Here is a 72,089-nt window from a genome sequence, read left to right on the forward strand (position 1 = left end):
TTACTTTGATTCCATCAAGAAGGTATTCAGATATGTCACACATTTGCCATAAATTCTGAATGTTAGCACTCTAGTTGCTCATTAGATCACTGTAGTAAAGCTACTGCTCACCACGGAAGTCTGCTGCTGGTATTAAAAGTGCATGTTTCAGTCTGCATATCAGATTTTTTTTTAATGAAATAGAGGATTTAAGAAGTCACTCAAAATGTGCCCTAATTTTTCTTTCTGCAGAACTAATCATAATTCCTATGGCAAATTGAACCCCCTCATTTTGTTCCTTTTTAAATTAAATGTTTTAAGTGTTACCACTTTATTTCAATCAAGATGGCTTCAGGTGTGCCATACTTTTGTCATAAGTAAGACTGTTAGCGCTCTAGTTGTTCGTTAGAACACTCTGGGACATTCTGTCATTGGGCTATACTTGGGCTACATCTGGGTGATATTTGGGCTACATTTGGGCTCTTTTGTCTCTGGTGTCCATCTTGGGAGATTTATTTGTTATGAAGTTTCCTCATTTACTGCAGTCTCCTCAGTAGGAAATACTTTCAGTTTTTTACTTGGTTCCATCAAGAAGGCATTCAGATGTGTCACACATTTGCCATAAATTCTGAATGTTAGCACTCTAGTTGCTTATTAGATCACTGTAGTAAAGCTACTGCTCACCAGGGAAGTCTGCTGCTGGTATTCAAAGTGCATGTTTCAGTCTGCATGTCAGAATTTTTTTATGACATAGAAGAGGATTTGAGAAGTCAAAATGTGCCCTAATTTTTCTTTCTGCAGCACTAATCATAATTTATATGGCAAAATGAATCCCCTCATTGTGTTCCTTTGTAAATAAATGTTTTAAGTGTTACCACTTTATTCCATTCAAGGTGGCTTCAGGTGTGCCATACTTTTGTCACAAGTAAGACTGTTAGCGCTCTAGTTGTTCGTTAAAACACTCTGGGACATTCTGTCATTGGGCTATACTTGGGCTACATCTGGGTGATATTTGGGCTACATTTGGGCTCTTTTGTCTCTGGTGGCCATTTTGGGAGACTTATTTGTTATGATGTTTGCTAATTTCCTCATTTACTACAGTCTCCTCAGTAGGAAATACTTTCAGTTTTTTACTTTGATTCCATCAAGAAGGCATTCAGATGTGTCACAAATTTGCCATAAATTCAGAATGATAGCACTCTAGTTGCTTATTAGATCACTGTAGTAAAGCTACTGCTCACCAGGGAAGTCTGCTGCTGGTATTGAAAGTGCATGTTTCAGTCTGCATGTTAGAATTTTTAATGAAATAGAAGAGGATTTGAGAAGTCACTCAAAATGTGCCCTAATTTTTCTTTCTGCAGCACTAATCCTTTTTTCTATGGCAAAATGAACCCCCTCATTTTGTTCCTTTTTAAATTAAATGTTTTAAGAATTACCACTTTATTCCAACCAAGATGGCTTCAGGTGTGCCATACGTTTGTCATAAGTAGGACTGTTAGCGCTCTAGTTGTTCTTTAGAACACTCTGGGAAGCTGCAGTAGAACACAAAGGAATCAACTGACAGTCTCTGCCCTTGTTGGATGTACATGTTTTACTGAGAATGTCAGACTTCATTCTCACATGACTGAGAAAGATAATGTGAATTTACAGAAAATATGCTCTCAGTTAGCTTAAAGATCACCTTCCAAACCTCTGTGGGAAAAGCATGAGAAAATAGATTTCTCTCAAACATGATTCATGATATCACAGCAGAAGGCTTTTTCACATGGTAAAATCACCTTAGAACACACCAGAGTTCCTAAAATGAGTATGGTACCATCAACAAATGATTTATAATGTAACTAAAGTCTTAAAACCTTCTATTAACTGCAATGCTTTTTAATGAGGTGCTATCATGTATATTGGTCCCAAGATGGCTGCCAACACTTCTTGGATGAAGTGTTGACAGCCAATCAGATCTCACGATGAGATGTGTGGTTAGGCTCCGCCCAGATATATATGTGATTTTACTTTTGATTTTCTCAGGAACTACTGAACGGATTTACACCATTTAAGCAAAAGGCACATGCCTGACCTGAGGACTACCTCTTTGCCAAATTTCAAGCAATTCTGTTCAGCCGTTCGGGCTGTACCTTCGACTAAAGGTCCTATGGGAAAATGCATGGGGAAAACGCGTTTTGGGACCCCCCTTTTTTCTCAGCCCCCGCTTGACGAATCACCCCAAGACTTTCAGGGTAGGAGCTGAGCGGAGCGCCCCATTAGTTTTGAAAATTTAATGAAGATAAGTCAACCGGCGCCAAAGTTATTCAAAATAGAATTTTCAGATTTCCTATGGGAACTCGGTCCTAACTATAACTATCTACTGGCGACCGCCAGTACATAATATATATATATATTTATTTATATTTGTATGTAGTTTAATGATATTAAATCATATATTTTTTGATATTTTTGTACTTACCACTATAAGGCTAGGGAAGCAATATTTTTGACACAATATTTTGTTGCACGATATTGTTGATTACGATATTGTGTCATTGATCCAGTCCAGTAGTCCCATACAGAAGTTAGCACTACTGAGTTTTCAGCGTGTAAGCCTATATTTCCCAATGGGGATACTAGCCTTTCTACAGTAGAAAAAAAATGACTATTTGGGGGTTTTACTGTTAGGAAATATAAAAAGACATGTCCTACTTTTTAATATACAGCATCTTGCCTTAGGGCTCAACAGGCCTACCTTAGGGGGACTTATATATATTAAAAAGGAATGTCTGGACTGTGTCTCTTGTTCGAATGACAATGTTGAGTTAGCAGTTTACAACTGCTCTACAACCTGCAATGGGAGTCTGGCAGACATGCTTTATTTTGTCACACTTATGGTGGCAAAATAAGTGCTGCAGTCCACGAGGGACACTATAAGTTACAGGCCCTGGGTACCCCTGGTACCATATACTAGGGACTGATAAGTAAGTCGGCTTATGCCAATTTGGTATGATCTAATTAAACAAACATTGTTAAGGGTCAGAGCATTGGCACTGACCCTGGTTAGCAGACCTCCGTGCATTCTCAGAATCGTTGCACCAGTGGTGGGGGTGAACATGCAAAACGCCACTCACTTTTATTTACAGCTACCAGAACCACTGATTGGACAAGTTGGGGCTTCTAAGTTTGGGACACATGTGAGTATTGTGTTCATGTCTGATCTGGTGTGTTTCAAATGTTTATAACAAAAAGGGAGTGAAAGACAAAAAAAATGAGGCAAACGGAAAAAATTAGCTGAGATCTTGGGGAATCTGCAATTAAGTTTGCATCTAGCTAAGTACCCAGCAGCATGTTTTGGATGTCCTAAGGAGCAATGATTTGGCATACATTACTAAGTGATGGTGAGGTGTTCTATGGGTATTGCGGTGGGTTTTCAAATGCAACACTCATGGATTTTGCCAAATTCTTACGCCTCCGCAGAGCGCTCGTAACAAGAAGAAATATTTGTATTACTCCTTGTTTTTTCTCTTTCCATGTGTGATGCATTCTGCTGCACACATAGAAAGACGAAAATCCCTCTCTAGATTGTTTTTGTGATAGAGGGTGCCCCTTCCTGCACAAAAACAATCCTGCATGCAACACAGACACCCTTGCACCATGGTGCTGTAGTGTAGTTCCTTTTTCCCTTATAGGCTCTGCGCATTGGAATAATATACACTATAGTTGTGGCATAGGACTGAGGTCAGTATGCCTCTATCGAGTACATTAAACTTAATTACTTTGTGTGCCAGCTAACTCAGAGTACACTAGAAACTCCTTGAATAAACAAGAAGGGAGTAGGTTCTGGCAACCGCATAAACATGACAACTTTGTTTCCCTTAGAATCGGAACATGTCTCAGAATCGTGGAAACAACAGATAAGAGTTTCACTCAGTCAATCGTGCATGCTTAGTTTCTTCAGAGTTACACAGAAATAGATAGACGGCGTTTCAATACAAAGCATTTATTGAACAGTCTTGTTTCTCGTGTAAGAGATATGAGCTGTTATAATCGCAAGACAGTATGCGAGATATAATACGTACAGCGTAAGCAGTAAGAAGAAATAATACTGTAACAGCATTGTCTTCTAGCTATGACATATATTCATATACACATACATAAATAACATACGCTAAAAAGTGGATACTCGTCTGATGCTACTAAATAGTTCTACCCCAGTGTACCTAACCTAAGTGTAGTACAAGGTAAGAAGTAGGTGCTGTATTCTATAGTATGGTATGCTATAGTTTTGCATATGCCAAGAGTCCCTCTAGGGTCTAGTCAGCTCCATACCTTAGAATGAGAGAGGTGGGAATCTCTTTCCTGGTCTCAAACTCTAACACCCCTCGAAGGGAGTCAGAACACTGGAAGCTGGATTCTCTGCGAGCAGGGATGACAGCGTCTGGTCAGTGCATCAGGCGGGGACTCGAATTCCTTCCGAACTTGCCGTGGTGAGCTGTATTGAGCTGTGCAGCCGAGCCGTGTTTTGCCATGGTAAGGGAAGGTATATTTATACCTGGAAGGTGCTTAGGAATGCTACCATTTACGTAAAGTCGGGCAGAGGAAGACGTCATGAATGAACCCCTAAGGAATAGTAGTTCATGCATAATAGATGAATTCTTGGAGAAATCAATAATCCTAGCTAGGGAAAGTCCCAAAGACTTAAGGGTCTGGTTTCTAAGAACTCGTTGTGACGTTGGGATGGACGGATGTAGGTGACCATGCCTGTATTTGGATAGCATGGCTAATGCCTAAATAAGGACTGGGTTTCTATGCCTAAATAAGGGCAATGCGAATTGTGCCTATATAAGGACATGATTTAGGAAAACCTATATATGGACATCTAAATCGAAACACAACAGTGCAAGGGTGCCAGCATTGGCTGTAGGCAGCAAATTGTGCGCGGGAGGAAAGGACAGGAATGCACGGTATTTCATAAATACGGTGCATTCCTGCCCTTTCACAGTGCAGCAAGACGACTTGCGGTGCTGCCCTACGCCAGTTCCCAATAAATGAGGCACCGAGTCTATGGAATGAGAATATTAGGGTTAGTAAGAATTGGTATATCCATCCGATAAAAGGAGATGGTATTCACTGCACCCACTGTTGGTGAGACTTCATCTCCGGTGTGTGTCCAGGATTTGAGACTTTAAGCCTAATTTATATTTTGGGCGGTGGATATTTTGGCTGCTGCTGTAGGGTCTTTTACAGCTACGCCACAACAGCTATTAAAATTCCAGATTGTCACAGATTTTAGAAATGCACTCCCAAAGAAGAGGGGTCACTTTGTTTCCACATATCCAGGCCTCTTAACATGCTGGTATTCCCCTGAGGATATTAGGGAGTTAAGCTAGCTCACCTTTTTGTGAAAGTTTGCTACCTGTTCCGTGACCGACTTTCATCAGAAACTCTTCCAGACATGTGGCCGGACTAAGACTCAGGAGGATCGAAATACCTGTTTGGGGAAACCACCTAACCTGATTCGCAGCCTGTATCTCCCTCTGTGTTTCCAATCAGATATTTTTCCTTCTGAAAGGAGGGAGCAGGAGAAATTTCTGTGGTGTAACAGGCCAGGAATGGGGACTACGCATGTGGTAACTAACAGGCGCAGTAATTCACAGACTGGCATACAGTACCCATTCCTGGCCAGAAAAGTTGCAATTGATCGGTGCAGGGATGAAGTTACCAGCAGAAATAAATGCATCTAGACCAAGAACAATCGGGCCTTGGTGGTGGGTGGATCAATCACTTTGAACTGATTTCCCACCATTTTATTACAGTTTATAGAGCACATCAGCAGACTGCGCCAGCAGACTTTTCCCTTCTAGGGAATTCTGGGTGGGGTAGTTAAACCAATAAACGTGAAGACAGTGAAGCTGTCATTTTTCAGGACTGCCAATGATAAAACAGATGGAAAGCAGTTCACAGAAGTGCTACTAAGGCAGTGGATGTAGTAAATGACTTGGCAAAATCAGTTGTGGCCGGTTTAGTATTGCTGACGTAAGGGTCAGACCACCCCCGCCCTATTGGGTAGGGGAAAGTGTGTTGGGAACCCCTGCACGCCAGTAATAGTGGGCTGGATTGGCGTATGCCAGGGTAGCGTGGGGGACATGAATAAAGATCCCAGGGCTCCGGGAGTGGCTCAGTTGTAATCTGGCCACTAATGCAACCACTGTGTCCGGTCTCTCATTGCATCTGAGTGGCAAGGCACGTTGCTACCCTGCACGATGCCACACTGGCTACGAGGTGGCTACGCTCCCACAGCGTGCCCGCCATCTTCATAGTACCACTAGACTGACACTCACCCGCAGCCGCCATCCACACGGTGTCGCTGCCAAGCGGCGAGCAGCCCCTACCTTGCTACATTACCGCCACACCGCTGCCCCTCAGCTGCAGCGCAGACAACAGATTGGATCACCGAGAGAGAGACTTGGCGGTAAGTGCCCATACCGCCGTCGCTCCAGTGCATGTGTTAGTGTGCCCTTTGCTTTGCGTAACGTGGCCACTGGAAGACTGACTGCAGCGCCCTTACCAGAGCTGTGACCACAATGGAGAGGAGAGTGCAAGGCGAACACCCGTGCCCTTCTGCCCCAGTGCATGAAAAAAAAACATCACTGCAATGCCCCGCCAGAGCTGACGCGGAGCCGCGGCAAAAGGTCGAGGCCCCAGAAGCTGCCTCCACTTGGTGTCCCAGCCTCGGCCCACCACCTCTGCCAGCAACACTCTAAACAGTGATTCATCCCTGCAAGCCCTGCAGGCCAAGTCAGCACCCTGAGACTTGGTTGCTAGAAGGGGCCCCCAGGCAGCCCTGTAACCCCACCACACAGGAAGTTGACTGACCCACTGAGCAGCGAGAGTGCAGTCTGCCCTGCCAGCAGCCCCCTGTGAGATCACACAAGGTTGCAGCCAGCTCCAGTGCACACACAGGCCGGTGCCACAGCTCCACCTGCCACAAGTGTGCCCGGCTGTGCAATTACCCAGCGTCAGCACTGCCTGCTCACCACTGTGACCCTCCACTCCCCACCATGATGTCCGTCCCGCCGCTGGAGCCGTTCACCATCATGGGCCCTCCCCCAGCGGGCGCGCTGGAAAGCGTGGGTTGAGCTCCTAGAGACCTACTTTGAGGCAGCAGAGATCCCAGTTCCACGGAAGAGGCCCATGCTCCTCCACCTGGGGGGGGGGGCTGGCAACCACAAGATCTCCAAGTCAGTAGGGGGCCGGACCGCCAAGAAACTACGCCACAATGCGCGATGTCATCACAAAGCACTTTGAGCCCTATGCCAACCCAGACTATGAACTGTTTCTTCTCCGCCAGGCGCAACAGCAACCAGATGAGTCGGTAGACGTCTTCTGTGGCCAACTGAAGGAACTGGTGAGCACCTGCATCCTCCCAGGCGAAGATGGCGAGGTCCGGGCTCAGTTAATTCAAGGGTGTGCCTCATCAAAATTACGCGAACACGTCCTGCAGGAGCATAACATGCCCATGAGAGACATCCTGATGCTGGGGCTCTCCAAAGAACTATCCAAAGCCAGAGCGGCCCACATTGACACCAATTCCGCCACGTGTATCAAGGAAGAATGAATCAACGCCATGCACACGGAAATGGATGGGAACAGACCGAAGCTCGCCAAACCAGCCCCACACTCAGCCAAGCAAAGTTCGCAGAGTCGCACGTGTGGGTTGTGCGGAGGCCCATACCCTCACAACAGAACATGCCCTGCCAGTGGCAAAACCTGCAGTGCGTGTCGGAAGCAGAACCACTTCTCCAATGTGTGTCGCTCATCGCAAAGAAGATGGCCCAAAGTCACACAGAAGCAAGTGCGTGCAATTGAACCACATCCCCAATAGCTCCTCCAGCAGTGACATGGATGCAATGACGTAGCCACTGTCCACATGGTGAGGGTGCTGAATACGCTCACGGCTACTCGACAAACAGCATCGATTTGCAAGATCGGAGTGCAAGACCACTACGTTGCCATGCTCATCGACACCGGAGCCACCATCAATCTCATGACTGCGAGCGTCTGCCACAGCCTACCCAACACACCAGTTCCTCGCAACACCAATGTGCATGTATACGCATTCGGCAACTGCTCCCCGCTGAAGCTGTGTGGCGTCTTTTAGGTGAATCTCTCTCATGACACCACACACCAACGTGCTAAAATCTATGTGTTGTAGGAAGGGACAGGGTTCTTTTTCAGCTGTTGCACTGCTCAGGACCTCAACCTGATCCAGTTCGCATTTGATGTGCACACTCGCGACCTGGATCAAATACTACAGGATTTCACACCCTTGTTTGAGGGGATTGGGTGTTTGAAAGGACCAGCTATCCAGTTACATGTCGACAAATCGGTGGCTCCGATGGCCCTCAGACGCCGAAGAATCGCCTTCCATCTCCGGCCGAAAGTGGAGGCCAAGCTCCGACTCCTAGAGAGAGCAGGCATTGTCGAGCGGGTGTGAGGTTCAATGCCGTGGGTATCCCCCAACGTCGTGGTGAAGAAACCCAAATAGCATGATGCTGTGCGCATCTGTGTGGACATGCGAATCCCAAATTTAGCGATCAAACAGGAGCGCCTTCTTACACCAACAGTGGATGACATCATCGGTGAACTAGCAGGATCCATGTGGTTCTCCAAGATGGATCTACAGTCTGGCTACCATCAAATACCTCTGCACCCAGACTCCCGCCCCATCACCACTTTCTTGACTCACACAGGACTCTGGAGGTACACCCGGCTCAACTTTGGGATCTCTAGCGCTGCCGAGGTCTTCCAAAACATTATCAAAAACGTCCTCCATAGGGGCGTGGCCAAGCCATCCATCATGGTAGGCGTGCTTTGAATGGGATCCTGCTAGCCCTCATTTAGCCGGCCAAAATCCTGCCATCTTCTTTACCTTCCTGTGCCGTATCCCTTCGACATGGAACTGCTGATCGAGCGGCACCCAGCGATCCATCTTGGACCCACCCCTTTGGTTTGGTGGCGCCTGGGTCTCGTTGGCCTGGTGGTCCTCGCCCTGGCGTAGGGGGCGTCGCTGGAGGGGGACACATCGGATCGAGGTGGGAGCCGCTCCCGGGCCAAACGTTGTGGGCAGAGGGGTTGCGCCTTGCTGATTTTACTGCAGGCTCTCAGCGGCATTATCGAGCTGCGGCGGCCACTCCATCACTTTTCCTCTTAAGGGGTGCATTTAATGTTCCTGCGGTCACACTAAACTGCGCAGTGCCTCCTCCCTCCATACGGGGCTGATCCGCCTCTCTGACTCGGTGGCCATGTCGGGCCACATCGCAGCATAGATCCGATTTGGCACGCCATCTGCAGCACTGGAATTGGTGCTCGCCATCATCGGGTGAGTGTGTGGCCCCGGAGATCCGCCCGTGGACGGTGTCCGCAGCTTGACGGGGACGGGACCGGGCACTCCCTCTGCTTGACCGGTGTGCCTGAGGCCTGCCCCTATGGGAGTAGATCCACTGCGTGGCTGGGCTCCGGTTGATTGAAGGACGGCTGGAGCTTGGAGGGGGTGACCTGCTCCGGCTCAGCAGCCGTTCCGGGCCGCAGCGCACTACCCTCTGTCCTGGGAGATCTGGGCCTGCATATTGGCCACCTTACTACCGGCTTGAAATTGGGAGAGGCAGTGGACCTGGGATCGGTCCCGGCCGCATCTATTTCACCTTGGGTGCTGTGGCGCACCTGCCGCAAGTCTACCACTGCAGCTTTATTGGTTGCCTGCCTTGGAATACCTCAAGTGACTGTTGTGTGATGCCCTTGTGGAGGGGTTGAGGGCTTGATTGCTGGCCTGAATTTACTGGGGCTTTGCGCCTGACCTGGGCCTGTGGTAAGGAGCTTTGTACGCTGGGCCTGCGTTGCCCTTGCCCTGGGCTCACGTGGTCAGCGCCTTGAGCCCCCACTGCACTGAGATTTCTCTGTTTGCGCATTACTTGGTCGAGGCCCAGCATTGGTGGCTTTCCATCCTTGTGCCACTGTGCAATTCATCCCCTCTGATTTTGTCATCAGGTCCTACCTGGCCCAACTCTTTCAGTGTTTGTTTGACCGGGGCTGCCTGCCTCTCAGGGCGTCTACACACTATGTCTAAGGACAAAAGTTCTGGTTCCTCAACCGGACAGAGTACCTTGGACAAGTTCACTGGTGTGCCTGCCCAGTCCCTTGAGCCGGCCGAATCACAGCCGAATATGCCAAATAACGCAGCTATACTGGCCGCGTGACATGCTAGAGGCCAAAATTGGAGAGGTCGGTGCCGATGTGATGCTCCTCAGGCAGGACCTCCGCAACGCCGTACAGCGTATCACTGAGGCCGAGTCCCGGATCTCTACAGCAGAGGACTCCATTACGACACTCCAACGAATGGTCTCTGCCCTGGAGTCCATAGCTAAGGGGCTGGCGACGTGGGCGGAGGATGCTGAGGGACGCGCCCGCAGCAACAATCTATGCTTTGTGGGTTTTCCTGAGGGGTGCAAAGGTAGAGACGTGGCTGGCTTTCTGGCCAAATGGCTGTCGGACTGGCTTCCTCCGGGTCTTCTGTTCCCTTGTTTCGTCATTGAACGAGCTCATCGAGCCCTCTTACAGAAACCACTGTCAGGCGCAAGACCTAGGCCTGTGATTGCGCGATTCCTAAATTTTAAGGACAGAGACCTCATCCTGCAACAGGCTAGACTCAAAGACCCCTTACTGTTTTCTTCGGTAAAAAATCATGATTTTCCCGGATTACACCAGGCTGGAGCAGCAGCGCCGGCAGTCTTTCACCAAGGTAAAGGCCAGGCTGCGACATCTCAAGGTCCAAAATTCCTTGTTGTTCCCTGCTAGGCTGCGAATATTGTATAAAGAGCAGACATGTTTTTTGATTCCCTGGTAGAGGTCTTCGCATGGACAGATGAATATGTCAAACTCTGACCGCACATCCCGCCAAGACTAGATTCCGACTCCTCCTCTGGTGGACCAAACCAGGGGTTGTCTGGAGCCCCAGGTGAACATCTCCGGCAATCTCTATCAAAGAAACGCTCCAAATCTCGCAATAAAACACATGTCTGATTCCTGTACTCTGGCACAGGAACACCCCTGCACTCCTCCGCTCATCGCAAGAGCGAACTTGACTTGATGACTGATGGCATATACCTATGGGCTACAACTTTTACTGCTCTCCCTGGACTCTGAAACATCTCTGTGTCTAGGGGTTGCAATTTAGGGATCCATTGGCTGGGAGCACTACCAGACCCCCATTGGGGCCTGGAGATCTCTCATGCCGCGACAGATGCTTCTGCTGCTTTGAGGTATTGGGGTCGGGGGTTGGGGGGGAGGGAAGTTGGGGTTCTTTCTGGTTTTTTGTTTCTCAGTGTCATAACTATATCCACTTCATAGCTGTAGATGAATATGTGATCATCGCATTTGGTCCTCCCCATTTACCCGACGTTGCTTGCCTTGTTTTCTGACATGCCTGGGTTTGTTGAGAGGAAGCTCCGGGTTGTTAGTTGTTAGCTGGAATTTTCGGGGTCTATTAGATAAGGTCAAGAGAGGGGCTGTTTTGAGGCAAGCTAAACACTATGGCACAGATATCCTGTTCCTACAAAAGACGCACCTGCTTGGCAATAGGCTTCTCTGCTTGACATGCTTTGGCTTTGTACAGATTTTCCACTCCGGCTTCACTAGAAGTTTGCGGGTGTGGCAATACTCATTCACCATAGGGTTCCCTTTGTACACGAAAAAACGTGGACCGACCCACAGGGATGATATGTAATCGCTACGGGCTCAATCTATGGCAGGCCATTTGTCTTGGGAAGTGTCTACGCCCCTCCGCCCCTTACATGGAACTTGACTGAGCGCCTGCTGCGGCTGTGGGTCGAAATTTCCCTGGGACTGACCCTGGTTGGGGGTGACTGGAATGACATGGTATGCCCCTCGATGGATAGGTGGCGGGCGATGGGAACCCGGCTGGGGCCCGTGAGTCTAAGCTAGGGGACTTGCTTCGCGGGTTGGATTAGGTGGACTCTTGGCGACGGCTTCACCCTGTTGAACAGGGTTACACTTATTTATCCGGCCTCCATGGCTCCTTCTCACACATAGATCACATTTTGCTATCAGCGGCGCATGTCCACAGCTTAGTGGCGGCTGATATCCTGCCCCAGGGCCTTTCTGATCACTCCTCATTACAGTGTGATCTGCGACTCGAAACTATGCGTCCTCCCTTCCGTTGGCGCCTCTCATCGTGGCTCCTACTTGACGACAAGTATAGGATACATATACACACCTCCCTTACAGAATATTTTCTACACAATGTTCGTTCTGTTAATTCGACTGTGATGGTGTGGGAGACATTGAAACCTTCACTACGAGGGGTGGATGTCGCCTACTGCACGGCGCAGCGAAGGATACGTCGGGAGCGGTTGATACTATTGGAGGTCCAGCTGCTCTTTCACGTGTGCACATTTCACGCAGACAACTACTCCATACCCAGCAGGTCTATGCCGGGGAATTACTAGACGAGGCTCGGGCAGCCTGGCTGGCTACCTGGAGTAGAATATATCAGTGGGGTGACAAATCGAGCGCCTTACTCCACCGCCTTTGTCAGAGGGAGCTTTGTCCTATCTCTGACCCATGTCTGCGTGATCTGCACGGAGGTGTCCTCACTGACCCCTGTAGGGTGGCCGCCAGCTTCGCGTCTTACTATGCAGAGCTATATGTCCCCCATGAGACTATCTCGCCTCAGCTGGTCCAGCAGTTCATTACAGACTTGCCTCACCGCACCCTCACAGACCAGACAAGAGCCGCACTAGATGCCCCGATCACAACTGAGGAGGTCCAGGAGGCGTTGCCAGGTACGTGTTTTGGCAAGGCCCCTGGCCCCAACGGTTTCCCATGCGAATTCTATAAAAAATATCAGTCCCTTCTCATTGCTCCCTATCTTGCTGCCCTTCGGGCTGCTTTTGATGATCGGTGTCTTCCGGCGGATTGGCAACATGCCGAAATAGTGATTTTTCAGAAGCCGGGCAGACCTCAACTTCACTCTTCCTATCCTCCAATATCTCTACTCAATGTCTGCCCCCTCTCCCCATACCTTTTCGCACTCGGGATGGAGTGGTGTGTATCGACGCTCAGTACCTGGGCTTTGCGTGGCCTGGGGCAATGTCTGACCATATAGCACTGTATGCGGACGACGTGTTATTTTTTCTTATGCGTCCAGACCGATCTGGGCCCCGTCTCCTCAGGATCATGCAGATCTTTGGTGAGACCTCTGGGCTCAACATGAATACTCGTAAATCCTATCTATGGCCCCTCCGCAATACAGGACAACTTGGTGCCTGGTCCGAGGAGGCCACGGTGGTGCAGGATAGTTTCAAATGTCTTGGGGTCTTTATGGTGGCCACGCAGCCCCTGTCCTGCTAAAGAAATTTAGCTCTGCTTTGGGTGCTGGTCAGGGAGCAGACTCTGGTTTGCTCACATCTACCCCTTTCCCTATTTGGTACAGCCGCCATTTTTAAGATGGTTTCCTTGCCCCGACTGCTGTACCAACTTCAAAACCACCCGTATCTAATACCACCTAGCTGGCTTACACAATTCAACGCTACACTTCATCACTTTCTCTAGGGGGTGGATCAGCGCAGGTCGCTTTAAGGACCTGCTTTCAGTCCACTTATTGCTGGAGCTTGGCAACACCTGATATCCAAGGCATATTATGCAGCATCACACCTACTCATCTTAAATGACTGGTGGTTCGGAGATAGGTCATATCCCGCCTATGTGGTCGAGTGGTAGTTGATGGGCGCCCAGTCTTTGCATTCTATCTTGTATGCAGGTGCAATCCTGAAGGCATTGCCTCTGGCGACTGCCACAGTCTTTAAGCTCTGGAAGCGCACGCTCAGAAAGCTGGGATGGTGGGGCAGAATGACGAAAGGATCTCCCCTTTGGTGTAATGCCCTTCTGCTGCAGCTGGCTGGCCTCTTCGGTTTCTCGGGCTAGGACAGGATAGGAATCTCTACAGTTGAGGATGTCCTTCATAGACAGACACTGAAGTCCTTTCAGGAGCTGCAGAAAGAGTATGCGATGCCTCGTTCGCAATTTTACAAATATCTGCAGTTCCGCCATGCCTTCTTGCCATACCTAACACTTCAGGAGTCTATTCCTGAGTTTAGCCCTCTTGAGGCTAAGGTGTTCGTCGGAGACTTGGGGGAACATAAAATTGCCCAAATCTACCGCACTCTAGTTACAAATAGCCATAGAACATTATCCACTACAAGGGAGGCCTGGTAGGCTGACCTGGGCCCACTGGACGAGGAGGACTGGACTGAGGCGCTGGTGTCCCCGCTAGGTGCTGCTATAGCAACACGGCTCCGGTTCATACATTTCAAATATCTTCACCCGGGTGTATTACACTAGACACCGGCTCTGGCGGGCAGGACTCATTGCTTCTTCGCTTTGCTTGTGGTGCCGCATAGCCGAGGGTACCTTCCTCCACACAGTATGGCTATGTACATCACTGTCGAAGTTCTGGCATGGCGTTACTACCTGTCTGTCGCGGGTTCTGGGTTGGGATAGCCCCCTGTCTCCCAGACTGATCCTCCTACATATCACTGATGACATTGGGGGAACATTTACAAACGCCACATACTGTTATTGGGCCTCACTCTCGCAAAGCGAGACATTGCGAAACATTGGAAAGACACCTCCCTGCCCTCTCTTGGAGTTTGGAAAAAAGGTCTTGATTTCTGTATGGGGTTGGAGATCCCTATCTTTGCAGCTTGGGCTGCCCTTGGACACATCCGAAAATATGGAAGAGATGGGCAGATTTCTGAGGGATCTACTTGGAGCCTATCCCTGATCCAACAACAGACTGATTTAAACATGGTTGCTATATGGTGGGATCTACAGATTGTAGTAATATGGTCACTACAGGCATGGATGGACATAATGCGTCTTATATTTTATAGTGGATTAATGACACTTCAGTTGATTGTTATTGTAACAAGTTGTTATGTGTAAGATCCTTCCTTATTTAGTTATGTACAAAATGTTTACATCAATACTTGTATAGTGTGCTCATTGCTGCTTTGGTGTAACAACTCATCAGGCATCTGTTGGCTGAAGACAATAACATTTTGTTGTGAGAAAAAAAATGTCCTCCATGGGCTGAAAGGAGTGCTCAACGTGAGCGACAACATTATGGTGCATGCTCTCACGTTGGAAAAACACCTCCTTCGTCTACAAGCCGTTTTTTCCCGCCTTAGAGAGAGTGGGCTCACGCTACATCGAGAAAAATGTGGTTTCCTGTGAAAAGACATCAGCTATCGGTTCTCTGAGAAAGGCATCGGCCCGACCCTGACAAGGTGAAAGACATCCAGGAAGTGCCAGCCCCAACATCGGCGTCCGGAGTTCGCAGTTTGTTAGGTATGGTCACCTACTGCGGACGATTCATCAAGAACCTGTCAGACCTGACCGGCCCACTCAAAGACTTGACCAAAGCCACCAATCAGTGGACGTGGGAATCCAAGCAGGAAGAAGCATTCCAACAAACCAAGGCGGCCCTGTCTGCAGACACCACACTGGTGTACTTCGACCCCAAGAGGGAATCCCAACTCGTGGTAGATGCGCCCCACCGGCTTAGGCGCAGTCCTAGCTCAACAACAAGAGTGTGGAGAATGGGCTCCAGTAGCCTACGCCAGCCGAACGCTCACACCAACAGAGCAGCGGTACTCACAGATTGAGAAAGAAGCCATAGCAATCCTGTGGGGCTGTCAACACTTCTATATATTACTGTATGGCCACCAGTTCGCTGTTATCACTGACCACAAGCCTTAAGTCCCGCTATTCCAAGGCTCCTCTTCACGCCCACCCCGAGGATTGAGAAATGGATTCTGCAGCTGCAAGAATTTCAATTCACGGTCGAATACAAGGCTGGTACTGGAAACCCAGCAGACTTCCTATCTAGGCATGCTCGGCCTGTCACTCTACCCGAAGCCACAGAGGCAGTGGCCACAGAAGACTAAATGAGAACCTCAGGAGATTTGAGGGCACTGTAAAGCCCAACACCACTCCATAATGAGACAGCCCAGTCAATTCTGAAAGCCCTATGTCAAGTCTGCCAAGAGCTATCCTTGACTGCTGATGGGTGCCTCCTCAGAGGCCCGTGCCTTGTTCTACCAGAAAGCCTGACCCAGAAGGCAATTTTCCTAGCGCACAGAGCCCACCAAGGGATGGTCAAATTGAAAAACCGATTCCGGAGTGAGGTCTGGTTTTCTGGCCTGGACCAAAAGATAGAAACACTTGTAAGACACTGCCCCGTTTGCCTAGCGACTGGTCCACCAAATAAACCTGCACCAATCATCACTGAAGCAGCTCCTGGCACCCAATGGGAAAGGATGAGTGCAGATTTTGGCAGTCTACCCGGAGGAAAATACATGCTAGTTGTAGTGGACTACTTCTCATGATACCATGAGGTAAAGATCATACCAACAACATCTGCAGCGGAAGTAATCCCAAAGCTCTAAAAACCTATGGCACCACACAAACTCTTCAGAGAGCTCCGCACCGACAACGGCCCGCCATTCACCAGCACAGAATTAACGGACTACCTAGTGTCCCACAATGTCAAACACCACCGGATAACTCTGCGATGGCCTCAGGCCAATGGCGAAGTGGAACGCCTGATGAGAACACTCAACAAAACGATCCAAATTGCTCTAGCAGAGAGTCGCAACCTGGAGCAAGCCCATTACCAGTTTGTATGTGAGTACCGGCTCACCCTGCACTTCACCACAGGCCTTTCTCCGAGCAAGCTATGTTTTGATCAAACTGTGACAGACGCCTTTCAACATCACGCTGTGTGGGAAGAAACACCAAACCCCCTGAATCAATCAGACTCTAGAAGAACCCTTAACAACGACGAGGTTTCCTAGAAGAGGCCCGCTAAAGAACGTTCGATCCTCGTGGGAGACTGTGTTCAGAGGCGCAACTAGAGCCAAATTTCGGGGGGGCTGAGCAAAACTTTCGGGGGGGGCTGAGCAAAAATTTCGGGGGGGGCTGAACTTTAAGCAATAGGCAGAGTGGAGCTGCAGGGGCTCTTAGAAGGGGTGAAACAACAGCAAGGCCTCATTAACATGCAAATGGTCTTTTAAAGACCTGTGAAGTGCTCGGGTGCGGCTGCTTTTTTGCCCGGGAAGCTGTCTCATCCCGGGCTGCCACACACGACGGGGGGGGCTAAAGCCCTGTGAGTCCAATGGGTGTTGCGCGCCTGACTGTGTTGGTACAAGACCGCCACCCCGGTGGGAAATTTCAGTTACCATTTTAATTGGACCCGTGGACCGTGGTAGAAGTCAAAGGCACTAAAGTAACTGCTCGAAGAGGCCAAGAGAGTGTAACCCGCAACATTTAAGAAAGTCCTGGAGGACTATATTGAAGAACTTCCAGGGTTTAGTCCACCAAGAGAGTCTGTCACAACCAGCCCTCCAAGTCTGGATTGAGAACGCAGTGACTCCCCAACCGCAACAGCAGAGGACTTATGTGGGACGCCTTTCCTTGGTGCTCCTCAATTCCCGGAGCTGGAACTCCCTGACATCAGAGGTGAAAGTGCAAGGCCCAGAGAGAGCAGTGGCACGCCAGTGTCATCGACGACACCATCAGTGCGAAGTAGCCAAAGTCACTATGACTTGCGGTCACACCCGAAGCCTTCCCAAAGGTACAGAGACTTTGTGCCCTGCTAATCCAAGACGACAGTTGAGCCATTTGCTGTAAGAAGGTGCTGAGGTGTCCTGCAACCAAGTAAAAAAGTTCTATAAGCATTGTGTTATCATGGACTTTAATCTGTGAACTCAAAGTGTGCAATATTGTTAATTTTTCGTTTGGTTGAAGTTTAGGTTAATTGTTATAATTTCCTGGTAAAGGAGGAATGTAGTTTTGCTGACGTAAGGACTAGACCATCCCGCCCTATGGAGTAGGGGAGAGTCTGTTGGGAACCTCTGCATGCCAGTAATAGTCGGCTGGACCGGCGTACGCCAGGGCAGCGTGGGGGACTTAAATAAAGAGCCAGGCTCTGGGAGTGGCTCAGTTGTAATTTGGCCACTAACGCAACCGCTGTGTCCGGTCTCTAATTACATCTGAGTGGCAAGGCCCGTAGCTACCCTACCCTACACGACACCACAGCCGGCATGACTTGGGGGTAGGGGGGGGAGGGGGAAGGGGGAGGATGGTTCAAATAATAGAAAAAAGAAACGTACCTTCCCGGTCCTGCGACCTCGCGGCTCATGGCCCCGTTTTCCTCCTCTCCTGCAGGCAGCCGCCCTTAGGTGAAATATATATGAGGTAATAGAGAACATGACGACTCTAAAGGCAAAAAGATTATCGCAAGCATTTTTAGAGACCGATAATTAAGAGTATCTAAATGTGGGACCTAGGTGGGTAGAACCCTCATCAGCAACATTTGAAAAATTTTGAACATATAATTAGCTCACAGGGGAAATTATGAATGCACGGAGACAAAGAGGTGAGTCAAAAGTGGTAAATTAAATCACCAAACTTTCGGACAGGTACACAATGGAACGATAATACAAGCAAGACAACCAAAAGTAAAGCTAGAAACCGTATAAGCACTCTTTGGTGAGGAATAAAGGGAAACTGGGACAGCGGATGCATAAAAGTACTTTCACAATCTTTTTCAAATGTTTGGGAGTTTCACCACGCCATTGGTGATTCCGAGCTGAATTCAACTTGATTTTGTGACTTGCCTACAGGTTAGAATTCCATATACGTGGCTCTGCTGCCCTCTTGTGTTATTTTGTATTGTTTCGTACGAATTGAATTTCATGAATTCACGTTAAACTGTACAGACTTCACGCGGCTATAGTCCAAGATGCCTGATATTCGGCCAAAGAAATTTATAATAAATAACTTTTTTATTTACATCCAGCACCACCTTAAAAACATGAAATATCCAGCATTTTAGAAAACAGACTAAAACAATAAGGAATATAGAAATTGTGAACATGCTCAATATCCGGTTAGAGAGAAGGTAGGTTCGGGCATGGATAAGCCATAAATACACAGATCATGGTCAAATCGGGGGTTAAAAGTCCGAGCAAAGAGGAAACAATGTTGTTGGCTTAGCTTGTAGGGTAGTTCCTATTTCCCTCATAGGCTCTGCGCATTGGAATAATATACACTATAGTTTTTGCATAGGACTAAGGTCAGTATGCATCTATCAATTACATTAAACTTAATTACTTTGTGTGCCAGCTAACTCAGAGGTCACTAAAAACTTCTTGAATAAACAAGAAGGGAGTAGTTTCTGACAACCGCATAAACATGACAACTTTGTTTCCCTTAGAATCGGAACGTGTCTCAGAATCATGGAAACAATAGATAACAGTTTCACTCAGTCAGTCATGCATGCTTAGTTTCTCCAGAGTTACACAGAAATAGACAGGTTTTTCAATAAAAGGATTTATTGAACAGTCTTGTTTCTTGTGTAAGAGATGTGAGCGGTTACAATTATTAGACAGTAAGCAAGATATAATACGCACAGCGTAAGCAGTAAGAATAAATAATACTGCAATAGCATTGTCTTTTAGCCATGACATATATTCATATATACATACATAAATAACACAGGCTAAAAAGTGAATACTCGTCTGATGCTTCTAAATAGTTCTACCCCAGTGTACCTAACCTAAGTGTAGTACAAGGTAAGAAGTAGGTGCTGTTTTCTATAGTATGGTATATACTACGTTTATATGCCAAGAGTTCCTCTAGGTTCTTGTCAGCTCCATACCTTTAGAATGAGAGAGGTGGGAATCTCTTTCCGAATCTCAAACTCCAACACCCCGCGAAGGGAGTCAGAACACTGGAAGCTGGGATTGCAGGGATGACAGCGTCTGGTCAGTGCGTCAGGCGGGAACTCAAATTCCTTCCGAACTTGCCGTGGCCAGCCGTATCGAGCTGTGTAGGCTAGTCGAGCTGTGCCGTGCAGTGCTTGCCATGTCAAGTGAAGGTATATTTATACCTGGAAGGTGCTTAGGAATGCTAGCATTGACGTAAAGTCGGGCAGAGGAAGACGTCATGAATGAACCCCTAAGGAATAGTAGTTCATGCATAATAGATGAGTTCTTGGAGAAATCAATAATCCTAGCTAGGGAAAGTCCCGGTGGCTTAAGGGTCTGGTTTCTAAGAACTCGTTGTGACGGTGGGATGGACGGATGTAGGTGACCATGCCTGTATTTGGATAGCATGGCAAATGCCTAAATAAGGACTGGGATTCTATGCCTAAATAAGGGCAATGCGAATTGTGCCTATATAAGGACATGATTCAGGGAAACCTATGTACGGGCATCTAAATCAAAACACAACAAGTTTTTCCTAGCAGATAGAGGCACAATTGAAACCAGTCATCATGTAAACAAGACAGGCCCAGATAGGTAAGTTAAATAAGCATAGGTATGCAATAAAGCATTAAAAACTAAAACAAGGCAGGGCTTTAAATACCATTGCCTGTAATGTTTGTTGGAGGTCGGCCGTAATCCGGACAGGTAAGACAGCATTTAAATGGTGTTAAAGCGTTAATGTGACAAGCAGAGTCGAACGGCCTATAGGGCAATCCTGCAGGGCCAGATGGGCTGGTCTGATGGGTCGGTGGGTGGGCTGGCTTTTTGTGTGCCTGTTTTTCGGCTGGTTGGTCAGTTTTTTGGGTCTCACCTGAGACAGCGCATGCGCTGTCGCTTGTGAGAAATTCTGTTAGCTGAAGAGGACTTGGAGTCAGCCCACTGCTTACCATTCATTGGCTTCATTGGGACTCTTATGTACTGGCTCCTAATTGGTCAGTGTGTCCCGGTTTTGTTAGTTTCTCTGTTCTGTGGAGAATGCACAAAGTACTGATTGCTTCTTTTTAATTAGTGTCCTTATGCTGCTCACGCAGGCATTGAGGTACTTTTTTCTTTCTTCTTTCTCGTCCTCCTTGTTGTGGCTCGTTCATCTGCTACCCTCCTGCATCGTATATGTACTACCACTCTACCACTACTCCTACTACCACCACACTATTGCCACCAACCCACTTGTTTCACACCCTACCACCACCACAAAACACCCTACCACCCCCACCTCCACCTCCCCACCCTACCACCGTCCTAAACACCACCACCCTATCACTCTCCACACACTACAACCACCACCCTAACCCACCACTACCTCCCTAATCACCACCACCGTAACCCCCACCATACTCTAACCACCGCCCTCTCATAACCAACACCACCCTAATCACATACCACCGCCACCACTATCACCTCTCTACCACAACTCTATTCACCTCCCTACCACAATTATACCCACCACCATCAGCCTAAACTTCACTACTACCATAACCACTACCACCCTAACCATGATTACTCAAATCACCACAGCCCTATCCACAAGCACCTGTCCATTACCACCACTACCTTAACAACCACTATCCTAACTACCACCACCATAACCCCTACCACCCTAACTAGCCTACGGCCACCCTGCTACCACCACCAACTGACCATCACCCTACTCTTACCAAACCCACCACCACCCCCTACCTCCACCCTAACCACTACCACCCTAAACACCACCCTAAGCACCACCATCATCCTATGCACCACCATCCTACCTAAACTACCACCATCCTACCCGAACCACCAACCTACCCTAACCATCCTCATCACCCCCACCCTCACCTCCATTAACCTACCATCTCTGACATTGCCCTACAACCACCCCCCCAGCACCACCACCCTACCACCAGCTTCACCCTAATCACCACCACCTAACACCACCCTCCTTACCACCACCACTACCCTCACCGCCACCATTCTAGCCCCCACCCTACCACCACTCTCACCACCACCCTCACTTGTACCCTCAGAACACTCACTATCACCACCCTCACCAGCTTTATCACCTCTACCTCACCACCTCCACCCTCACATCCACTACCATCCTCACCACTTTTACCTTCCCCATCACCACCACCCTTTCACTAAACATGGCTCTCATTTCCTGTAGAACATGTTCATTTTTTAACCCACATTTTTAACTCATTACTTGATTGTTATTGTCATAGAACGTGTGGCCTACGTTTGTGTTTGTTTACTTTTGAGTAACTTGTTCCCGTTTGAAACTATGCATCCAGATACTCAGTAATGCTAAGTCATATCAGTGGTTAAGAAATATTGACATGTCTTCTATAGCTATCTATTGACCTGTCGGACTTAACTATGGAAATCAATATTTAAATGTTGACAGGAAACTCTATAGGAGGTAGTTGCTGGTAATCCTAAGGTGACTAATTGTTGGGTAGACCCACATTTGCATACATTTCCTATTTAATTGCCTTGCACATTTTAAACGCTGTGCAGTGAGAATAAGAAAACGCAATGTGCATCACAGGCTATGGCATGTTTTTAATAAAACAACCTACAAATACGATCATTCCTGCTTCGAAGACTGGTTGTGTGGATTTTCCTTACTTTTTGGTGTTTGTCTTTCCCCTGTAACCTGGCCTTCTTACTTGGGTCCTTCTACTGCTTACTTTTCCGACACTCCTTTTTTCCACCCCAGCACTCCTTGTGGCTTTCCACCCACCTCTTTAAAAAAAATGCTTTGGCACTACCTTTTTCATGTCGCAATCTCTGTTGGATCAGTTAATAAAATGAAGAAAAAAAAGCCCCAGCACATTTTATAGATGTGCATGCATGGTGCATGCATCTGGTTATTGACACAGCTGCTGCGGCTCCGACATAGCACCATTTTAGGTCTGGCGTTAACGAAGACCTTTTAATTCTTATAAAAAATGTACCTACAATATACTTATTTAAAGGAGCTTTGCCCCAACTTTCTTCATTCAGTGCTCTATTGGTGTGTATTTCATGTTTTACTTCCACACACTACAGCATAGGAGAGGGAGTTAGCCCACTTCAGCCACAGGTTAAATTTACTTTTTGTTGACTCCATTTTGCTGTTTCATAAGGAGCACATGATCCGCACACAAGCTAGTTCCCGTTCAGACTCTTAGATGAGGGCAGGAGACTATCTCAGATGTGAGAACAGGTCACATTCCACACCTTATCAGTTTCTGTTTCCTATCAATGCTGTCGCAATATCTTTTTGGAGTGACCTTTGCTTACTGTTTGTTGGTATTTCACAGCATAACAGATTTGCGTCCATTTGGAACTGTTCTGTATTAGGTTATTGAAAACTTCAGTAATATTAACATGAGTTCATAAATTGGCAATTAATCATGACATGCTTATTGTGGACTCAATTTCACCAACTGTTCTTTAAAAAATGTTGCGTTGAAAGAAAACCAGTCTTTATTTTGTTTACATGTAACACTTTTTTATTACCTTGTATCTTTACTGTTTTCTTTGTTTCCTTCTACATTCTTTCGTTGTTTCTTTCTTGCTTTCGTGTTATCATTCTTTCATCCCTCTTTACTTTCCTTTTACTTTCATTCATTCTTGCATTCCTTCTTTTTCTTTCCTTTCATTCCACCTTTCTTTTCTACTACCATTCTTTCATTGTCTTTTTTATTTGTTTCCTCTTATCTTTCATTCTTTCTTTCCTTTTTTCTTGCTTTCCTTTCTTCTTTCATTCCTTCTTTCCTTTTTCTTTCAGTTCCTTCTTTTTTCCTTTTTCTGTCATTCATGCTTAACCCTTTTCTCGCTTTTTTCATCCTTTGTTAATGCTTTCCTTTTTCTTTCATTCTTTGCTTCCCTTTTCATTCATTTCTTCTTTCCTGCTTTCTTTGTCTCTTTCTTCATACTTTTCTTCCTCCTTCCTGCCTTTATTTCTCTCTTGCTTTCTTTATTTTTTTGTTTCTTCCTCTAATTCCTTCTTTGCCTCTTTCTAGCTTTCACTCCTCCTTCCCTTCTTTCATTGCTTCTCTCTTGCCTTTCTTCCTTCTTCCCTTCTTTTTTGCTTTCTCTCTTTTTCTCTTTATCTCTCTCCTGCTTTCAGCCCTTCTCTTTACTCTCTGTCTTTCTAGCCTTCCTTCCATCCTTCTTTGTTTCTTTTGATCCTTCTCTTTCTTGTTTTCTTTTGTTCTTTCTTCATTGCCTTCCTTCTTTCTTTCCTTCTTTCTTGCATTCTTTGTTCCTACTCAAAGCTAAGAGGCTGATAGCACAATGATAGTCTCTTTTAGGTCTGTGTTATCCGAGACCTTTTGATTTTACTAAAATTATGTGTAAGACATATTTACATATAGGGATTTTCACCCACCTTTCATCCATTTTATCTGTGGTTATGCCCTTCTCATTTTTCTCCAACCATCTCAATCATGCATCAAGGGGAAACATGTCACTCCACTTCAGCCATTGGCTGACTTCATTATGAGCTGCAACATCTTTATTAATTTTTAGTTTTAGGTTTACAAACTCCTGGCAGTTTCCTAAACAACAAAGATTTGAAAAAGCCATGATAAAACCATTCAAGAATTGCCAAAATGCAGGTTGGCGACGCCAGACCCATTAGCTTTGCCAATAATTGTGTTTTTATTTTTCTCTTCCGGCTTGCGACACTGCATTGTTAAAAACCATTGGCAAAGGCAATCGTTCACAAAGATGAGACCTATTGGTTTTGCAAATGTTTATTAATGTTGACATCCCTGATATTACCACAACCATTGCCTGCAGCAGGCACACATGCAAAACACCTATACAGAATGTCTTTACAAGTTGAAAACTGCCCTGTTAGACCTGACATCCTTGGTGTACCTTGCCTCAAACTTTTTGGTTTCACTCCTTTACATCGCTGAACTCAGTTGTTTTTTATTTTTGCATTAGAACCCTGTTGGGGTGGAAAAGCACCCTGTATGGTAATGGACATGTACCCCTGCCCTGAGTGCCCAACTACTATTGTCTGCACCCCTAATGCTTATTTTGTATGTGGACATGCAAACACAAATCATGCATGTGCACTTTGACCTAGGCCTGCTTCACGGATTGCAGTCTCCCAATGCGCTACTGCCTTCACCAGCAGTTAAACAACACAAGTGCAGTGGTGGCTGCATACCATGTGGTGATCAGTAGGAGTGAACAGGTCCTTTTTTAACCTGTGTCACAGGAGTGAGGCCTACAGGCTCACTCACATTTTTAAAGGCTTTGCTGCTGTGTGCTTAACTTACCCTTGGCCTACATCACTTAGATGTAAAGTGCTGCACAGTGCAGGAAAGGTGACTGGTTGTATGTGTGCCTGGGAAGGGTATAGTACAGGGATAGAGCAGTGCTGTGCAGTACATGCATGTTGAGTGCATGTACTAGATGTATGTATGCCTGCGCTGGATATATTACATGAACTCTAATTTTGTGCAGTGTGTGCACTGTGGAAACATGCTGGGTATATGTATGCTTGTGAAAAGCACCATACATGTTATTGTTATTGTTATTTTAATTTTAGAAAGCGCACAGCTACCCTAGGGTTTCCCGGCGCCACCTGAAAGTGCACAAAGAAAAGAGTTAGAACTACATATTAAATAGCCAAGTTTTTATGTCTCTCCGGAAGATCTCATAGGAAGGTTTGCTTCGGAGACCTGCCGGAAGGGAGTTCCATAGAGAAGGGCCCAGGTGGGAGAAAGAGCGATCGCCCATACGCACTAGTCTCATCCTAGGAATGACAAACTTAGCCTGAGTAGCTGATCGAAGTGTGCGGGAAGGAACATATGGGTGAACAAGGGTCATCAAGTAGGGAGGAGCCTTACCAGATTTTATCTTAAACATAAGACTCAAAGCCTTTAACTTAATGCGGCATTCAATCCTGAGCCAATAGAGTTCTCGAATTGATCCTGAAATAGACACAGTTTTGGGCATCTTACAAAGCAGCCGTGCTGGAGTGTTCTGTGCTAACTGCAGCTTACGTAGCACTTCCTTAGAGGCACCCAAGTACAAAATGTTACTATAGTCTAGCCTAGAGGTGATAAGCGCTTGGACCACTGTACGTTGTGCGGAAGAAGGTAACATCCCAAATTTTGTTTTTAACCATCTAAGGATAGTGAAGCAGGTAGAGGCTACTCTCTCTGCTTGCTGCTTCAAAGGCAGTTGATCGTCGATTAAGACCCCAGATTTTGAACTTGATATTTGGATTGAGGGACTGGACCCATTTCTGCGGGCCAATGTTGTGGACCCCACAAGTCTTTTTTATTGCCCGCGATCAACAGTTCTGTTTTCTCTCCATTGAGTTTTAACAGGTTAGTATGCATCCAGCCCGCAATATTCCTCAAGCCGGCCTGAAGTAAAGATGGTTTAAATGCCGCATCCGGAGAGAAGTAGAAGACAATCTGGGTGTCGTCAGCGTATGAAAAAAGAGACAGCCCAGCTTCCTCTGCAATCAACGCCATAGGCCTCACATAGATGTTAAATAATTGAGGGCTAAGAATTGAGCCTTGAGTAACACCATACAATGACTTGTGAATCTTGGAGCACGCAATTGGTGAAAAAACCTGAATCGTGCGATTCGTCAAGAAATCAGCAAGCCATTGGAGTGCTCTATCGGTCACCCCCAATAATTGCAAGGCCTGCAGTAGTACGGTGTGCGAGACAGTGTCAAAAGCGGCACTTGGGTCTAAAAGTATAAGAGCCACAGTGCCGCCCGCGTCTACTTGTTGACGTATCATGTCCGTAACCCCAAGCAGAGTGGTTTCGGTTGAAAAACCCGCTCTGAAGCCTGATTGGGAGCCATGAAGAAAGTTCCGGGAATTCACAAAAGCAGTCAGTTGAGAATTGACATCTTTTTCCAGAATCTTGGAGAGCACAGGGAGAAGGGAGATGGGCCTAAAATTAGATAGCTGAGTAGGGTCAGCAGAGGCCTTTTTTTTAATAATGGGAGAACCATTGCATGCTTCCAAATAGATGGAACAATGGCCTCTGTGAGAGATGCATTGAGCAACTCGATAATCAATATCAAGGAAGATTGTGCGAACTTCTGCAGTACAGTGACCGGAATGGGGTCTCTAAGGGAGCCAGATTTAAGGCTTCCAAGAATCCGCCTAAAAGAATTAATTTCTTGGGGTACTCAACAGACAAATCAGCCTGAGTGAGCCCAACATTAGAAGAAAGGTGGGAATTCCCAGTTAACTGTGATGTATTATTCAGTGTAGATTCCTGGAATGAGCTGTAGATTTTTTCAATTTTACTCAAAAGGATATAGCAAGCTCCTCACATTGCGAAGTACTTAAATCAGGGGAAGCAGGTAGGCAATCGGCACCAGACACATTTTTAACAAGTTTAAATAGTTGCTTGGGATTATGCTGTGTTCTGGACACACCAGCTCTCGCATAATCTGCACGCGCAGTCTTGCAGCATGAATGGTAATTACTTAGAGCTTTTTTATAGATTAATTTAGCCTCTGGGGCATAACTCTTCCTCCAGAGTCTCTCCAACACCTTACATTTTCTTTTTTCTGTTCTTAAATTGTCTGTAAACCAGGGAGCAGGTGGACGGTGATTGTTTGCCTTAGTGGTGGATAAAGGGAGAGAAACCTCCACAGAATTAAAAATCCAGCTTTAAACAGCTGCCACATCTGCAGCAAGTGAAAGGTCGATAGTCGGGGCAGTTTTAGATAACATTTTGTTGAACATATCAATGTTCAAATTCCCCCATTTCCTAAATTTAGCTGAAAGACCAGAGACCATTGGGGATGGATCAGATACATCATGTAAGATTGAGAAGCCAATTAGAAAGTGATCAGACCACAAAACGGGCAAAACTGGGGAACAGCAAACAGTATGCATGTTAGAGAAAAAGGGGTCAAGTAGTTGACCAGCCCCATGTGTAGGCCCCTAATTACAAAGGAGCAGATTCACCGCAGCAAGATCAGAAATAAGTGCAGTACTGGATGCACAGGAACTCTCTTCAAAATGATTGTTTAAATCGCCCATTATGGTGAAGTTAGTAGCTTCTACGTGATACGGTATAACTTGATCCATAAAAGACGCAACCCAGGTCCCTGTAGGCCCAGGTGGTCGATAGAGTAGAATTTCATAAAAAGTAAAATGAGGGGTTAATATAAGTCTAAAAAAAGCGGCTTCACAGCCCTGAAAGGGTAAAACATCAAATTTACAAATAAAAGAATTTAATAAAATAATCGCTATGCCTCCACCAATTTTAGTTCCCCTATCAATTCTAACAATGGCATAGGTCGAAGGTAAAGCAATTGCTATATCGGGGCCAAAGCTAACATGAAGATAAGTTTCAGTAAGGAAAATGGCATCTGGTTTCTCATTAATCAGAAGATTCATAATATCCCTAACTTATGCTTTGCAAGTGAACGACAATTTATGTAAAAAAAGGAATGCTTTCCCACCACTTCTTTGCGGTGATTGACTGAGGAAATAACCTCAGAATGAAAGGTTAAGTGTTGTGCAGTGTGTGTATGATGAATGTGTGCAGTGGCAGTTTGTGTGTTTGCAAGCAGCACACCATGGCACAATGCAGAAAGGCTACAGTACTAAACATTTTGCAGAACAAATGTGTGTGCTGAATGCATGTGTGACTGTGAGGGCACAGTGCATGGAGGTAATAGTACTGAATAGTGTGTGTGTGCTGCATCCATACACCGAGTGCAAGTATGCTTGCAATGGTACATTACATGGAGCACCCTGGGTTACATTTTGGGAAGACGGGGCCTTCGTGGATGAAGACATGAGGTGCAGAGGAATCACCCCAGACAGATCTGTGTATTGCTGTATTCTTGTGAGCTGGGTTTGGATATACTAAGGTGGAAGAAATAGTGGGGCCCTGTTCAAAAGGCGTTTTGAACAGGGCCCCACTATTTCTTCCACCTGATTGAACCTGTGCCTCCCAGAAACCTTGGATACCATCTTTTTATATATATCTATATATCTGTTTGAACAACTACAAGGATTTTTCCTGAGGTTTTGTTCCTGGGTGGGGCCCATAAGTGCTGTCGGTTCGCACCATAATGAACAATGTGGTTGTGTGATTTTGTATGAATGTGTTCTGGATACGAATGAGTGTATGACTGATTAAGCTCTTTTTTCCTGATTGGGAACTTGTCGCTTTTTCCTTTCTCCGTCTTGCACCGTAATTTCACTTATTTTTTGGTGTACATTAATCGCATTTGTCTGAATTATTAATTTTTGATGCGAATTTTGTTTCTGAATACAAAATGTGATTTGTATACTTTGGTCATATTGGAAAGAATCCAACAATAATATATAAAAGAAATAACAACAATAAAAAAAGAAAAATGTATGTGATATTCTTTTTCCTCATCTTTTATCAATTCTCAAGACGTGTTTATATTTGTGCATATGTATTTCGGGTTTGATCCAGCCAGAGTGTCCTTTGCCTGTACCTAAGTATAGGATACACTGTACCTGTTTAAATAATAAGGGTAGAGTATAACTTTTGTACTCCCTCTCATGATCTGTATTGTGGGACTAACAGCTTCGGAGTCACTCCTACTGTAACAGACAAGCAGCCAGATGGGCTGTGTGAGGATAGAAAGCTTTCCAAGACTTCTGCCTGTGACTGGGACTGGGGGCCAAGGCCTGCTAGTCTCCCTTCTGGATGAGCAGACATCACCCAGGGGAAACCAAGACCACCTGCTCTGAAGCCTGACTTTGACAAGCAGGCAGGCGCTGGTGCTCCAATATTTCCTGTAAGGAAGAGGAGAGCATTGTAAGGGAGCGAGGTCTAATGGGGAGCCCTGCAGTGAGGATTCCCAGTGCAAGGTATGAGGGAATGGTGGTGCACTGAATGGGTGGTTGCCCATGTGCAGGATCGAATCAGTGACCCCCGCATGCCATGAGAGGCCCACGGTGAACGTAGCTGTGACTCGAATCCCGTGCGTGGAGTGTGAAACCCATACTCATTGAGGGGAGCCTGTATGCCAGGAGGAGCCACCATGGAAGTAATGTTTGCCGTCAAAGCTCAAGGAGGGGCCACCGTTGTAGAGGTGGCTGTGCAGTGAAGACTGACACCTTGCCAGGGGCTGTCAGTACTAGCTACTTGTAAGTTTGGTTAGTCGCCCTGAAAACTGAAGCAACGACCTGCGGATCGGAAATTAGCACCAACACCTGTCCCTGACCTGTCCCTTGGACTGCAGGGGATGTCAAGAGGACATCACTCCATTGCTGCAACCCGGTTGGGAACACAAGGCTCAAACCAACCCCCTGTGTGGGAAAATGCTGAATTTACTGCACCAACGGAAGCCAGGAGCAGCACCCATCGCTGTTGGAGGCGGCTGCGCAGCTGAGGTAGAGCATGCACCTGCCGGGTGCTGCTTCATGGCCTTCATGCAGAACGCCTCAATCGAGCAGAACTGTAGCATTGCAAGTTCCATGGTCAGAGCACCTGTTGAAATACTGGACACTTCCTTGCTGCTGGAGTGGGTCTTTGTATGGGCTTGCCGGGCGCCCAGGGTCTCACTGCTAAAGGTGCTGCGGCACCATAGACACTTTTGATTGTTTCCTGGGAGTCAGAAGGAGCTGTTGAGTAAGGCCTACTAGTGAGCATTCCCTGGATGCAGCCATCAGTGAATGAGGAATAACCCCGACCACATTACAAGGAAGAGGGTGGGACAGGAATTTGCCAGTTAAGCACTAGGGCCACCTCCTCAAAGAGATTGTTATTGCTTATGAATGTCAAAATACTTCTTTGACTGCATATCGTTGGAAATAAAATACTTCGAATCTAAAAACAAGTATTTGACTAGACATTGATTTTTTGACATTGCTAAGTGCACTTATGAGCCGTTTTCACTAACATTCATTTACGCCCCCTTTCACTGAGGGAGCCTTTGACTAGTCACTGAAAGCCAAGTGCAGAAGTGGTACTTGGCACAGTTGCTCTGGATACCTAGTAGGTTGGGTCCCGGAACATCAAGGGTAAAAGGCCTCAAATGCCACGTTGGGCCCGGAAGCCCAGTGGTCCTCTGAAAGGTGTTCTGGTAAACTCTATGCACTTTATTCCTTCTAATCAGCGCTAAAGTGTTTGTACACTCTTCTTAAAACAAGGTAAAATTGCCGTACCTTAATTGCCACATTTAATTTACTTGTAAGTCATTAGCAGTTGGTACTACCTCTACCCAGGCCCGGTAAATTAAATGCTTCGAGTGGGCAACAGCACTCATTGTGATACTCATTAAATTAACCCTGCAAAATATGTCTTAGGCCTGCCACTGCAGCCTGTAATGCAGCTTTAAACTTTTTGATCTGCCAAAATACACTTTTTGCCAGGTCTATTGCTTCCTGAGGCCAGCATAAAAGCTTATCTCTTTATCAAAATATGACCATCACTTGAGAAACAAAACAGCTTCATCAATATCCACGCTTCCTAGTGTTAATCCTATTGGAAAGAAGTTTGATAAACATCGCAGCATCCCAATACCTTATGATTCTATGCTGCACTCTGTTAAGACATATTAATGCAATGTCTTTATGATGGGAGTATTTGAGTGCCTCCTCTCAAATGGTTTTGTGCTGGGACAAATTGATTTTGGAAACTGACATTAACACTGACACAAATAAGTAAGTAGCTCACAGACAATTTTAGTGTCCCTGTGTCAACACCAATGAGGCAACTTCCTTTTGTCCATATCACCTAATCATTGTAGTGGCGTCAGTATGCCATTGTTATTATCAGTGTCTCCACGCCATGCCCCGTAAGCATACCATTGATGGGATACTGACACAGGGACACTGAATGGTGGCATTTACACATGAACACAGAGTCTGTAACATGGATACTGGTAGTGACAATGAGACCTTGACTAGAGGCACTGACCTGGTGATATGAGCACAGGAACACTGCCACAGAGAAATTGGCTCAGGAACACTGACACCAGGGCACAGGCATGGAGATTTAAAATTCCAAAACGTCTACACAATCAAAATCCCACTGCAATTTATGAACATAGAGAATAATGTGATTAACACAATGACACCAAAACAACAACAATTGCAACAAAAGGAACCAGAGATATGACTTTTAAAAGTTTTAAAGCAATGTTTTAAAGAAAAAAAAGCACCAAAAAGCGCCAACCGCGTGCAAATGGTCATGCTAAACCAGTACTAAGGTATGGTATGTATCCGACTGCTATGGAGCATGGGCTGGATATGAAGACCAGGTTGGTCCCGGTCAAAGACTTACCTTCTGAATTAAAATATTTCAGAGAAGGTAGAGTACTCAGCAGGGCAAGGCTGCAGGCTGGATCTGAAGACAGGCTTATACGGCATGGGAAGATGAGCACAGTGGAACACACAGACACTGGCAAGTGGACGACAGTGGGACTCTGAGAGAAGGACAGCGAGACAGGATCGTGGGGGACAAAAAGGCAAATGGACAATGACAAAATGAGTTCAAACCTGATACACATTTACAGCTGGATACTGGCACAGGGACAGTGTTGTGTGGACATGGAGACAAGACCAAAGATAGAGCCACAGGCTCTTTGAGACCATAGGCAAGGGGGCATGGACCTCAGGACAAGCAAGGCTGGGGCCCACACTAAACAACAGAATCTTACAAAAGCCCTCAGAACTAAGAGGCAATAGGAATGCCAAAGGTTGCGATGATCTCTCGTGGGAACCAAAACTGAAGAAAACAATTGTGCAAAGGACAGGGGATATGCAAATAGCCTATTCTACCGTCCAAACTGCATAGTGACCCCGCCTAGGCTTCCTCAATATGTTTGTGCCGCACCCTCTAAAGACAGTAAGAAATGTAATCATAAATAAAGGAAGCAGGAAAGATGATTCCAAGATCACCGTCATGTGAATATGTACACAACAAAATTGAATTCTGTAACACCAAAATATCACTATACAGGAGTAAGCTCTTTAGCTTTTGTTTGTTTATTGTTTCTGTTTCTATACAACCTTTAAGAAAAGCAAATGTGGTCATTTTTTATGATTTTCCAGGAACCGTGAAAAAACTAAAAGTGCACCTACACACAGATGCACAGCACAAGCCTCATGGTTATGGCGCCAACAGAACCCTTTCATGAAAATCCTGGACCATGTTCCATGGCCATGGTGTATATGTATATGCACATATACCCTACTTCACCGCCTGCAGAATAAAGGCTCAGCCCAATGAGCGAGATGCCAGACTTCGATCTAAACATTCACTTCACAAGGTGGCATCCCTTTGCAAGCACGTGCAAGTAAGACATGTTATTGTCACATAGCTACAGCCCTTTCATTCCGACAGTTACGACAGGGTATTTCCCAAGACAGTATTGTTTCCAAAGTAGCTTGCTAACACTTTCTGAAATACTAAATCATTAGAATGTGAAAACAAATTATACAAACTGTAAAAAGAAACCCAAGGACGCACAAATACTATATGTATCTCAGTTAAACATTTATCAGTATGTGTTACAAACTGGAGCTAATTCATTCATTTGCATTTTTTAGTTTTTTGCAGTTTTACAGGTATTGGCGCGCTTTACATGAGCACCAGTTACGTTACACAAGTAAACATTCATTAGGTTGAGTTTTGATCGACCTGTTGTATCCTCCTCTATGGGCTCTGGGCCACCCACCAATTGCCATTGGTTGTTTCACATGCATTCAGAAATACAGGGTTGTTATTGGTGCATTTTTGTAAATGTCCCTCTTTTGTGTGCTTAGCTGTCTTTCCGGTGATTTCACTCAGAGAACACTTTGGTTGGCCATCACACTGTACAGCATGTGATGGCCCCTCCTTCGGTTTGAGCATTGCCTTCAATGTTCCTCCTGGTCATTCAGGTTTCCATGCATTCCTTTTCCTTTTTCTTTGGCCTCGGCTTGATTTACTTCTCATGTTACATCGACAAACCCAGTTTGCTTCTACACACATGCGTTTTTGGTGAAAATGATCATTATGAACAGCTGCTTCTGTTGCGGAACGATTTTTATTGCTACAAGACTGTCAGAGCAAGGGTTTCATTTCTGGCTTAACTATACTTTGCATTAATCAGGATCAGCATGCCAAGCTTCCACCGATGTACAGTGCGGACAAACGCTGTCAACTTTGCATTCGTTGTAAATACAGTTCAAAAGAGAAACTCTACTGTGTATTGCAGTGCCCCCAGATGCAGTTCTTGCTTCAGTGGCCCGTGCTTCAAGCTGTAACAAACAAACATACCCGATGAAACACAGCCTTCAAGAAGCTTGCTGCGACCTGACAGCGAATGACGACTTTAATCCAAACACAGAAAAAAAAGCTTCCGGCTCACAACTCATATTTGTCACGAAACTGCAAATTGATTGCAACAAATCTGTACCAGCTGGTTCAATAATAGTGTCTTTCATCAACTGGTCTTAAGTGCCCTTGTGTGGTTTTTCTAAGGACGTCTTCAATTTTAAAATTGCTAAAAATCCACTGGTCGGATTATTAATATGTATTTGTCAGGTGTTTTCTGCCCACTGCTTCCAAGCAAACCAGGCCTAACCATACCTGTCTCAAGTCTGCAACCCTATGCCTTGTCCACTCTCTACTTTCAAGCACCAGTCCATTACTGTTCGGTCACGTTCTACATTGCTTTTCTATTTCTTGTTTCAGGAGCATGTGAAACATGGGAGTGCTTTACCCATACTCCAGAAGCCCATCAGCAAAGGAGACACATCCAACATTCCGTTTATTTCTGAGCTCTTTAAAGTTTCTGGTCAGGCCTTCAGATTTTGCCTACTGACTGGATGAAGAGCTAGGGACTTTCTAGGGTGCAAACTCTGTACATATGAAGACCATGTTTTTTTTCTCTCAGAAAACCAGCCTCAACAACTCCGACAAGATAAACACTTAAGGTTTAAAAAAGATGCTACATGCAATGCTATTCTGCGATCACCACAAGTATTGCTCCTATTCCTTGTGGATGTTAAATTCCTCAATACAAAATTCAACCCATACTTCAACTCCGCCTCATGGCGGTGTACCATCCGTTATTTTGTACAACACCACACTGCAGAGAAACACAGACCGCATAATACGGCATTGCGACAACAAGATACTGTATTGCACTATATTACTTGCACAACATACAAACTTTATTGTCTATCTATCTAGTCTGTTATCTATCTATCTATCTATCTATCTATCTATCTATCTATCTATCTATCTATCTATCTATCTATCTATCTATCTATCTATCTATCTATCTATCTATCTGTTATCTATCTATTTTCACCAGTTATCTGTTTAACGTCTGTCTGTTGTCTATTTCTGTTTATCGATCTGCTGTCTATTAATCTGTTTGTCCATCTGTTATCTTTCTGTTATCTCTAATATATCTATACTTTCTCCATCTGTTATCTATCCACCTCTTTTCTATCTATGCTCCCTCTAACAATGTTCTTTCCCTCATTGTGCTTTTTGCGCTCTCTGTTCTATTTTCATTTCATCCCACTTGTAACAAACTAGCATTTCCAGAGGGTGCGGTTTCCTGGAATCACATATGGCTAGTTAGTATACATCATCCAACCAATCACAACCTACTGTGATTTTATTGCTGCAGTCTTTTGAGACCCTACTGCTCTGGTACGCTTCTTTATATGATGTCTCCTATGTGTTTATTATCCAGCACTTGGCTTCTGTGTCTTTGCTTTTCTTGGCTGCTTACATAGATGTGTAACCCCACTGACACCACTCATTATCCATATTTCATATCTCATGTCTCGTGTTTACCAGCATCCATCACGGTGTACATGTTTTCTGCATTAATATGATATTCTTTAGCTTAATCTGCAGTTTCTGTGGCAGTGTAAGTTATGAAGTTTATCACTGGATGCCTAAAGCAAGAGACATCACCAACACACCTTAGAAATAGCTGTTGTGTTCTGGATAATATGCTGCATGTCGAAACACTTATAAGGGCCAAAAGGCGGGACCTGTTGGCTATGCCAATGCTTGTTTTTGGTAGGCATGGGCGCTTAAGTGATTTGCCCAGAATCACAGGATGTTGAGTCGACACCGAGGCTCGAACCTGGTTCCCCAGCTCCAAAGTCGTCAGCTTTGTTCGTTACGCCATATCCTCTCCCTATTGGACCTGAATTTGCTAGATCTGGATCAAGAATCGAACTTGGATCCACATGTGTTTTAGGCACTGATCCAGCTTCCATTGGCCTTGTTGTTACATGGATCCTACACTTCATGTATGGTCTAATGTTTAACTGTTCACATTAGAGCCCAAGGGGCCTTAGTAAACCCTCGACAATCTATATTCAGTCGTTTTCTTAGCAAATAATTTAATTCAGAAATATTAGTTTTACCAATAAAACATTGTTATCTCTTTGCACCTGTGGATGATGGAGTATAAATAATGAGTCCCAATGTATAGAATATAGCAACAGAAAATATACTACAATTTTTTATGGTAATTCTAAACAGGGATACATAAGAAATGTTTCCTCTAAGACTACTACTATTTCATCATCAGTATTGCAGCCCCTAGGGATATGTGTTCTAGTGAAATCATATGATACCATTCCTTCCTCATTTCCAGTTCCCTGTGGCCACCTCTAGTTCTATGTTTTATCTTCTTTCCATATACTGTCCTATGATTTTCCAAATTCGTTTTCTTTAAAAAGGGTACTGCCCACTTATGACATCCTACTTGGGTGTTCTAGGACACGCACAGTGTAACATGTTTGATATGTTTCCTGATCATTTGCTTTATCTGACTTGGATCATATACTTAAACATTAAACAATTTAAACATATAAAATGACATGTTTTCTCTCCTAAGCAGTTATCGTGGCCTCTGAGATGACTACTTACTAAGAAGTTTGTCAAGTATCTTAATTTCCTAAAAGTTATGATGTGATTCAAGCCTATTCTGTTTCATCTTCGACTGAATTATTGAATTACTATTTTAGGAAATGGTAGCGTGCCACCTGGTAAAAAAAAGAACAATTGTGCCATGAGAAAGACCCTTTTTAAACAGTCGGAATGTGGTGGACTTTTGCCATTTGGCGATTTATAAACGCACACACAATAAACATACAAATATATAAGATGATATACGTATATACACACATATACATGCATGTAAGAAGGGGTAAAGGTAAGAACATAAAGACAAATGTAATAGTAATATTTTCATGCACATCCATGCAATGTAATGTGACCTGTAAATAAGTGACTTCTGATGTAATTGTGTTAAAACCTACCTGAAATGTAGTGCCTCGATTTAGTGTTCGCGATATATCGACTCACTGTGTTTTGTCTTTGTAGTAGTGTGAATATACTGAAACTCCATGATCTTCAGGTACCTCTATCCAGACTTTGCCCCTCCCAGCATTTTTGTTGTGGCTTCCTCACAGCCCTGATGGCACACATTTTGAAACTAATACTAGAGATGTATGCTTGATGGAAAATATGTAAATGCTAGTTATGATAGTTTATTTATTTGTTTTAATGTTTTATATAACACCAAAAATATAATCTTGCTGAAAATTTCGAACACTCTGACAAATTTACATATAGTGAACACAGATTCTGTAATTAAGATGCAGGAACAGCGGATAATCTGACAATTCTGAGAGAGGTTGTGCATTGCGAGTAAAGACAGCAGTTTACATGAAATAAAACTTAGAAAATATTTAATTACTTTAGTTATACAGTGGACACCCTCATTTTGTGTGGATTGATGCTGCTGGTCTCGAACTCTGCACGCTGGAGTACTGCTCTCCAGTTCCCAATCTATGTGCTCTAATCCCTAAAACATGGTAAAATTGGCTAATCAACAGCTGGCATATTTAACTTTCCAGTAAAACCATAGTATATGGTGTGAGAAAATACACAAATGGCATAGAATGTTAAATGTCACTTGAGGAATGCAGCACCTGTTGTGCTATTCCAGAGGCTGAGAAGGAAAACATGGAAAACATGGCTTCAGGTCTACATGTGTAGCTTGACTGCTGCAGCTTTTAAACCTAAATACAGTCCTGTCAACAAAACACTGTTTGACAGGAAGGAACCTTACTTTTAAATAATAAATAAGTCACCCGTAAGTAGGCTTTATAGTTCACAAGGTAGAGTGTTTGGTATATGAAAAGGGAATATGTATGATTTTAATGTTAGCAGGTTCATACAATCACTAGAACCCAAGAGCTATTTTCACTGTTAGGGCTGTTGTTGGTTCTATGCAGGAAAAGCTAAAGTAGAGTTTTAGCTTTGGTTTGGAATAAGTAACTGAGATGGTTGAGCCACTATTTTTAATATTTATTTTAATAAAAATCCAGTTGTGACAAAGTGGATTATTAGTTGGCGTGGATGGAAGTCCACCAAAAGTAATATTGGTACTGTTCTTGTTTGATCAGGTAAAGGTAGCAGTGATTTAAACCTGAGCCCAACTCCTGGTGGCTATGTCACATAGCAGAGAAGCATAGCATAAGAAGGTTTAAAAGTACCATAACAGGTAAAAATGTCAAAAACACAATCAAAATCCCACTACAATGTATAAACATGGAGAATATTGCAATGAACAAAATGACACCAAAACAAAAATAAATCCATCAAGGGGACCCGTGGATATTAATTTTAAATGTTTTAAAGAAATGTTTTAAAGCAAAAAATTACCAAAGTGCACAAAATGACAACCATGGGCAAATGGTCATGCTAAACTAGAGCAAAAGTATGGTTTGTATCTGACCGCCATGGAGCTTGGGCTGGATATGAAGACCAGGTTGGTCCTGGTCAAATGGTTGCCTTCTGAGAAGGTTGAGTAATCAGCAGGGCAAGACTGCATGCTGGATCTAAAGACAGTCTTATTGGCCTCGGGTTGATGGAGGAAGGGGTCTCGATGAAGCTGTCGCCGAAGGCAGGAAAAAGGTCAAAGTGGGGCAAACTGCATAGTTCAAGCCCAAGAAGCCATTGACATCAATAGGATGCTGCTGCGCATCAGGCCCGATGAAGAGTTCTACCTTCTGACTTAGATTCTTTTCTGGAAGTTGGATTTCTTTAGCGGAGCAAGATTGCAGGCTGTAGTGGGAGAGGATTCGACGTCGCTGGTCAGCATCAGGCCCGCTGAATCAGATTTGCCGCTGTGGCGAAGTACTTAGTGGGATCTGCGGTGAAGTCAGGCTCACTGGCAATGCACCCTCAGCTGATTGGATGGCAGGTCGGTCGCAGTCCTATGTTGGTTCTCAAAGCTAAAAACATTGAAAAAGTCTTTCAGACCCAGTTTTTATGGTTAGGCAGAAGGACTGCACTCTGACACCAGCCCTGATTCCAGGACCTCAGGAAGAGCACTTGGGTGTCAGGACTCACTTCAACCGAACTTTCAGCAGGGTCCAGGGCAAGTCCAGTTGAAACTGGTCAGTTGGACTACTTCAGGATAGTGGGCTTCTTGAAGCTTTTGTGTCCCTCTAGCTTAACAGTAGGCCAGCCAACTGAGTACTTTGTTGTCCTGGGAACAAGTAGGAGCCACACAACCCTTGGGGTTCTACTCACAGGTCTCAACAGCAGGTGAAGTCCATCTTCTGACTTCCACAGGTCCATTAGTGTTCTGAAGACGGTAACCATGGTTGCCACATTTATGCCTGGCAATATCTTGTGGGTGGTGGTGACTCCTGGCCCCTCCCTAGCCAATATGCAAAAAGTTCCCAGGAGCAACCCTACCCATGTTTGCAGCAGTTCCTGTGTACCCTACTGCAGACAGTCCCAGTGTGCCCCTATCTACCTAGATTCATATTGACATAGCCTTTTCCTCCCTTGTGCAGAGCTCATGTAGCGGGGGACACAGGAAACAATTCTCTGTAGTAAGTTAAAACCAGTTCTGGGGGCAGCTCCTCTCCCACTGGGTTTGGTGCCTGGCTTGCCAGAAGGGCAATAAAGGGAAAGGCTCAGGTGTGAGCAACATCTGCCTGCGAAGGAGCAGGGCCCTTTGAAGAAAATGTAGTTCCTGGGAAAAACCCAGACCTTCATCCTGTCAGAGTAATAGGACACTGCCCTACACCCAAGTTATTTGTCCTATCTTTGATAGCCAATTCGCATCCAATCAAGGAGGTATTCATCTCCTGGGTAACAATTGCAAGCGCATGCAAACAGGCTTGTATAGGCCTTTGGCAGGCTAAAAGTAACTTTTTAAAAGAACCTTTTGTAAAATATTTGTTACAAATCCGATTTCACCAATAAATTGAATTTGTATTAAATATTTTACAAAGCCCAAGAATGAACTTTTTTATTGGGTTCCTAGGTTGAGATAACATGATTAAATTTAATAAAGTATCCCGGTGAGGTGATGATGAATTGTCTGTTTACAATTGCTCTTACATGCAATTTATTTCTTATGTGTAATGCATATGTGTTTACTTTTTTCACTTCTAAAGTTAAAATAAACTCACCTGTATTAACACTTAAAAAACTAATTTCAATTGTAAAATTTAAAATATGTAAAAATAATTGAGATATGTCTCTCAAGTACTTTTTTACAATTACATAAATAATATTTTTTTTTTAAAGGAGTAAGGGTAGGAGGGGTGGTAGAGGTGTGACTTTTGGCGGTAGAGGGTGCTGGAGTGGGTGATGTGCTTGTGTGTGTATATTTGGCATTTGCATTTGGGTCTGGTGTTTGTTGTGTGGGTTTAGATGTGTGTTTTTTGATAATCTGGTGAGCGTGTGTGTTTGCTATAGGTTGGTGTTGTTTTCTGTCTAGGTGTGCTTTTGTGTAAGTGGGTTGGTCTTGATGAGTGTGTTGTGTGGTTGGTGTGAGTGTTGTGCTTGTAGGTATAGTTTTAATAGTATGTGTATCAGCAGCGGCTCCTCCACTATGGCAGAGGATCGTCGCCCCCCCCACCAGCAGCTTCAAAAGTTGAAAAATTAAATGATAATAAAACAACTTTATTGTCATTTTATTTTTTAACTGCTACGTGCTGCGTCCTGTGGCGGGGCCATTGCGTGGGCAGTCAGGAGAGGGAGTGGTATGCAGCACTGCCATCAGTGTGCATGTGAATTTGTCCGGCCGTCTCAGGCTGGCCAAATCCACATGCGCAAAGCAGGCAGGGACTTCCAGTCTCCCTGGGAACGCAAATCTTCGGTGCTCAGGCCATCCATGAGAGCAGCTTCAGGATTGGCCACAGGGGAGGCTGGGAGCTTCTACCTGCTGTGGATCCACGAGAGGAGCCAAAGACCAATGATGCGGCAGGCTGAAGGGGGCAGGTAAGTTCTTTTGTTTTTATTCTTTCTTGCCCCCTGATGCTACCGCTGCCGGCCACTCTGTCCTAAAGCCGACCCCTACTCGTGTGTATATTGTTTGTTTTTGATTGTGTGTTTGTATTTGTTGGAGTGGGTGCTTGCAAAGAAGTGAGTATGCTTCGGATTGAGGTGGGAGTTTTGGGGTTGGGTTGAGGAAGGGACCTGAGTTGGGGCAGAAGGTTGATCTGGTTGGGAGACTGGGGTGAGTGAGGAGGCTACTATGCTACATGTTACAAAAAGGGTAAAACACATTTGCAACAGCTAATTTAAAAGCAAAAACTACATGTATGTTTAGTGTTACGTTAAAAAGTATTACTTACCAGTCTCGACTCCACCAGGGATTCCTGTCAAGGCCTTTAGGATGTTGGAACTGCAAGACCTTCCCCTCCCAGGGATAAAGTGGTAAAGGGGGCTGGGATAACCACCACTAGTCCTCTGGGCCACCATGCTTGGAGGTATGCAATTGACAACAATTAGCACAAACACATCAGGTGTGTGAAGCTAGCATCCATCCAAAAGCCCCAGGAATACTACAATGTTGAATGTGTCCCGCGCAGGACTCACTCCGTCGCGATTCCGCCGCTAGGACAACACCAGCATACCTATGAAATCTAAATAGGCGCAGTGCACACCTGCCATCCTGACAGCGATGGAGTACTGTTAGCCAGCAGAGGAGTCCGGTGCATCAAAGGAGGTGAGCTGCTTATGCGATGGAAAACAGTCTGTTAGCATGAATGGCGGATCAGCCAGTCCTCATCCAAATGCTGCAGGTGGGACTCTGTCAGTTCGACGATGAGAGTCCTGCCAAGATCGAAATCAGGCTGTGTTAGACCCAGCGGTTTCAGGCTGGCTAAAACACACCAAAGCCAGTCAGAATCCACTAGTCCTAATAGGATGAGAATGATAGACTTGTCTGATAACCTGTGCTCACCCTCTAGTATCTTGGCATCGAGCAGTCAGGGTTATCCTCAGGGCTTGAGTGTAAAGTATTGGCACAACACCCCCCTCCTTGCAACACACTGCATACGCTACAAAAAGACTCCACACAGTATATATAAAGACGTTTGTCTTTGTTTTACTCACACACACACACACACACTGAAATCAAAATGAGATGCACATTGTATTTACTCTTTACAGTTATAAGCAATTGTCAAACTTCTCTAGTGAAATCAAAATGATACACACATTGTATATACACTTACAGTTATATGCAATTGTCGGTCTTTCCCATTAGCAGAAAGGTTAAACTGTCAGAAATCTTTGACTATGCCTCGTGACCCAGTCCCTCAGTCTTCAACTACACCAGCCAATGATACACGTTGCCCCTGGGAACCTGTTGACTAGACAGTCGGAACCACCTAAAACTTAAAGAAAAGTTACTTAGTTTCGTCCATCTGGATTAGACCTCCAGGCGGGCGATGGCACCTGCATGAGCGCGAGATCGATATTACCCCCTGCAGATAAAAGGTTGTGAGTCGGGAAGCTGGTGCGCATCCAAGTCTGGAGAGAGGATTTCCCCTCAAGTGGAGGCGTGACCTGCCGTAGACCCCAACAGTCAGCTGCAGATGCCCACAAGGCACACGAATCCCTCAGGCCTCGTCACAATGTTTTCCAAAACAAGGCACCCTGTGGTGTGGGTCCAGGGAGAGGGAGCGAAAGACCTTGGACAAAGGCCGTGATGCCAGGCACTGTTGTTCTCCTGATCTGGAGGCTGAAGTCAGCCGCAGCTCCTAGCTCAGTTCTGCCAACACCCCTCGGACAGCACACACTCTGGAGTGCAAGTGAGCACAGGTCCTCTGGTTGCAAGCATGAGTCTCTCAGATTCTGCAAGCTTCCCGCTCACTCCTCAAACTCCTCATGGTCTGGCACCTCAGATGGCTGATGATCTTGCGCACCCATTCCTCTTGCACAGCAAGATTATTGCATATGTCAGGACGGTCACTGTCCCAACAACAGTCACTTCCTCCTGTCTCTGACGCACCCAGTGTGGTCCTTATGATATCGTGGAGACAATGAGATCCTTTGTGTTCCTGGGATCCCGTTGACACGAGGCCAGCTCACCGGTCCTTGGAGACTTTATCGTGACCCAGGCCACGACAGTTGGCACTTTGCTGCAGGCCAACAATATTCAGGCAAAATCCACCAAGTGATAGTCCCCTTCTTGGAGCACGACAAGCTCCAAGCCACCACAAGTCTGCGAGTAATCCATTTACAGTCCCTTCTGCCCTAATGACTCCTTCTTTTAATAGCCCAGTAATATACTAGCATAGTATAGTTCGAAAACCAAATGTGTCTCTACTTTCGGGGGTTGAAGCCCCAGTAGTTATACCCACCATGGCCTTTGAAGATACAATCAGTTCTAAAGGCCACCTTTGAAATGCAAAGGCCCTCTCTCAATGTTGTCCTGTCTGCCATATTCCCAGGAGGTTTGATCACAATCTTTATTGGGGTCAAGACTCTTCCCCTTGGAATTCAGGTGCCAATTCAACCCCCACCTAACTTTCCCAGAAAGGCCCCTTAGAGTCTGAGGTCTGCAGTTTCCAGTGAACCCTTTGTGTATGGCTCTCTATCAGGAATACACAGATGTGGCTGCCTCCCTAGCACCCAGTTGTGAATTATTAGACAGGCCGCCAGGCACACAGAGCCCTATGCATCAAAATGCTAACTTTCCCAAAGTTACATTTCCAGCACCGTAATGTCAAACCCCCTCCCACTACCGGAGAGGATTCACCAAAACCAACTCATAGATACCAAACACTATACTGTTACTATTCTGCTCGTAGGAAATAATGCTTGACAGCCTTTCCCTACACCCCCTCATGCTAATCCAATGCAAGAAGCAGACCCTATCATACCGAACACACCATCCATTGTCATTCCAGACTCTTGCACGTAACACATAAACACACCTGCCCAACCACATCCCAAAACTACACCCTTTCACCTGGGAGAACTCCGATGTAGCAGTAGACATGCAGAGCATTGGCACGTACTTTATAAATGCCAAACCAAGTAACAGTAACCTGTACACACAGGCCTCACCAGGGAAAAACTGTGGCACAATTGATGAGCTACCTCTGTGAATGGCACAACCAGTGCGGCAGGTCCATGGAGGCGCATTCGATATACATGCCCCTAGTATAGGTCTTACCCCATGCCAAGGGACTTAGAGCTAACTCGAATCAGCCAATCATATATAGACCAAACCTAGGCCTGGGCGTAGTTCGTGGAGCTTTGCTACGCGGAACTCTGAGAAGGTACAAAAAAACTCTGCGAAGTTCCGCGAGTGGCGGAGTGCTGTGCGAACTGCAGTTTGTGTTGGTATTCCTGCCGCTCGGGTAGAAATTCTACCCGAGCAACAGCTCGCGCTCGCGAACTTACTGTTCGCGATTGTGAACTTACTGTTCGCGATCGCGAGCGGGGAAAAAACTCTGCTGCACAGCGCGAAGCGGAGGTTTCTGCACTCCGCGAGCTCCGCGGAGTGCAAAAAACTCCACAAACTCTGCGAACGGAGCGAAGTTCACCACCCAGGCCTAATGTGTATGCCTAACACAGCGCTTTGACACTGCATGGCAGTCCCAAATACGTTCAAGTCCTATGGCTAGCATCCAGAGAAGTGGAAAACTGGGAAGGAGCAAAGCAAAAAGTCAAAGAAAAGCGATCTAGAAAGGGCCATTTCCAACAGGCCCAATTCAGAAGGTAAAAAATTTGACCAGACTGGTGCACTTGGTGTACCCGACTTCCGCAATATTGCGGTCAGCATGATATTGGGCATAGGTCCTGGTCACAACCAGACAGTGATTTCGGATTGGAGCCTTACTCTTTCTTGGCTCCTTTGCCTTAAAACATTAAAATCAATCATATCACTGTTCTTTCTTACTGGAGTTCAGTCGTTTTGGTATTTTCTTATTAAAGTTTTCTCTATTTGAAGAAATTAGTTGTGGGATTTTTATTGTGCTGTCTTTTGTCCTTTTTTTTTTACTGTTTTAGTGTTGCTGAACACATATCTTGGAACGGCGAGCTGACAGGCCGGCTGCCGCAGCCTCTGCCTCCTCTTTCTTTCTGCAGTCCGGCAGAAGCAGGAAGCACCTGGCACACTGGCTCCCCGGAGCCAATCAGCATTGTGATTGGTCTGAGCACCGTGGATCGGCGCTCAGACTGGAACAGGGAGCCTGTGCATGCCCCGGACCAGGCTGTGTAATGCAGCCTGGTAGGAACATGCAAGGTGCACATAAACTGTTTGGTTAGCCCAAGAGGGCCTGCCGAACAGTTCATGTGCACTTTGGGAGTGCACACCACTCCTCCCCTACTCTGGCCAGCCTCGCCCCACAGAGGCTGCTGACTGCATGCAATAGGAAATATAAAACAATACGTTATTGTCATTTTGCTTTTCCTTTTTGCGCAGTGGGGCAATGCTCCCCCTCCTTAGCGGAGGAGCCGCCATTGAAGAGGACTGCTTGAAATGTATAAAGGTGATGTGAACATAGGTCAAATGCTAAATGGGTAGGTCCACAGAACCCATTTTATTATGTTCTTTCGATCTCACTACAGACAGCTTTAACCTGCAGCAGCCTTTTTAAAAAACATGATATGAAAATGCTTAGGGACTGCTTATATTCCAACACCTCTGAGCATGCACTCATGATTAGTGTTGGTCCTCTGTGCATGTATTCTTTCTACACAAGCATCCAGGCATAATGATGAGTCGATAAGATGTCTGAGGGTGCCTTTGGGGTGTTTTCCTGAGCACTGATGCATGGCAGGAGTGAATGGGCATGAACAGGAGACAGACACCGAGCTCAGTAAGAATGTGGTGATTTATGTCTCAAGTTGAACGAGTTTCCTCATGGAGACTTCATTAGCAGAGGTTCATCCCTCCAGTAAATGAGAATTAAAGGGTGAGGGAAGCTACAATAAAAGGTGATGCCAGACAGTCCCCAACAAGGTAGCCTTAAATTATCTGGAAATGCTCAGATCCAAACGTGTTAAGGGTTCTCTGAGCATGCACTGATGGCTAGTGTTTCTTATTTGAGTGTGAAGTAACAGCTTTCATCTGCAGATTGTGTAGTCTGCTCCAATTTTGCCCTGGTTTTATTGCAATTATTCTACTGCATATGCTGTATTGTTGTATTTAATTCTGTAGTTGAAATAGCAACCTAAAGGGAAATACTGCTAAAATAAAATATTGGCTTCAGTGAATGTGTTGTGATTACTGTCTCCATTTGCATGATTTGTTTTTTAGTTTTCTATTGCTCAAAATAGACGTTAGACATTGGGTATTGGTTTGCTTTACATGAGTACCAGTTTTGTTACAGATGGCCACATTAGTTTTTTTGTTAGGCACAGGGAGGTTAAGTGATTTGCCCAGAATCACAGGATGTTGAGCATAGTTGCCGAGACTCGAACCCTGTTCCCCAGCTTCGAGGTCAACCGCTCTAACCCTAAGGCTACATCCTCTCCCCATTCTTCCCATTGAGAGCTTTCATACCCATTGATTCATGCCAGGGGTGAATGAGCATAAAACGGAGACAGTGAACACAAAACCCATTGATTAATGCCAGGGTTGAATGAGCATGAAACGGAGATCGACAGTGAACACAAAAAATTATTCATTAATGACAATGGCCAGAAAACAGATGAAAATTCTCTGGAAATGCTCAGTGGCTGCTAATATCCAGGCCCTCATTTGCAGAGGCCTGTGACGTTGAAGGGTCACTGTTTATGATGATCAGGTGGCACAGGCCTCTCAATCATATCTATTAGGTGACACAAAGCCACTGTGCATGGTTTTGCATGGCCTCATAGATATGGAGTAAGGCAACGCATCGCAAAGCGCTGCCTTTCATCACTCTATGTCAAAGGAGGCGGTCCATGGGCTTTGCTGTTGGTGTTCCCACTCAGCACCCATACATTTTTACACTGCCCCAGATTTACAACATCAGGTACACCTGGGGCAGCGCCAGAAACTTACGTCTTCCTAGAGCAGGTGTAACAAAGAGAAATGTTTACATTTCTCCTTGGTTTTTCCTCTTTCCACGTGTTACACCTAGCATCTTTTGGTGTGTTTCCACTGTCTATTTGCTTTCTGACCTCCTGATTTTGACTCTGTTTTTGTTTAGTGTCTCTCTGCACTTTCTCACTACTGTCCAGTGGTAAAATGCAAGTGCTCCAATTGTAAATAGTATTATGGATTGATGTTTCCATGATTTGCATATATGATTTACTGGTAAGTCCCTAGTAAAATGCACTGAGAGTGCCAGGGCCTGTAAATCAAATGCTGCTAGTGGGCCTGCAGCACTGATTGTGCCACCTACATGAGGAGCCTTTCAAAGGGTTCTCAGACCTGCCACTGCAGTGCCTGCGTGGAGTTTTTACTGCCATGTCGACTTGACAAGTGCACCCACTTGACAAGCCCTAACCTTCCCTTTTATTACATGTAAGTCACCCCTAAGGTAGGCCCAAGGTACCCCTGTGGGCAGGGTGCAGTGTGTGTGAAAGGTAGGACATGTACTGGTATGGGTGACATGTCCTGATAGAGAAATACAGTGTATTCCGTTTTTCACTATTGAAAGGATATCTGGCCAATAGGATAGAATGGTAGTTTACTTATAACATCTTATGAGTATATCTTCCCACTAGGACAAGATGGAGGAATTGAGTTTAGTATGCCTGAACTCAAAATGTATAAATGCATCTTTTAGGAAAGATGGTTTTTATGTTCTGTGTTTAAAACTACCACTTTAGAAAGTAGGAATGTTCTTGCTTAGCCATCCTGTGTGCCTGTGGTGGTTTGTGGATTGACTGTCTGGCTTTGAAGTGACAAGGACTGGGGATGTGCATTCTCTTTCAGACAGCCACTGGGTGAATCAGGGCTGGGATGAATAGACCTGGGCTGCATTTAGAGTAGTGGGAGGAGATTTCCTTGCACCTGAATGGGTTTGGTCTTCCTTGGACAATGCTTTCTCTGCCCCCTGCCTGGAAGCCGGACCAGAGGCGACAGAACTGGATTGGGCTGAACACAGATACTCTCTGCCCAAAAGAGCAAAGAGAAGCTGAGTATAAATATTGGGGCCCAGACTCCAGAATTTTAGAACTTGCTGGAATCAAGGAACCTGCAAAGGAGAAGAGCTGGAAGAGCAGCCAGGTAGAGTACTGCACCTTTGCTGTTTTGTTGCTTTGCTGGGTTGTCTGCAGTTGCTGCTTCTGCCTTGGGCAGTGAAAGGACTGAACTGAACTTTTCTTCACTTGTTACTGAGTATCTCCAAGGGCTTGAGACAGAGCTTGGCTCCTGTTCACGACGTCTCAGGAACAGCAAAGACTTCACTTACATCTGGGTACTGACTCTGGGACAGAATGTCTCAGTTGCCAGAGAAGGAAACCGCAACCTGGCAGCGTCACCAAGACTAACGGTGGTTCTGTGACCTGAAGGCACCGCAGAGGGCACAGCTGCACTTCGCACCACAACCCTGGTCTCACCTACGATGACGACCACCACTGCCACTTAGCCGCTGCTTGCACAGTGTTTTGTGGGCACCGCACTCCGCAATGTCTCACTTCACTCCACCACCCTTGTCTCACTGACGATGTCGTAGGCCAGCTGTCCTCGCCGCCGTGATCTGCAGCGTGGGCTAGGGGCACCGCTCGTGAGCTACATGCAGCACCGCCCGGTCCCACACTGTAATCACAGTCCACTGGCTCCAGCCCTATCGACCGCTAATTCGCGTCGGCCACCGGAACTTTCACCGCAACCGTCAACACCGCAATGAGCACTACCCCGCTTTGCACCACAGCCCTGGTCTTACTGACGCTGCTGGACGACCGCCTCTAAGCTGCTGCTTGCACCGCTACCTGAGAACACCACGCGCTGCACCACTTCGCTCACATTGCAGCCTCAATGACCGCTGCCGCTGAAATACACTGTTGCGGTCGGCCGGAACAACAAAAAGATACTGTTCACAAGTCCTCTGACACCCATGCCATTCCGCACCGACGCGGTCGACCAACCAGGTTGGATTTGGTTGTTTTCAGCCCCGCTGTAGCACCAGACAGAGCTACCGACTTCAAGAAACTGCATTTTTGAGGTTATTCTTGCAGAGTACAGATTTTGATTATTGTATGTTGGACTTGTTTTCGCTCTGGTCTTGTTTGCACAGATAAATATTGATTATTTTTCTAAACCTGGTGTAGTGCTCTTTTGTAGTGTTTTACTGTATTACTGTGCGTTATGTGCAAATGCTTTACACGTTGCCTCTGAGATAAACCTGCCTGCTTGTGCCAAGGTACCAAGGGGGTGAGCAGGGGTTATTTTAGAAGGGTATCCGCCTTATCCTGATTAGAAGGAAGTGTCTGTATTTGGACGAAGGTGCAAAACATTGCCAACTAGAAACCCCCATTTCTAACACCTTGTGTGCTGCATTCTGCAGCACACATTGATCTAGGAAAACGCATTTTGTGACTGTTTATGTGCAGGAAGGTGCCCCTTCCTGCAAAAAAACCATCATGCCAACAACACAGACACCCTTACACCATGGTGCAAGGGTGCTTGCATTGGCGCTCGGCTGCAAATTGTGAGCCGGCCCTGGCTGAGAGGACAGGAATGCTACGCATCTTGTAAATACGGTGCATTCCTGCCCTTTCAAATTGGCGTAGGGCAGCACCTCAAAAGGACTTGCGGCGCTGCCCTACACCAATTCTTTGTAAATGTTGGCCCCAGTGCTAAAAGTCTTCACTGAGCATGCACTGGTGGTTAGTGTTTCACCTCTGAATATGTAGTAAAACGTTTCTTTTGCTACAAGCATGTAGTTTGCCTCTATTTTGGCCTGATCAGAGTTGCATTTTTCAGTCATAGGCTGATGATTAGTATAATTACTTTAAGCATATGGTAATGAGCTGCTTCTATATCATATGCTATTGTGGTGTCATTATTCATGTCTACAGAATAGGAGAGTAAAACCTCAGTAGAATCTCGGCATCAGTGAATATGTAACGCTTTGTAAGAGCTGTTGCAAAGTCGCCCAATGAGTACTTGTACTGTCGCTGATCCATGCCGGAAGTGAATGTGCATGAAAAGGACAAGAACATTGATAAAAACACAAGATGCCTCGAGAAAGACCAAGCCAACAAAAGAGATTGAAATTATCTGCATATACTCAGAGCCGCTGATACCAGTTGCTTAAGGTCTTCTCTGGGCAAGTCAGTGTGATACGTGTTTTCCACTGAGCAGGTAGTAATATGTTTTCTCTGCTATGCATACTTTATGTGGGAGGTCAGTTGCTATTTTGGTCCGAGCAGAGGTGTTTGGGTCGCATATTTTGAATGTAGGCCGATATTTAGTACCCCCCCTGGAGCATGCGGTAATAAACTCTAAAATGGCGGATGCTCTGTTTCGGTGTTTAGCATGGCCAGGGAGTAATGACGGAAATGTAGCGCCATGGAGCATGCACTGATTGCTGTCTCAAGTTATATGGATCCACTTATTCAGGGTGTTCTTTTCTACTTTTTCCTGCCAAGAGTGATTGAGCAGAAAAAGGAGACAGATAATTTCCATAAAAGGATGAATGTTGAAATGAATAAATGAATAGGTGAGTGAGCAGCTGTGGCAGGAATGAAGAATATCCGACATGAATTTAGTCGCCTGTGCATTCCTCCATGATTTTACCTAAGGCTTTAAGTGGGATGAAAAAACTGTGGGGTCTCTCAAAGGGGCCTGGCCGATGTAATTAAAGGTGTGGCTTAAAACACTTATGCTAAAACACTTATGCTAACAATCTGTGCTTAGCAGAGTGTGCCGCCCGACTGGTATTTTGCTGTCTCTGTCATTGCGTTTACATATACTTGTATATATATATATACGCAATGATAGAAACAGCAAAATATCAGTCGGGCGGTGTACATATATATATTCACTTAAAAAACAATAGGTTTCACACATGTTATAGTTAGGTGGATATTTCACTCGTAAAAAACCAATGAAATTCCCCCGTTATAGTTAGTTCAGATAACTATAACTCGCGCGCCCGCAATCCTCTGCTCATGACGTCACATATTACATCACTCATGACATGGTCAGTGGCATCACTCTTGACATCACTAATGACATCATCCTTGTGATAGAGTGGCGGTCGCGCGAGTTATAGTTATCTGAACTAACTATAACGGGGGAATTTCATTGTTTTTTTACGAGTGAAATATCCACCTAACTATAACATGTGTGAAACCTATGATTTTTTAAGTGAATTTGCAAGGTTTTTTAAATGCTAATTCCTAACTATAACGTGTGTTAAACCTATGGTTTTTTCAGTGAATTTGTACGTTTTTTTAAATGCTAAGTTATGTATGTATTATTATTTTTTTATATATTTATTTTTCAATAAACTATGTATTAAAAATTATTATTTATTTTAATGGTTTTTCTCCGTGCGCGCACGGTGCGCGCACCCCCGCGATTTAAAAAAAAATATATTTAAATGTTTTTTTCTGCCTTTGGGGTCCTTCAGGGACCCCCTGACAAAGGCTAGGGGGTCAGGAACTCTCTACCCTGCCCCCTTTTCACGTTCGCCACCTTCCTTTTCCACTCTCGCACTGAAAACAAACAAAATGGCGACCAACACTTCCTGATTTCGACCGATTCGAACGTTGACTGACATGTACCAACCAATCAGAATTACGCTTGCGCACGTTAGGGTGCACGCACGGTGCGCGAACGGTGCGCGGCTATAGATATGTATGTGCTTTAAACGGCAATTTTCTCAGGAATTACTGAACAGATTGACTCCATATATGCAAAAGGCACATCCCTGACCTGAGGACTACCTCTCTGCCAAATTTCAAGTAATTCTGTTCAGCCGTTCGGGCTGTACCTTCGACTAAAGGTCCTATGGGAAAATGCATGGGGAAAACGCGTTTTGGGATCCCCTTTTTTCTCGGCCCCCGCTTGACGAGTCCCCCCGAGACTTTCAGGGTAGGAGCTGAGCGGAGCGCCCCATTAGTTTTGAAAATTTCGTGAAGATTTGTCAACCGGTGCCAAAGTTATTCAAAATAGAATTTTGAGATTTCCTATGGAAACACGGCTCCTAACTATAACTATCTACTGGCGACCGCCAGTAGATAATATATATATATATATCCACATATCCACAAACACACCGTAACTCCCTCTACTACTGGGACCTACTGGGACCCAAGGAGGGTGGCGTATACGCCGGCGGAGTGTACCGGCAATCGTATTCCAAAAAGCAGCAAAAATGTGGATCATATGCTCTCAGGATAAGAAGCAGGACAACAGTCTGGTTAATCCAAGTTTAAACTTGGATTAACCAGACTGTTGTCCTGCTTCTTATCCTGAGAGCATATGATACATATTTTTGCTGCTTTTTGCAATATATATATATATATATATATATATATATATATATATATATATATATATATCTATATGCAACAAGTAACATTACACCTACTACGACAAGCAGGACGATTGGCTTTGTGAATGGTTGTATGTTGCATTAGATAAATAAGCAATAATTATGGATTTGCTCTGTACATAATATTGAAAATACTTACGTTCTAAAATGATGAGATTGAAAGCACTATAACGAGTCTCTTTGAAGTTACATTAAAGGAAGCGAAGGGTGGTACTGCTGCAGGGTTACGATTTATTTTACACCCTGATGGTGAGGACAAAAATGGAGGACCCAATAGAGACCGGTCTCAGCACCTGCTTTTTAGAACTGCCGGTACTGAGCACCGGCAGGACCCGGCCCACTTAAAGCCATGGTTTTACCCAATCATGATAGTGATGGTGGGCGCCTGAGAATGGGGTCTTATTCCGTACATTGGGTATTGCATCTCTTTAGATTCAAATACTCTCTTCACATTGCCTGTGACCTGTGTAATAACATACCATAAGAATTTGCCAACATTTCTTAAAATTGTAATAGTAAGCAAGGCCTCAGGTTAAAATATTTTTAATCCTCGTCCTCCTCACCTTTAGCCTATCCATCTCGAGTCAAAAATTAGGACACCAAAGGGGATTGCAGAATCAAAGAGAAAATACATTTGAAAGAGAGATGGAAATGTCCATTCAGGGGAGTCTCTCAAATGTTTGAGTTGACAAGAACAAGATGGACATCATGAGTGCTCGGGTTCTTAAGCGCAGGCTCCTTCAAGGTTGGATTCAAAGAATTGTGCAAAATGAAGATCGTTTGAGAAACAGGTTGATTTTCCAATTCAGCCAGGTCTTCTCTAGGGGTCGTTCCATCATTCACAAATTAAGCTGATCTCCGTGGTAGTGTGATATATCTCACGGTAGTCATCTTACTCCCAAATTGGCACAGCAAGGAGCGTAGCTCTCCCGCCTTCTCTAACGCTTAACAAAAGGTGCATTCTCCCACTGGAGTCTGCAATTGTACAGACTATATTGTATAATTTAGAGTTCAGTGACTCAGACAGATCTTTGTGAATACATTTATAATGTATGTCAAAAAGGTCTGTGACTTGGATTTACCGCTCACTCTTGTGCAACTCCGTAAACCATTTCAAACCTTTTGTGAGAATCAAGTGTGTTTAAAGTGCAGAACATTAAAAAAATTGAAAATAACCTAAAATGTTGTGTCCATTAGAAGTGAAAACTTACTCGATGATTCTCCTGAGCTGTGGCAAAGAAAGGACCAAGAAGCAGCCCTTCCGCCACAATGTGATGCCTAAACATGTTTCTGTGCGGGTTGCACCATTCTTTTATGGCAATGAAATGGCTTCCATGATACTGGACAATAGCTAAATTAGACCCTCACACGGCTAGGAGTACTACAAAGCCATGTTGCCACCAAATTTGCTAGATACAGTATCTGTTGCAGAGTAATGTACCTTCTATGAGTACAACACTTTCTAATTTATGCAGAAATTGTCTGAGAAAAAAAATGAGTAGGATTCTTTCTTTTTTAATTTACAAATGTAAGTTACAGAAAAGGAAAAAAATCTACAGAGATACAATTTACGATTTACATTTTTAATAATACACACATGTTTTTGCTAGATTTCTAAAGATATATCAACAAATAGCCGACTAATGTAATTTTTGTGCACCAAATAAAGTAAAGGATATGAAAATTGTTAGCAGTTAGTTTCTTGGTTGATGGGGGTATGAGCCCTGGTCAAGCAGCAACCACAATCCTAGTCAGGGTAAGAGGCAGGCAAATCCTAAATTATCCTGTGCTCACCTCTGGTAGCTTGGCACAGAGCTGTCAGGCTAAACTTAAAGTGTAAAGTATTTGTGCAACACTTCAAACTGTGAAAAACCCACACAAAAAGATCCCACGCCGGGTTTAGATAAAATAGAGTAGATTTTAATAAATAAAACAAGACTAAAACAACAAAAATGCAATTAGTAGAAGTGGAGTTTATTGTGAAAAATAGAGCCACAAAGAACTATTGGGAGACCAGGGCAAAATCACAAGTTCAGGCCGACCACAATGGAGCATGGACCAGTTACAGGGTCCCAGTTAGGCCCACTGAACACAAGTCCTGGTTGCTGTCAACAGGGTTTAAAATGTGAAGTCCGGTGTTGAGGTTGCGTGGCGCAGCTCAGGTGATGTGTCGATCCCAATGAACGATGAAACTGCAATGCGGAGTTTCAGCGTCATTGTTGAGGCTGCCATCGATGAGAGATGCAAGGAGCTTGTTCCGGTAAAAGTGTTTCACAGTAGCAGGTCCAATTCACACAACAGCGGCAATGCTTTGGCTCTCTTCGGGAATGCATCGCTCGCCAAGGAGATGTGTTCGTTCTGCTCAGGGATGCATCGCTCAGTAGAGTAGATGCCTCAGGTCCACTTCCAAAGGTCGAGGACTGGGGCGGCACCACTTCGCAGGAAAGACTCACAGATGGCAGAGTCCAGGTGCAGGGTTTGGAAGCCTGTTTTCTCCCTGAGGCTTCAGATCAGGAGGCCAGCCAACTAGCCTTTGGAGTCACCCTGGGTTCTGGGGTCAAGTGATGCAGGCCCAGTCCTTCTCACCCAGTCAGTGGGGTAGCAGGCAAAGCAGCAGTCCAGCAGAGTGAGAGTCCTTCAGAAGCACTTCAGCGCCTCTTCCTGGCAGAGCATTCACAGGTCCAGAAGGCTACTGTCTTGGTGGTGTCTAAGGTCCAGTAGTTATACCCAGGGGTGTCCTTGAAGTGGGGGAGATGTCAAAGACATGCCTTTGAAGTGCACAATGGTCCTTCCTACCTGCCCTGGCTCCTGATTCACTACAGAGGGCTATGCAGCCCTTTGTGTGTGGACAGGACACAGCCTATTCAGGCGTAAGTGAGGCTGTGCCTAGCTGCTTCCTCCCATCCTGTCAGAGATGGCCCACTGAGACTCACCTATGCTCCCATTGTGTGTGACTGTCTCGGAGGAATACGCAAAGCACAGCTGTTAACTACACCCAGCCATGTGATCAGAGACAGGCTACAGGCACCAAATGGCAAAAGCAAGTAAATGCCAATTTTGGGCATTTTCAGTATTGCTATTTTAAATTCGACTTCACCATAAGTTTGGATTTTTAATTGTGATTCCAGAGACAACAGACCTGAAGGGTTTATCTCTTCCCAATGTTTTTTGACTCCCAGGATATGTAAAACTTAAAAGTAAACGTCCTGCCTTTTAAAGACATAGAACTCTGCCCTCAGGGTTGTCCCGGGCTTACCTTAAGGCTGACTTATATGTTTAAAAAGGGAAGGGTTGGGCCTGGCAAAAGCTTCATGTTGCCAGGTCGACAGTGTACACTGCACACACAGGCTCTGCAATGGCAGGCCTGATACATGGTTAAAGAGGCTACTTAAGTGTGTGGCACAATCAGTGCTGCAGGCCCAGTAGTAGCATTTGATTTACAGGCCCTGGGCATATGTAGTGCACATTACTAGGGACTTATAAGTAAATTAAATTCGCCAGCTGGGGATGAGCCACCATTACCATGTTTAGGGGAGAGAGGTCAAACACGTTAGTGTTGGTTAGCAGTGGTAATGTGCGCAGAGTCCTTATACCAGCAATACAAGGTTTAAAAAGTGGAGGAGGTAGGCAAAAAGTCAGGGGGAAGGCCACTCTAAGGCTGTCAGGTGCAGCACATATCATTAATTGCAAATACATCAGCCTAATACCCTCTTCTTCCTTTTTTAAATTCTTATCAGAGCCATTCATTGTTCCAAAAAAAAAACATATTTTCTCACTCTATGCATTTCGGTATCCTCTCTCGGGAAAATTGCGGAGATGTAGTTTCTGTGTAATTAGAGTTTTTCCAGTCAAAACCGCTTTGAAAACAATTTTTTCGTAAGTAAAATCCTAAATCTGGAATACTGGAATATGGCATGACTATCCCAGGAAACCAATCTCTGGAAATTAATCTAACCTAGTTTTAAAGCAAGAGGTAATGCAATTTTTTGCCGTAGGGTAAGCTCAAGCCAGTATTCTAGGTTACCGTTTAGGCATCTTGGACACAGGTACGAGGTTTGATTATTAAATTGATGATGGCCCGCTGGTTTCTAATATAGCATCTACTGGGATACGAATTGCATTGTTCACAGATTTGCTCCTCTGACACTTGTAAACTTCAAATTGCAACCTCTCGACCAGATTGTCGGTATAATATTTGGTCCGATCTCCTGGAGTAATGTCTGGAATGTAGAATCCAAAGATGCAGACGATTATGAGAGCTAAAGCCTATAGTGAATGAATGAATGAATCTCAGATTTATAAAGCGCTAATCTTAGCCCAAGGGTGTTAAGGCGCTGTAGAGGACTGTTGTACAAACCGAATAATAAACTCATACTGATGTCTGTGTAAAGAGCCAGGTTTTCAAAGCCTTGCGGAAAAAGAGAGCGTGACACAAGTCCCGATAGACCATCAGGAACAGAGTTCCACAACCTAGCAGCAGCAGTGGAAAAGGCCCTGCCTTCCCATCTAACCTTTTTAAACCTCGGGACTATTAGCAGATTCTTGCTTGCCGACCTAAGCTGCTTAGTTGGGACATAGCGCTGGAAAATCGCTTTAGTGGTCTCAGGGCCCAGGCCATAATATGTGTTGTGGGTCAGGCATAGAGTCTTAAAGAGAATTCTTTGATCCAGAGGAAGCCAGTACAACGTGATGAGGGAATCCGAGACTGAGTGGTATTTCGGCAGATCCATCACCAACCTCGCTGCAGCATTCTGTACTAGCTGCAGATGTTGCACCAAGCCTTTGTTAATGCCCAGATAAAGGGAATTACAATAATCGAGTCTGGACATTATTAAGGCAATAACTGCCTGCTTTCGTGAGGCAAACAAAAGAAATTGGGAGATTTTTTTAAGGAGCCTGATTATCCCAAAACAAGTCGACACTGTTCTGCTAATCTGTAGATTCAGGGAAAGAGATGTATCCACTATAACCCCTACATTTTTCCATGGGATACAGGGCAGGGGCAGCTGCCAAGTGTGTCAGGCCACCAGTCATTCGACCAGATGTCATGTTGGTTACCAAAAATCAAGATCTCTGTTTTTCCCACATTAAGTTTGAGATAGTTTTCAACCATCCAGGATGAGACTGCCTGCATGCAGTTTTTAAAATTTGCGGCAGATTCCCTAATGCTGTGCTTAATGGACACCATAAATTGTGTGTCGTCAGCATAAGACAACACCTCCAATCCAAAGGATCACACGACCTTAGTCAGCGGAGCAACGTAGATGTTAAAAGTGTCGGGCTTAAGGAGGAGCTCTGCGGAACTTCACACACCAAAGGATTAGAAGCCAAGTAGAATTGCCCCATTTTCCCTATCTGTGCCATAACATTGTGCTATAACATTTCCAATCCATCAACATTGCTTTTTCGAGAGAAAAGCTATATTGTAAATTCTGTAGCCAAATGAAAGCAACGAGTGCAAGGATCTGAAGGCTTTTGAAATTTGGAAGCTGGAAAAACATATGAGCATAAATAACGCTTTAACTCTGCTTTATTGCTTCCCAAGTGATGGCTTGAAAGACTTCAACATCTACATTTGACTGCCTAGCCAAGGCCACGGCTGGAGATATGAGGGGGTAAATCAAGCCTCAGTCACTAGCCTTGTGTCAGCGCCATATTGGTATTTTAAAATATGAATAAAGTAAAATCCTGGCTTTCAACACTGCTACCAAAGCCTTGTATCTTACAAGTTTTGGGTTAAGGGGAATCAAAGTAAACGTAAGTAGATCATGTTGCAAGATGCTTCACATTATATCAAGCAAGCGCTTTGGCAAAGTGCCAATGCAGCCACGAAGTAAAGATGCACATTGTGAAGGTGGAGTCCACTTTCTTTTGTTGGTAAACATAAGCGATTTGTATTTAACACGAGCTTCTTAGATGCCCAAATAAACCCTGTGATCATGTTTTCCATCTTTTTGAAGAATTCTAGCCTGAAGATAGCTAGAAAGCTTGGCAAAAGGAAACACATAGAAAGGCATCAACATTTTTGCTAATGCTACCCTTCCCTTATTAGAACATTTGGAATATTGGGAGTGCCATTGAAAACAATGGAGTGCTCCGGGCTTCTCATAGGCGGTAGAAGCCCGGGGCTCCAACATTCCAATGTTCGATCACAGCTATTGCTGTGCATTGGCGTAGCAAGCCCTTTGGCCTCCCATCACAGGCGTAGGAGGGGGGGGCGGTCCGCCCCAGGCGGCACTATTTTGGGGGGGCGGCAAGGCGGCGGCTGCGCTGCACACGTGTATGAAGTGCAAGCGCAAATGCTTGCACATGCTGCTGCATGCACGTTTACAGGCCGGGCTGGTGTCTCCTGGAGAGTCGAGGCGAGTTGCTTCCAGCAGGCTTGGGGGTTGGGCGAAACTCAGAATCGTACTTCTGATTGCGGCCACAAGCGCCCTTTACCGAATTGCCGCGCTCGCAAGCTTTAAATTGCAGCAGAAAGTAAGTAGAGCAGGGTATTCTCCGCTTTTGTTTTCTAAGTCATCATTTAAATAGGCAGCCTCCGGCCCGGTAACTGTTAGGATATAAATAAATAATTCTCGTTTATTGTCAGGGCAGGCTCTCAGGGCGTGGATCCGATCACAGGGGGCGAAGCAGTGGAAGTTGTGAGAGGGTGGATGTCCTGTTATGTGTGGTTCCTCCTCGCAAATGCCCCACCCACCGGCGGCAGAAGCACACTCCGTATTCCCTCATTAATCTACCGCGCCCAGCAATAAGTTTCTTTTCTCCGCTGCTCACCGTCTGTTTCGTTTCACTGGTCCGTTGGAGACTTGTTTACTTCTGTTCCTCTTGGACCTTCACTTATGAGGTTAGCAGGAGCAAGGCTAGTGCTAGAGGCAAGAATGTTAAATCAAGGGTAGCAGCTGCTAGGCCCGGCTACCCTTCATTGACATAGATGAGTGTTGTTGTATTATGGGTCTTATTTAGTTTCGCTTTAGTTAGCTCTAGGCCACATTATAAAAGATTGCATGTCTATTTTTCTGTGAATGAGCTGAGCACGTTCAGGTTTTATTTGGCTTTCAGAAAAACTCAGCTGAATTGTAAATTCAGCTGCAAACCATGGTCTCATGTAATAAAATATTGTTTCACTAGCATCCTTGGGTCAGGATGTTCTGATGTTGCAACATTGTACGGCAGCTTTGCTGAGCCTCCGTTAACAGTCAGTTTTTTTTTTTAAGAATCATATTTTATTTTGTCAATTATTACATACCATACGACGCTCCCCATCTCAGGTAACCTTCGATATATATCCGGCCACAATATATTGACATTGACATTTCGTTTACAATATTGGTAAATGAATAACTGTTTCCCATTGTAACCTCCCCCCCATTGTGTGGCAACCGATTCATACCCCAAATCTATTAAGCTACTCAACCACTACATAAGAACCACATAGTGTCTCTTCACACCACACACTGTCCCGCATCTTCCGGTATCTACGCTAATGCATCATTTCACCCTTGATCCGTTGGCTCAAACCAGCTCCTTTCAATGCACTCATGCATGCCTCCACAGCCTGGCTGGCTCTGTCAGTGGATGGCGCGTGACTAACTCCGGACAAGTATTTTTTTACAAGACCTGACGGGTCCCCAGGAAGACATTGCTGCGACCCTGGTAGGGCCTTGGCAAAGGAAAGTGCTCCACTTGTTTCCGGTTACGTTACGGTGAGCGTTGTTTTTAAAAGACACCCACCGCGCACACTGCAGTTCGGTGCTGAGAGAATTTGCCCTTTCTGCCCAGGTCAGAGCACCATGGTGTATGGACTGCCCCACAGACTCGAGCACAGCACTGTCTGTGAACAGCTGAGCAGAGCAGCTGTCAGCAGTGAGTTTGCCACTGCAGCTTCGAAACTACAGCCCCAGGCAGGATTTTTCCATTGGTAAGTGGCACTATGGTGCAAGCACTATAGTGCCAATATCGGCAACTGTTGTCACATAACACATAGTAAGTACATAAATAAACCACACAACACTTTTATTGCTGCAGGTTTATTAGCATAACCAATATGCTAACATGGTGGGTTATCTTGCAGGCGATCCGATACCTGGGCAGGCGAACCCCTATGCCGCCTGCCCGTCTGATAAGCCTAAATTACACCGTGGCAGTCGCCAATTGGTGCATACCAAACCTTGCGAGGGGCCACCCCCTCCCATCAGTGGACCACCAGTCCACGTGCTTACTCACGCCCCCCCCCCCCCGAAAGAGGTGGGCGGAGCATATGCTGGCAGCCCCCGGTTGCTCAGACCCACAACCGCCCATAGGACTAACGGGGCGCCGTAGTTCTTCCAGGGGACAACTCTAGACATCCCTGGGTATCCTGGCTTAGCACCACGCTGTGCTGCTGCATGAAGTACCCCTTGGTATCTGCAGACTCTGGATCGCCCTGTAACTCCTCCTGTAACACAAAGTAACATGTTAGAAAGCCTAACCCCCCCCGCCCCCCTTGTACCTCCATCTGCTGGGTAAGCGGAGGGGAGGGCAAGGCGAGACGAGAGGGACAAGAGGGCGAGGAAGGGGCGGGGACAGCCTAAATACCCCCGCCCCCTCCGCCGGAAGTAACCATTTGCCGGACGTCTTCCCTGGCTGAGCCCAGGGACTAGACCGGGTACCCCCAGTGCCTTCATGCGGCACTAAAGGTGGCCGCCCTGTTAGGGGGGGTTCCTGCGCAACCCCCCCGGGCAGCCTTGCATAGTGCCAATATCGGCAACTGTTGTCACATAACACATAGTAAGTACATAAATAAACCACACAACACGTTTGTAAGTGGAGAAATATTGCTGCAGGTTTATTAGCATAACCAATATGCAAACATGGTGGGTTATCTTACGGGCGATCCGATACCTGGGCAGGCGAACCCCTATGCTGCCTGCCCGTCTGATAAGCCTAAATTACACCGTGGCAGTCGCCAATTGGTGCATACCAAACCTTGGGAGGGGCCACCCCCCTCCCATCAGTGGACCACCAGTCCACGTGCTTACTCACGCCCCCCCCGAAAGAGGTGGGCGGAGCGTATGCTGGCAGCCCCCGGTTGCTCAGACCCACAACCGCCCGTAGGACTAACGGGGCGCCGTAGTCCTTCCAGGGGACAACTCTAGACATCCCTGGGTATCCTGGCTTAGCACCACGCTGTGCTGCTGCATGAAGTACCCCTTGGTATCTGCAGACTCTGGATCGCCCTGTAACTCCTTCACAGCCTTGGGAGTGGCCACCGTCACTACCAGGGCCCCCCACCAAGGTAGGCCTATTTGCTTACAACAAGCTGATAACCGGGCCTCTCCCAGGTCCAGCCCAAACAAGTCTTAGCCCATACAGGACCGGAGGCCAGCATGCCCCCTAAGGATAGGTGCCCCCATCCTCTCTAAACTCCCCGTGGGTTTGACTGAAATGACCTGAAACCTAATGACTGGAGAAAAATACCTTTGACAAGCCACTCCTGCCAAGCAGTGCCAATGCGGGTGGAAGAAGAGTTAACAAGCCCGCCTTACTTCCCCTGTCACTCAGGTGTCTGAGTCTAGCACTAGTCGGAGTATTTCCATCGATTCCGTCAGTCACCACCCAGTGTGAAGCCTTGCCCTCCCAACTTCTGATAGTATACCAGGGAGCAGACAGGACAGAGTAACCCAGAGATGAACCCGAGTATAAATCTCTCTTCTATGGATACTGGGAATGTGAAGTGTCCTCCTAATACTTTGCAGCCCAATAGTGTTTTTAACCCTGGGGGGTTCCCCCACTCCTATGGACCATATCACCCTAGGTGGAAGAAAACTTCCACTAAGTGAACCTGCCCAGGTGTGCGCCTGTGACGAGAGGTCGGACCCAAGCCCCTCTAAGTGCAGCCGCTTGATCTGCCTGTTAGAGTGAATCCCAGGGCCGCCCACAGGCATCCAACCCATGCTTGGCCATGCCTGAGCTAAAACACCTCTGAAAAGCATGACACAGGCCAACCACCAACCTTGCATTCTGATATTTCGCTGACAACTGCCAAGAAAATTGCGCCTAACCGAAGAAACTGATACCAAGCCATCAAATATCTATCCAACCTACTATAACTGCGCACGTGCTCTAGTGGTTGTCCGGATAGTGCTCCCTGCCATCCATATCGGCCCTACCCAGGCAACCTGCACACTCTTGGCACTGGCACACTCCCGCCCCAGCAGACAGGGAGTGCTGGCCCATAGCCAACACGTCGGGTGACGCCTTCCCCAACCTGCAGTTGCTGCCAGCCAAGGCTAAAGGGCGGGAGAAATTACCCTTTAACGTTACACAATTCACTGTTACCTGTATCATCGAACTCAGCAGGACGGGATACTAATTGGAGGTCGGACCCAAGCCCGTTTGAGTTCTGCCGCCCCACCTGCCTGTAAACATGCGACCCAGGGCAGGCTTCAGGTATCCAACCCATACTTGGCCCTGCCTGAACTAAACATCTAAAAGGCCTGAAAACAGGCTAACCTCCAACATTGCAGTCTGAAACTTCGCCGAGAACTGCAAGAAAATTTGCATAACTGGAGTAACTGATCCCATGCCATCAATATAACCTTTTCAGACTGCAAAGTATGATGCCATAATCCTGGGTGAATCGAAGCTTTCCGCTGCTGATGCTATTGATGGTGCACAAAGTCTGTTGAAACTAACAGAATTCCCTTACTACTGTTGGCAGAACCCCCAACCCTTGGTTCTCCGAGGTTCGATACCTTCCTGCTAATGATGGTATCCTAGAAGCATGAAAACAAATCTTAGGTTCTGCAAGGGCGGGACTGCAAGATCTGAAGAGGCTCACTCTATGGCCTAGGATCAACACAATTCGCCAGGAACATCGCTTAGCAGGGGGTGCTGCCATGTTCAGCCTCCTCAGCCATCGCATAAGACCAGTAAACAACACTCATAATTCCACCTAAGCAAGCAGGACTAGGACTCCAAGAGGCACATCAGGAATCACAGCCACAACGCCGTGGACAGGCGTGCTCCCCCTCCCCTGCTGATGCTCTGACCGCTCGCATAATGCTCACAGTATGGCAGAGACACGGGAGGCAGTAATTTAAGGACCTTTACGAAGATTGTTCGACAGACCCGACAGGGAGAATCATGTGAAGTGGGGTAGGGACCACCACCCCCGCCTGTGAATCAGCCCAGGTGTGTTGCTAAGACCTTTACTAAGCCCTTAGAGATCACCATCCACAACCTGCTGTGGCCAGGAAGCAGGCACCCTGTAGAACCTTCAATCCTAATTCCTCCCCAACCCCTTGCCGCCCGTCGGTAAGACGGATAACCTGTGTCCTGAATGTACAATAATGTGATAAAGTGTAGGCGTGTAGGAATCAGAACCTAATAGTAACTGTGCATGGGGCCTGTGCTAGTATACAAGAATGACCTGAGAGAGTGCACGGTGTTACGCAGCACGTCATGACCCATTGTTGGTTGCCCCTGAACCTTGCAGTGCACGCCCAACCCGTCGAGCTCTCAAACTACCGAGCAATTGTCCGAACGGAACTGAAACATCTGCATCCCCCTTACGGATGATGATGTATGCACTTCACGCTTGCCGGTTTTGAATGCTAAGTGTTCCAGAACATGCCTGTTATAGCCAACCCGATGTTTTACTTTCTCTGACCGCAAGTGCAAGGATAACGTAAACCAAAACCAAACAAACTAACAATGCGCGCAACGAGCCTGACTGCTGGGAGCCCAGGCCACCAACTTCACTGACCATTTAACCAACAGTGGTGGGAAACACTCCTGTCTGTTCTAGTACACATCGTCCCTGTTAGCCTGACACTGCCTGATGTGTGTCCTATGTACAAGGTCCCCATGCATGGCAGCCTGACAGTGAGACAAACCTCCAATCACGATGAGTACCACTACCTGCCTCCGCTAGAATCCTGCCTGGCATCCCTACCTGCCCAGAATCTCAAGCGATAATGGCTCTCCTCAGTCAATTGACCCGACCACCGGGCTTGTTGACACCTCCCCACATCAAACCACGTGTAACAAACAGAGAGATTACAGTTAGGCAAAACCCCAATCTCCCGGCGAGCGAGCCACCACACGGCCGCGCCCAAATAGCAACCATCCCAAAGCAACCGACACGATGGAAAGACAACCAGACTCTCGCATTCTACACCCGGGGGAAACACCGCAAGTAACTAAAGATTACGATCGAATATATAACAACGGAATCCTTTCCGCATCCGACGCCAGGGCCGTTTCAGAAGTGAGCTGGCACCCCAATGCCCTGGCATCGGTGCCGCCTTGGCTCCTATGGTGTGTGTGATCTTAGCCCACTTTAGTGCGGGCCTCGCGATGCATACTTTCTTCATAGTCGATAAAGCACCGTAAACCACCCTAACTGCACAATGCCGCTGGGACATCCTACCCTATGGAGCCCTTCTAAGCGACCCGAGAACATAACTCACCCTCAACACCCAAGTTCAAATTTTTTTTCTTGGCATAGGTGCTGCAGGCGATGAGTACACCTTTCCCCTGCTCCCCTAGCAGCTCAGGCAATAACTATGGCATGCAGGCCTGGCACACCGCACATTTACTAGGTGTCCCGCTCCTTGAAAGCCTGCCTGGTCACCATTCAAGCGTGACTCTGATGCGCATTGAGAAATACATAGATTATACAAATGTCTGTGTAAGTGAGCGCAAAGGTGTTGAAACGTTAAACCTGAGCTCCAGTTACATGACATGCCTATGTGCGGCAAATAAAAGGCGAGGATGAAGGAAATGCACAAGATATACAGCGCCCTCCTCAGAATGAAGGCCCCCCCCCCAGCTCTTCCTTTTCCATTATAGGCGAACCGCCAGCACCGCCGAATCCTCACTCGCAATGCCAATAACGATATAATTCCAAATCATCATAACCTGTTGGGCTTTCACCTTAACATCCTACTCTTAACATAATGCCTATGTGCAGCAAAATGCGGCCTCTGTCACTGCCTCAAGGTACGTACTACCAAAGGACACTACCCTGCAGTCAAACTTATTGGGAGATATTTGCCTCAGTCTGGTTGCAGTGTACAGAGCCCTGTGGCCAACTCAAACAGGTTCTGTCACAGAAGGCAAAACATTTACGGGATGCCACACAAATGGTCATGTCCATAATCTGCCGCATAGCAATAACTGGTATAAAATTACCATACTCTTTATCAAAAAATGTTCAAATGTCACTGTGCTATGTATGTCACATCTTGATAAAGGAAAGGGGCACTGCATTCCAATGGAACTAGGGTATGAAGCCATAAAATTAGAGAATTCCAAAGTCAATCATTATGGGGAAATTAGGCAGGTAGACAGGGAAATGCAGTTCAGTGAATCCTGCTAATACAAATAAGAGTATGAACATAGTTCAGGTATTTTAATGATGAGATAAATTGCCTCCATTGAGTGACAATTCCAATCAATGATAAGGTGCTACATGTGACGGTGCAATGAAAATGAAGGTAAATGATAAAATAGTACAGGATATATACAGTGTGCATTACATAAGATAGTCTTAACCACCAGCACAATATTTTAGAATAGAGGAACCGTAGACTTAAACAGTTCCTTCATTAATGAAAAGTGGTTAAGACATAATAGTCGACGTTTAAATCCCAGGAGCATCTGGCCATCTTCCACATGCAAATAGAAGAAGCTGTGCATGAAGCTTGCCAAGAGGTCAGTTGATTCACTAAAGGGCCCAAAAAGAGACAGTACTAGGCCATGTTTTGTAATTCATTAAGTTCAACTTTTAGCTCTCTTTGCAGCTATTGCTGCATATAGACAAAGTTCTTCCCCTACTACTTTCTTCACTCTCCCAGTAGTAAGGATTTTATGGAAGTTTGTACAAAGGTTTCCTCTCCAAATATGTTGGGTTCTCCCAGGGATCTTAACAATGATCTATTTAAACGAATGCCTTCCATCTCAAAGCCCCTGCATATAGCTGCAGTTCACCGTTTGTGCTGAGTTGCTACTACTTCAGCACATAATTAGTGTGATGCAGCCCCTATGTTTCATTAAGCCATATATCATATTTCACAAAAACAAGGCAATGATAAACATGACCCCTACCTTCCTCCTCAAAGTTATTTGTAATTTGTGCCAATCAGATTATGTTGTCCCCTAAAAGCCCTTTCCATATATTTCCTTGCCAGATGAAAATCATTTCACACCCATGAAGCAGAGTTCTTAAATAGTGCCTAGTCAAAACTAAAGACTTAAGGCAGTCTACTCAACTATGCTCCTCTCCATAATAGGATGGTGATATCTAAACAGTCTTCAACCAAGTTAAACCATATCCTGCATTGTAACAACAAATAAACAATCTCTTTCATGCGGGCTGAAGTCCTAATTACAACTGATGCAGGATTTTTGCATTGGTCAATACACACCCGAAGTACAAATACTGCAGGTAGTAATACTTTCAGGATGGCTAAAAAAAACGAGCCTTAAAAAAGTTAGCCCCTATTCACGCATGTTTCCCACATTTCTGGGACCCTTTTTATCCGGACATTATGCCTGCTATTAGTAGAGAAAACAGCGATAACTGTGTTTTTTTCTGTGATCTGTACTAGGGCCATAAGAGTTCATTGTACACTGCGAAGATCAGACACAGCAGGCCTGCATACAAACCTCCCTGCAGTTGGAAGGTTCAGGGCAGATACCTGGCTATTAGCTCCCCCATTTACGAAGCACTATGCCTAGGAATTACATAATCACCGCCTACATGTGGCATGTAAATCTACTGTTGGATCTACATAACAGGTGAGGTGTGCTTGTGCATGTCTACTTCTGACTTGCCGATGTGACCAAAGGAGAAATCAAAGCACCCATCTCATTGTTCATCTGTATATATCGCGAAACGACCCGAGGGGAAGAGCGCTGTACATGCGCATCGTTATTACCATACACTTTCAGGAACGGGGTGAAGAAATGATTTGCCCAGAATCACGGGTGATGACGCGACCTCAAGGCTCGAGCCCAGGTTTCCAGCATCAGAGACGGCAGCCTAGCCGTTAGGCTGCCGAGGCTCGTGCACACTCCTGCTAACATAGCACGACAACAAAGGCCTCTTTTATACTTTTGGGAATTCACAAAATGAACAACCACTCGGGTGGCCGTGTAAGGGAGTAAATTACCCCGGCGTTGGAGCCCGCGACCTCGGATATGGCTGGGCGTCTGCTGCCTCAGGACCCACACGCACTCAACCCCCTCTGACCCCCGTCTCCATAACCACACTCTCAGATGCAATGAAATTAGTATAAAGCGCCACTCCTACCAGTGTAGGGTGTCCGAACACTTTGCATTGCACACAAATTACGCAGAGCCAATCAATCATATGCGTGCGAATCAGTGTATCGGAAATGTTACCTAAGCTCAAAGGACTCAAAGTGTAGGAGTCTCATGTCATCCCTACTGGTAGGCAGTATAGTTTAAGGTTGCTTGGTGTGAAGAATCACAAGCTCAGAGTCGATTTCTAGCCAAATTAACCCTTTTTGCAACATTAATCAATGTTCTAATAATGTATGCTTTGCGGTGTGTATGCAATTCTAGATGAACGTTTGTAGCTCACTGTTGAATATTAGGGGCCCGATTCACAGAACTAACTTATGACAAAATCCTAAACTTACTACCAATTTGGTATTCACAGAAGGCACTTACTCATTTTGGTATTCACAGAAGGCACTTACTCATTTCGGTATTCACAGAAGTTAGGAGTCCTAACTTTAGGACTCCTAAATGCCTTCTGTGAATACCGAAAGTCTTAAAATTAGGATTTTTCTCAGTTTAGTAGTAGTATAGTTAGGACTCCTAACTTTAGGACTCCTAAATGCCTTCTGTGAATACCGAAAGTCTTAAAATTAGGATGTTTCTCAATTTAGTAGTCCTAAGTTTAGGACTCCTAAGTTTAGGACTCCTAAATGCCTTCTGTGAATACCGAAAGCCTTAAAATTAGGATTTTTCTCAGTTAAGGAGTCCTAAGGTTAGGACTCCTAACTTTACAACTACTAAACTGAGAAAAATCCTAATTTTAAGGCTTTCGGTATTCACAGAAGGCATTTAGGAGTCCTAAACTTAGGACTACTAAATTGAGAAATATCCTAATTTTAAGACTTTCGGTATTCACAGTAGGCATTTAGGAGTCCTAAAGTTAGGAGTCCTAACTATACTACTACTAAACTGATAAAAATCCTAATTTTAAGACTTTCGGTATTCACAGAAGGCATTTAGGAGTCCTAAAGTTAGGACTCCTAACTTCTGTGAATACCGAAATGAGTAAGTGCCTTCTGTGAATACCAAAATGATTAAGTGCCTTCTGTGAATACCAAAATGGTAGTAAGTTTAGGATTTTGTCTTAAGTTAGTTCTGTGAATCGGGCCCTAGGACTTTAAGTTATAAATTGCAAGTAACAAAAGGATGCCTCTTTTGAAAACAGTAACCTGCTGACCTATTTACATCATACGCACTCTGTAATTTACTTGGCACACGTTCTTTGCAGCAGGCACATTAACCCTCTGCACGAACTTCACCGAAGTAAAAACCTCAACAATACAAAATCCTGCTTGCTCTCCAGGAAGATAATGATTCACACGAGTTATCTTAACATTTATGGCGTGGAAACAATTCACTAATGCACACGTCGCTCTCCCCCACCCCCTGCCACGGGAGGCTAGAGTCTCGCTTAGACCATCTACACTGGGGCACATCCTGCAATCAGGCCAATAACCCCACAACCCGACGGCCGTGAATCCACAGCAGTGCAACCAGCCCGCAACCGCACAGAAAACACTGAGGCCATTCCTGTTCTCTTGCCCTGAGTGCTCCCCCTTCTGAGCTAAATAAAGGTCTCACCAGAACCAGCAATATACCAAACGTGAGGACCCCTGCTCCGCCGCTCCCCTGTTCCCCGATCTCGCTCCAACACATTGAGCCAGACTGAAGGCCGAGCAACTGCCTCACACGGGGTTGAGGCACAAGGCAACTCTGCTACATGGCGCCAATATGCCCTAGCAGCGCTGATACAGGAGCCACAGCATCAGTGACAACCGGCCCCCAGAGGCCCAACTCACCGAACAATGAACGCCATACCGGGCCCGGGAACGCGACGAGACATGACCGACGACAAGATGCAACCAAGGCGAGACGAGAGGGACAAGAGGGCGAGGAAGGGGCGGGGACATCCTAAATACCCCTGCCCCCTTCCCCCTCCGCCGGAAGTAACCATTTGCCGGATGTCTTCCCTGGCTGAGCCCAGGGACTAGACCGGGTGCCCCCAGTGCCTTCATGCGGCACTAAGGCGGCCGTCCTGCTAGGGGGGCTGCTGCGCAACCCCCCCGTGTTTGCGTTTAGGAAGAGAGCACGCAAAAAGGTTCAGATTGCAATAAGAACATGAGTTAAGTTGCTGAACTAGGTGTGATAAGGTGCTCCGTAGACAAACATGATCTGGCAGTTTTAGACTGTCAAGTGCAATTTGTCTGTGGCTTTGCAAGAAGCAGAAATGATTACAAATGTAAAATCATGTAAGATGTCAGTCGTTTGTGGGTATATAATCGTTTTACAGTAGGATCAGGTGTTTTGCAGCAGTTTCAAGTTCTTTTCATAACTTGTCCTTGCTCAAATGAGTGTAATTTCTTAATGTTTATCTGTTTCCATGTACTTAATTTGTTGATTTTGCTCGAAACATAGTGTCATACATTTAGTACTTGAATGTCATTCACAGGTGTCCTGAAATCTTGAAAATGTCACACATAAGCACTCTTAAAACGTGGCAGCTATGCAGTCTGTGTTTCATGTCAGACAGTGCCCTTCCATTTCTGGTGCTTTCCAATAGTTTTCACTGCTGAAATGGCTGTAATTTCTGATATATATATATTTCCCTCATCTTCACTGCTTGATTTTTGCTGGCAAGAAAGTGTCACTCATAGTTGTTGAATGTCACTCATAATTAACTACATTGAAAATATGAAAATGTCACACATAAGCAATCTGAAACCTTGGCAGCTATGAAGTCCGTGCTGGAGGTGGGACTGGAGCGCCGACTGCTGCTCTCTGTAACAGTCCGGTGAGAGACGAGCCGGGGCTGTCCGATCTGCAGGCGGACGGCAGCCCTGAGCCCTACCCGCGGCCTCATGTTTAACTTTGGGCCAGCAGCAGGGCATCGCTGACTTTTGAACCCTTAAGTAATATACAAACACACCCTGAGCTCTGCACCACCACCAACCTGTTTATTGGAGGGTGTTTCACAGCAACCCATAGCAACCCCCTGTCCGGGATCAATGTGCGAGGCTCCTGGGGAGGCCGGGGGTGAGAAATAGCGATACATCCTGAGACTCAGGGCCGTTTGTGACGTTTGTGGCACCCAAACACATCCTTTTTCCCCTTCCTATAGCGCACTGCGTCATTCATAAAGCATGCGGGGGAACTTTCAAGCACACCACCACCCCATGTCTAAATTATTGCTAGAGCTCCGATTGCTTCCGCCCAACACCCATTTTGGTAGCCTTTAGGCAAACAACCTTTAGCAGACCCCCCAGGATATAGCGGCATGGATTCGCAAATTTAGCGGCACAAATATGGAAATTTAGCGGCACAAATATGGAAATTTAGCGGCATTTTTGCGGCACTTTATTTTACTCATAATCATTCATTTTCAGCTTTAAATCAATGGAAACCCCACTCTCTAGTACTGCTGATTCACGACTTACTGGGAAAGGACTGATTTCCTAACCCAGGCATTGATTCCCAACAGTAAGCGCTGTTCAGGCACGCCGGCTTGGTTTTATCACTCTTTGTCACAAACCTTTGATTACTTCCCCTTTTTACTCTTGGCGTAGAGTAAACTCCCACACCCATCCTTATCAAATATATAAGGCTTTACCACACCACGATACATGTAAGCATCCACAGAGGCCACAGGCATTCTTTCATCACAGGAGTTCAATAATCCCTAGCACCTCGGGCCGGATAAACCCAAACTATGCCACATAGGACTAATAATCCGGCCCAAATCAATATTCTATTGTTCGACCTTGTCTCATGTATGCTAATATGTCACTGTGTATTTTTTCTGACCTGCACATCCATCCTTGGAACTCTGACCTTTGTATACTGGATCTTGTATGTATTATGTTATTTCACATATCATCAATGTCATATGATAATAATTTTTATGCATGCACAGGATCATTTGACCTGGTTTTTGTCTCATTGTTCATGCAATATTGTTTCAATCAACTCACCCCAATCCATGTCATTTTGAGTTGGAATTTGCGTGCCCTCCCTTTTCTCCTCACTTCCCCATTCTCCCCGTTCTCTATTGTTTATGTTATATTGCGGATAATGTTTGCTGTCTTGCCGGCGCGTATCACATCTATTGCATATCTTCACTATGCTCCACTCTGCCTATTGCTTAAAGATTCAGCCCCCCCCCGACAAAGTTTTTTCTTAGACCCCCCCCCCGAAATTTGGCTCTAGTTGCTCCTCTGCCTGTGGG

Source organism: Triturus cristatus, chromosome 7, assembly GCF_964204655.1.
Source record: "Triturus cristatus chromosome 7, aTriCri1.1, whole genome shotgun sequence".
Classification (NCBI taxonomy): Eukaryota; Metazoa; Chordata; class Amphibia; order Caudata; family Salamandridae; genus Triturus; species Triturus cristatus.